A 72,089-nucleotide genomic window follows, 5' to 3' on the forward strand; every position below is an offset into this window, starting at 1 on the left:
AGTATTTATCCCTCTGATATATTTACAGAGAGCAATCATATCTCCCCTCAACCTTCTTTTGGTTAGGCTAAACAAGCCACGCTCCTTGAGTTTCCTTTCATAAGACAGGGGTTTCCATTCCTTGGATCATCCTAGTAGCCCTTCTCTTTACCAGTTACAGTTTGAATTCATCCTTCTTAAACATGGGAGACCAGAACTGCACACAGCATTCCAGATGAGGTCTCACCAGTGCCTTGTATAATGGTACTAACACCTCCTTATCTCGACTGGAAATACCTCGCCTGATGCATCCCAAGACCACATTAGCTTTTTTCACGGTCATATCACATTGGCAGCTCATAGTCATCCTGTGGTCAACCAATACTCCAAGGTCCTTCTCCTCCTCCATTACTTCTAATTGATGTGTCCCCAGCTTATAACTAAAATTCTTGTTATTAATCCCTAAATGCATGACCTTACACTTCTCACTATTAAATTTCATCCTCTTACTATTACTCCAATTTACAAGGTCATCCAGATCCTCCTGTATGATATCCCAGTCCTTCTCTAAATTGGCAATACCTCCCAGCTTTGTATCATCTGCAAGCTTTATTAGCACACTCCTATTTTTGTGCCGAGGCCAGTAATAAAAAGATTGGTCCCAAAACCGATCCCTGAGGAACTCCACTGATAACCTCCCTCCAGCCTGACAGTTCACCTTTCAGTGTGACCCGCTGTAGTCTCCCCTTTAACCAATTCCTTATCCACCTTTCAATTTTCATATTGATCCCCATCTTTTCCAATTTAACTAATAATTCCCCATGTGGCACCGTATCAAACGCCTTACTGAAATCTAGGTAAATTAAATCCACTGCGTTTCTTTTGTCTAAAAAACTTGTTACTTGTTTTCTTGTCTGTAAAATAGAGAGATGATCCCAAGTTTTGTAAAGTGTTTTGAGATCTATGGATGAGAAGGGCTGTATCCGATGTGGTGGTGGTATGATTGTCCTTCTTGGACCTGATACAGTTTTCAAATGTTAGACATCTAATTACCTATCTTGCATCCACAGTCAAGTAGCTAGACAGATATTAGAGTTGGAGGGGGGAAAGTGAATTTTTTTTTTTGAAAAGCAGGAAAATTCATATTGTACCTGAAAATATCCAAGCATGTTCACTAGTTCAATAAGTCTAGTAAATAATGGGGGAAGTGTTAATTCAATCATTTAATTTTAAAGAAATGTGAAATTGGTTTGAATACTATTTGTCAAACAACTTATTAACCAGTTTTATTTCATGCAGAACTACCACTATTTGTGCCTGCAATTCAACTATAGGTGCAAAAATATGGACATGGGTTTTTTAAAGCAGGTGTAAATTGTGCCTGCAAAAGGAAGACCAGGCATATGCCCTTATACCCTTGAGTTGCATGCCCATCAGGTGGCTTCTCAACTGGCTTGGATTTAACCTAAGTTTTTAATTCTTCAAAATGTATATTTTATTGTTGCAATACCAGTGTGCTTACAGCTGTTGGATGCTATTCCATTAAAATGACTGACTGGCTGTATTTTCCTATCTTTTCTAAGACAGCAGTGACCTACTTAATCCATACAGTGTATGTGCTGAACTTTTCAGAGCTGAAGTGAAAAACTGAATTGGTAACTCTACTCACAGGCTGCATCTGGAATGATTTAACTGGTTAAGAAGACAACATAATAGGTAAAATGAAGGAAAACTTTTTGGGGCTCATTCTCTTTTCACTTACCCCCGTATGAATCCCAGGTAACTCCACTGTCATAAATGTTATGCCAGTTCTAAAGTGGTGTAAGTGAATGGAGGATCAGGCCATTTGAGTTTTGGAGGTGACCGACTAAATCCTCAGCTGATCAAGTGCTTTGTTGAATGTACACAGCTTGCTCTCTAAATCTCTAGAGAATTTTATCTTTTTGAAAGAATATATTTTCTATTTTTCTTTCCAAGGGAGATAGTATAAGAAAATTTACCTCCAGCTTAAATCAATATTTCCCTTGACCAAACTGATAAACAATACTTAATGAAAACAGTGAAGAAATAATGGACAGCAACTAGGTCAGCAAAACTTCAGACAAGTAGATTTGTCTGTTAATACATTATGATGAAAATGTGTTTTTCCCTTTATCTGTGGTTTGATTTCCTAAAACAGTGTTGCTGTGGAACTACCCATGGGAAGCTAATTACAGTACATTGAAGTGACACACACCAGAACAAGCTGATCAACAGCACATTGAAGAGACCAGGTAGATGAGTAATATTTTATTAGACCAATTTCTGCTGGTGAGAGAGACAAGCTTTCGAAAGACTCCCATTGACTTCATTGAGATTTTGAATTAGGAACATAGGACTCTGCCCTCCTCCTCCTCCACCTCCCTCCGCTCAACTGATAGAAGGAAGAAAAATCCAGTAAAACTGTGCCTTAAGATACAAAAGAGAAGTTGTAGCAGTTTTATGGCATATTAATCCCTTCCCCCTAGTCCCTCCACAGATATACTGTTGGTCTCTGAAGTGGGAGAGGCTGTCACCAGGGAGGAAAATGAAAACACTGAGATGGCTGCTTGTGAAACCATCCAGTCTTAAGTAGCACTTCTCATCTGTAAAACTGAAAATTAGAGCTGGTTGAAAATTTCCTGTCAAAACTGTTTTGATGGAAAATTGGGTTTTTGACCAAACTAATTTGTGGGTTTTTTTGTGAAAAAAATTGGTGGCTCAGAAGGGAGACCATGGTGAATCATTGGAGGTGTAGTTTGAAGCCCAATACATAGAGGAGAATCGGGGAATGAGGCATTATATTACAACTCCCATGAGGCACTGTTGTAGCATTTCTTAACTGCAGATTTTGAGTGTTCTGACAAAATAAAATTGGCCAAAATTTTTCATCAAAATGTTAATATTTTCTATGGAAAAACTTCCATTTTCCAATCAGCTCTACTGAAAATCTTTTACAAGGAAGGTAAGTATAATTTTCTCCATTTTATAGATAGAGATTAAGTGATTTGTCCAAAGTTGCACACCTCGCCACTTGGAAACCAAAGAAAAGATCCCAGGTTTCCAGACTCAGTCCATTGCCATTAACCACTGGATCTGCTGCCCCAGGCCTAAAAGTTACTTCACCATAAGACCATGCTGATTTTCCAGCTGCATCCTAGGACTTTCCTGAAGACAGTTGGGGCTAAAGTATGCTGCCTCTTTCATTATCAAATGATATATTGCAAAAATCAGAAGTTTAAACATCCTGTGTTTCCTGGCCCTTATAAGTGAATTTTCCCTTACATGATTCTCCTTACATGATTCTCAGACAGAGTTATGCAATTTGACATTTTGATCCCAGGAAATCTCCCCCACCAGAAAAAAACAACAACAACAACTATAAAACCAAGATGTTTTGTAATCCTTAGAGGAAACCAAGCCTTTTAGCAAAATAAATAAATAAATATTAAAAAACCTAACTTCCTGCTTCCAAAATGCATAGTACTCAACATAACTGATTTTGAGGATAATTGAACAGGGGAAATTTTCAAACAGTGCCTTAAAATTATAGACTTTATACTAAAAAATCCAAAAACTCTTGGATTACATAATATGAACTTTCATGTTATTCAATAACTGTCAAAATGTAGATTTGTTACCACTAATGGAGCTGTCTAAAAGTTATTTAGTTATTCTATGTGTTTGTACTTTAGTAATCTAATGATTTCAGATCCTTTGGCTTTTGAAGTTGGCTTTTAAACTGCTTGCAAAGTAAATTGTACTTTATTTCCTTCCCAATGCATATACACCTCTCCCCCGATATAATGCAACCCGATATAACATGAATTCAGATATAACGCAGTAAAGCAGCGCTCGGGGGGGGGGGGGGAGGTTGCATGCTCCGGTAGATCAAAGCAAGTTTGATATAACGCGGTTTCACCTATAACATGGTAAGATTTTTTGGCTCCTGAGGCCAGCTTTGCATCGGGGTAGAGGTGTATTTTTGCTTTTGTGTTTGCCAACATGCCACATACTTATTAGATCTAACAGTAGCATTTACAATTTTTTATTGTTTTCTTATAAGTATAAAGAACCCATATCTGAACTAAAAGGGAAGAAAGTGTTCCTCAAAAACAACAGTACTTTATAACCTGGGAATCTGATGCACTGATACACAGGGGCCATTAGAACATACCAAGAAGCTTTGAAATGGCAAGAGAAAGAGAGTGCCATTTCCTTCAGAAAGAATTCTAGGAAACAAATATCTTCTGTGGGAGACATTTTTAAATGTCACCTGCAAAGGGTGTGGTGGGGGAATTGGGGTCGTGCCCTTTATTATTTCTTCATAATGGATGAAAATGGTCAGAAAGAGGTTTTGGGTTTTAAGTAGTTATTTAAGGTAGGGGTGTGTGTGTGAGAGAGCAAGAGCACTTAATTAGTGAAAGAAAGGCATCAACGAGTCAGGAGAGTGAAAATGGTGTCACTGAAGGGCAAAGGGCTTTAAAATATATCTAGTAGCTTTGAAACGCTTTTGTTTGCTTTCGTTAATGCCTGTTTAACATTTTGGCTAAATGACTTTCTTTTCCCCTGAAGATTCAGGACTTCCATCCTTTCAATTAACATGCTAGCGCTCTCTATAAACATGATCTGAGACTTCAAGTAAGTCTTCCAGCAAATACAAGAATGACCGACTTGACATTCCTAATGTTTCTGAAGGAAAAAATAATACAAAGAAGCCTTAAACCCCTCCCTTCATGCCTGCCTCATATATCACAAATAATGGGGGGGGGGACCCACAGGGAAGTGGAAATGATCTAAAAAAAACCCTTTGTAATCCATCTTCAAATGAAACTTTGTCTCTTCCTCTCTTTGCCTACTCCACACTTCTGCCAAAGGACAGTCCTATTACATTTGGTTTTGAGCCCCCTCTCTTGAGGGGCCTGTAACAGGGAAGTTACCCTGCTCCTAAGAGAAAAGGCTAGGCTGATTGGGGAAACAGCCACAGCTGGTCCTATAAAAGGGCTGTGAGCCAGGAGCTAAGTCAGTCTCTCTGTAGCTGTGGAGAGAGAAGGGCACCTGAGTAGAATAGTGCTGGGGAAAGGCAAGAGGAGCTGGGGAGCTCCAGCCTGGTAACTCCCCAGGCTGCAGGCCTTGTGCAAGGCCTACAGAGGTACTGGGGTTGCAGAGGTGTAGCCTGCAAAGGCAGCCGGTCCAACCCCCAACTTGCCAATGATGAGTGGTTTAGACTGCAGTCTGCCCCAGTGAGCAGGGGCTGAATGATGACTGGCAGTAGCCACTGAGGCAAGGTGGGGATAGAGGGTTGGGAGTTCCCCTGGGAGGGGAGACCCAGAGTGTGAAGGCACTGCTAGTGGGCCACACCCCAAAGTAAAGGGGCACCGGGGTCCAAGAGGAACCTGGAGGCCAGCGGCAGGCGAGACACCAGCCAGACAGAGGCGCTCCATATGCTGGAGAGCTAATTCCCAAGATGATCAGCAGGAGGTGCTGTGGCGGCGAGTCTTCGCATGGCTACAGGGCCAGTACTGACTAAGCATGAAAAAACAACTTCCTTCAGTTTGTTTTCTTAATGTCAGAGTCAATTCTGGTGGCATAGGGAAGGTTATTCTTCTGTTGAACACTGTTTTCAAGTTAGAGATCTTTCAATAGCCATCAACTTTCGGAAGCACGAGATTAAGGAAGAACAATCTAATATGGATACAGCTGACATCAAGATATCATTTGTATTTCACATACTTGTGTTCATCAACTTATTTTCCTGTAATACTCCCATAAAGTTTCAAATAAAAAAATTGGACTGCCTGTGGATACCTGCATAATCCCAAGAATTGTCTCCATATCTGCCTACAAATAAATGTTGTAACAGATGAACTACAACAGATGATGGGCAATACACAGCTGATTTACATTGCAAGCATAGTGCAGAACAGCTAGTGTGGATCTGGCATGAGAAATATACCACTTTATCCTCATTATACTTACATTTGCAGATATTCAGGAAAGACTTTAATTGTAGCTCTTCAAAACACTTCTCCTATAGAGCAAAACAGGTAAATTGTTACCTTTCAGATGGTTTGGTGGACAAGTGAGATGTTCAGTGTATAGTTCAGTTCAATTTTACAAAACTCCCTGTAATCAAAATACTGTCTTTTTTAAATCAGCAAAACTAATAATCTTTTCAAGCTGAATTTAGTTCTCATCAAAGGTTATTGGCTTTGACAGCTCTCAAACCCAAACTCCCTTTGTTCTTAAAACAGCAGCACAATCTTCCTTACAATGCTTTCTCAGTGTTGTTCAACTGGCCTAGTGAAATGACCCCTGGAAGTTGAAGACTTGATCAACATACATACTCATTCAGCCTGTGGCCTCTCTGTTCACACTGATAGCAAGGGTGAAAATAGCGCTAGTAAGGGTAGTGGTTGTGTGAAGTGAACATTTTTTCATTACACCTTGACAGCTTATGTGAAATTAGTCATTGGTCTATCAATGAGACATTGTTGACTAATAGCTCAGATCTAATTTGGACTAATAGCCAGGCCCTCTCAGAGGTCCAGAAAGGCCCAGGCCACTTCCAGCTTTTGAGGCTCCTAGCCATAATAAAAATAAAAAATTATGACATGAAAACAAAATAAGGCACCAAAAAAAAGACATAATTTGAATATTTTTTTATTTAACAAATGCTTTTCTAGCCTTTTTCTGTGCAAATGCACTAATTATTGAGGAAAAATCTAGCTTTCGTGTAATGTCACAGTTGATATTAAGCATGACGAGCCCATTCAAATGCTCTTGTCCCATAGTTGAATGGTGATAGTTCTTTACCTGCTTCAACACATGAAGGTGCATTCACCTGAAGCCCCTGATGCTAGCAAACTGACAAAAATACACAATGCAATTGTGATATTAGGAAACACCCCAGGAAGTCCAAGTTCAAGTATTTATTGAAGCAATTCCTTTGGCTTGCAATCAAATTTAAAGTTTGTGGAAAATATTCGTTTGAGGAAGATGACCCCGTCACTGAGATCTTTTGAGATTTCTTTGTTGTACTGTTGCTGAAATTGCTCAGCTGCAGAAAGTAGATCTTCATTACTCAGTCTGTTGAACTGCCAAAGAAATCCAAAAAGGGTACAAATTAGTCACAGTGACTCAAATTGACCTGTAAGACCTGATTGAATAGAGTCAATGATGACAAGGAAGACATTGACCCTATAATGCTGCTCAGCATCAGATTCAGTAGGTAAGTTGCAATTGGTGGAGAACTCCGATGAAATGCTAATATTCTGAGCTACTAATTTGGACTCAGTCAGGATCACATCCTATTATTCACAAATCTGTTGAATGTCATTGATAAGACTTTCAGTGTTAACCCTCTCAACATCAAGTGTAGCGTTGTGTGCTTCAATTACCAGATTTGTTTGGCGGATCATTGTAAGTAGCTTCATCCACAAAGATGACATCAGAATGCATTCAAATTTGGACATGTGCTTCTGAATAGACTGAAGTTTGGTTTGAGCCTGTGCTATGAGATTGAGAGATTCAAGCTCATTTGAAAGCCTTTCTCACTGAATTCAAATGCTCTGCAACTGGTTGAACACCATCAATACATGCAGACCATCTAGTTTTGGACATCCCATGCAATGGAACAGGAAGATATTGCTTCAGAATTCCCCACCTTTGTGGACTGCTACTGAAGATATTGTACATTTACTGAACAGTTCCAAAGTAAGTAATCGCCTCCTTGCACGATTGAGCACAGTCAACACCTACAAGTGTTTAGTGTGTGGCTTCCACTGCTGGAGAAAATACAGTTTGAATTATGCTCAAGCAGAACTGCCTGTACAACTTTGTACTTCCCAGCCATATTAGATCCATTGTCATAGGCTTGACCAATGCAGACTTGAAAATATAACTTAAAACCTTCTAGAATTGCTAGTACTCGAGCAGCAATTTCTTTTCCAGTTTTTCTTGTGAAATTATCAAACGAAATAAACCTTTCTTCAATTGAAAATTTTGAGCTGTCTTCAATGTTAACATAATGAATAACCATAGTAGTCTGTTCCTTGTGAGAACAATCTGGAGTGGCATCAACAATGATTGAAAACTACTTGGCATTTTGAATCTCATCAAGATTTGTTGTTTGTACGAATGACCCACATAGCTCAATAAACTCATTTTGTATGCGTGTGGAGAGATAATGGACTTGCATGCACTTTTGACTCTCTTTCAATTCTCGAACACATTTAGCATGCTCTGATAAAAATGGGTCATATTTGCTGAGGAGCTCAACTATGCATAGAAAGTTTCCATTTGCACAATCACTAATACGTTTACTGGAACCAAAGAAAGCCAATCCCTACTCAGAAAGAAAAAGGATAACATTCAGGATGCACTCAAGAAGTGTCTTCCAGTTATTAGTTTCTGTAGAGACTTAAGTCAATAGTAAATTCTCAACTGAACTTTCAGCTGATGCTGTGCTACTGGCTGATTTCCATGCAACATAGTTTTCTTTGTGTGATGTTGAGCTCTCTTGTGATGATATTCAGTCTTTCAACTTCCCCCAACCTCTGTTGATGCTCCATCCTGATTGATCAGAGACAACTGATGTATTTGAAGCACTTTTGTTCAAAATGAAGCAGGGTGCACAGTACAGAGATTTTTTTTCCATACTCCAGCATAACCAGTCTCTTGTGCAGGTCTCACCATTTGGAAGAGTTTTTGTCAGCAAACAAGTAGGGAAAGCATTTCAGCATTTGTGGAATGTTACTTGGAATTTCAAAACAAATAATTTTGAAGAAAAGATTGCATTTGGGCAGCATTGCTCTTGTCAATAATTCCAATGTCACAGTCAAACCTGTAGTACTCATGAATTGCTCTTGCTGTGTAAGATTTACATCTTTCTGCTGCGGTTGAGTTTCTTGATTGTACACAGGATCTTATGCTGCATCTGTTACTGTTGGCACATCTCCTTCTTGACTATTGTCCTCATGTTCAGGTATTGGCATTGAAATATCATGTTCAGGTATTGGCATTGAAATATCACCTGTTGCAGTTGCAGAGTTTTCATTATCTGTAGCATTGTTTGTTGGGTAAGGTGTGTTTTCCAGTGGTTTGAGAAATGAAGTTATTGGCTTTGAGCTCTTAGCTGCTGCTTCACTCAGTTGTTTTCATCATCTCTTGCTTGCACCACTTTCAAATTTCCTCTTCATAGTGATCTATCTGGTCAATATGTCGCCTATTGACTTGAAATATTCTACTGCAAATAAGTAGTTTATCTACACTTGAAATCTTCTACTGTAAACATGTACACAAAAACTGAATGGTACACAAATGCTGAAAAGACTTAAAATGAAGGCATACTAATAAGAACACAAAATGAAACAGGTTATTATCCTTTTCAATGAATCAAAACTCAAGCGTGCAAGGTATAATATAACAGGCTGAGCTGAAGACAAAGGGATGGCATATATATGTATATGTGTGTATGTATATATATATATATATATACATATATACACAGTAAACACAGACATGGATACAGACAGAGGGATTATGTCCAAAAAATTCAAATGTGTCTCCTCACAAAACTCACTGTACAAGATTGTCCTCACAAATTTTAACCTTGAATCTGGGTCTATAGACTATGAAATCCTATAATGAATCTGATGGCCAAGCTAGGGTTCAGCCAACCAACCAGTCACCTCCTTTAACTACCATATGAAGATAATAATGAGGAATTCTCACACATAAATAATTCCTTAGTCAACTAGATGTAAAACTATAAAGACAATAAAATGTAACAATTCTCTACCTTTCAGCATGCATTTGGTCCAACACCAGCCACTAGTAGTGCTTTGTTCATGTAATCAGCTGATCTGAGAGATACATTCATCATGGTCTAATCTTGTGCCATCAGAACTGATATATTTTATTAATATTTATGAACATTTTAAACTCTTTAATATGACAATCTATATCAGTTAACAAAAAAAATGTCTTTTAGCAAATCACATCTCTTTGCTTAAATTTGCAGCTCTAAACTGAGAGAGTATGTCACATTTTGGTCCTATAGGGATGTGCATAAAAACAAGTTGCTAAACTGATCAAATGCCAAAAAATTAACAATTGTCTAAATCAGAGGCCCCCTTTGAGCTTGAGGCCCAGGCCAAATGGCCCTCCTGGTCCCCCTTTTGATTGGCCCTGCTAATAGTCAAGGTGAAAGTCTCAGTCCTCTGAGCCAATCCAATTTCCTCTAAAAGCGAGGCTGGGCAGGTGAAAATGAATAATATAATGCAAGGGTTTGAACCACATAGTCTTAACCTTTTGTTAAGAAACTTGTGTGTGTGTTCATGTTCCATGAGCTGTTGCATTTGTCATTCATATAGCACTAGAAACCAGATTTTCAAAGGTATTTAGCCACTTAAAGATGCAGATAGGCACCTAGTGGGATTTTCAAAAGTGCCTAGGTGCCTAACTCTCATTGACATTAAAAACTTGTAGATTATATATATATTACAAACCTGCCCAAAATGAGTGTGTATGTGTATGTGTATAGTTATGAGATAAAAAAAATCAAATGCAGATATTTAATGTATTTTTTTGTAATGCCCTTACATCAAATAATCCCGTTAGACCATTTTTTTAAAAAATCATGTTTTTAAAAGCAGTGAGAATTATAATGGTGTCATTGTAAACCTCTAAAAATTGGGGCATGAATGGTGCTACTACACTAAAATCTAATTTAACAACTGTCCCATCGATATCATTTCCTTACAGTATTATTGTATGTTTAAGGAGAAAATCTCAGAAATTCCCAATAGTCACTGAGACTGTGAACGTAAGGTCTTATGAGTCTGTTAGCTCATCCCAGACCATTTCAAGGTTAAATATTTCAGCTAAGTAATTATAGCATCTTTTGTTACTGAAATGGTTCAGTTTTTCCCAACTTGAATAAACTAATAAATTGTATCTCACTCTGATACGCTCCTTGTCACACACTCAACACCCCTCTCCATCAACCTCTTCCCACCAGCAGGCACAGAGGCACCTGCCATTGGAACTATATCTGCTGTGATTACACCTCCAGAAAGTTTCCCTTTTGTCAGGAGAATTTGTCACTAGTCATTTATGACCAGAATCCAGCCCTTTTGCAGGACCTGAGTGACTCAAAGGGGCTGGATTATACCAGAGAATCTGGAACCTTGCTTGTATTACAAGTAGAGTTGTCCAAAGAATGACAATTCTTTTTGCTACAACATGCAAGGTTTTAAAATTTCTTCTCATTCTGCATTGCAACAAAACTACAACCTCGTGTGTATTTTCAAGAAATGGAATTGTCATATATAATTTAAAAGGTCAAGTTTTCAATCCTTTTCTCTTTCTGGGAGTGACTGAGTCCACCTTGATGCTCAGAAACTTCCCATTAAAACTGAAATATCTTCATGAAATGTTTCAATGAAAAAAATGTTTAGTTGAAAACATTCCAACCAGCTCTAATTTTAAGTTTGTTCATGTTAATTATGGGGTATTAAGAACTATGTTGAAATTGTAGTGTTTCACTTTAATTTAAGGGGTTTTCTGGTCCTGCTTGCAGACTTGGGGCTTTATAGGGAAGCATGTGATTAATGTCAATGTGTAGAAAGACAGCTTGTAGTAAGGTGAGGTTAGTTGTCTCTGTTTTAAGGAGCAGCCTGCTTTCTCTCTTTCTGGATCTGGGTTCCTGTGTGGTGGCGATGGTCTGAAATTTAAGAAATAAAGTAGCGTTACATTGCAACCTTCCAATGAGAGTATTGTTTTTTATTTAACTTCTCTATGTGTATGCTATGAACATAATATTGAAAAAGTATATGTTAATGTTTTATTATACTATTATATATTACTGTGACATTTATATTTTAACATTGTTAGATTCAGTTTGGTTTCCAGTGGCTTGGGTTTTTTTTAGCGTGATGTCTCATGGTTCAGTCTAAGCCCTGGTCTACACTACAAGTTTAGGTCAAATTTAGCAGCATTAGATCGATTTAACCTTGTACCCATCCACATGACAAAGACATTTTTGTCGACTTAAAGGGCTCATAAAATTGATTTCTGTACTCCTCCCCGATGAGGGGATTAGTGCTGATATCGACATCGCTGGGTCAAATTTGTGGTAGTGTGGGTGCAATTCGACGGTATTGGCCTCCAGGAGCTATCCCAGAGTGCTCCATTGTGACCGCTCTGGACAGCAATTTCAACTCAGATGCACTAGCCAGGTACACAGGAAAAGCCCCAGGAACTTTTTAATTTCATTTCCTGTTTGGCCAGTATGGCGAGCTCATCAGCACAGGTGACCATGGAGTCCCAGAATCACAAAAGAGCTCCAGCATGGACCAAACGGGAGGTATTGGATCTGATCGCTGTACGGGGAGATGAATCCATGCTATCAGAACTTCGTTCCAAAAGACAAAATGCCAATATATTTGCCAAAATCTCCAAAGGCATGATGGACAGAGGCTACAACAGGGACCCACAGCAGTGCCACGTGAAAATTAAGGAGCTCAGGCAAGCCTACCAAAGAAGCAAACTGCCGCTCCAGGTCAGAGCCCCAGATGTGCCACTTCTATGATGAGCTGCATACAATTCTAGGAAGTCCCCCTACTACTACCGCACCCCTGTCCATGGACACCTTAAAGGGGGAAGTTGCACGCAACAGATATGAGGATTTTGGGGACAAGGAAGACGATGAGGCGGAGGAGCATAGCACACAACAGGCAAGCAGAGAAACCGTTCTCCCCGACAGCCAGGAACTGTTTATCACTGGAGCCAATACCCGTCCAAGGCGGGCTCCCGGACCATGAAGCCAGAGAAGGCACCTCTGGTGAGTATACCTTTGTAAATATAATACATGGTTTAAAAGCAAGCATGTTTAATAATTAATTTTCCCTGAAGGCTTGGGGTGCATTCATGGCCAGTATAGCCCCTCCTTTTAAACGGCCAACCCAAAGGGTGCTTGGTATGGGAAAGGATGGCGCTGCTGTTTGAAACCATTCCCACATGTTATGAAGATTGAAGAAGCCAAAAGACTCTGGCTTACCATGGCTGCCTGCAAGCTGAATTCTGTTGCCCGGCCCTCTGTGTGTGATCTCTCACACCAAATCGTCAGGCCCTCAATATAAGAGGCAAAATGCGACCTTGTACCGAAAGCATATGTGCTATGTAATGTTAACAGTTTGGTTCACCATGAAAGATCTACCCTTTGTTCTCTAAAATGTGTTTTTTTTAAAAAACTACTCTCCCTTTTTTTCCTCCTGCAGCTGCAAATGTTTCAACGCTCCCCCTATCATCTCTGTCCCAGAGGCTAGTGCAGATAAGAAGGTGAAAAAAACGCACTCGTGATGAAATGTTCTCTGAGCTCATGCAGTCCTCCCGCACAGAAAGAGCTCAGCAGAATGCGTGGAGGCAGACAATGTCAGAGTCCAGGAAAGCAGAGAATGAACGCGAGGACAGGAGGGACGAGTGAGATGAGAGGTGGTGGGAGCAAGATGAGAGGTGGCGGCAGCACAATGAGAGGAGGCAGGATGCAATGCTGAGGCTACTGGGGGATCAAACTGATATGCTCTGGCATCTGGTGGAGCTGCAGGAAAGGCAGCAGGAGCACAGACTGCCGCTGCAACCCCTGTGTAACTGCCCACCCTCCTCCCCAAGTTCAATAGCCTCCTCACCCAGATGCCCAAGAACGCGGGGGGGACCTCCAGGCACCCAACCACTCCATCCCAGAGGACTGCCCAAGCAACAGAAGGCTGGCATTCAATAAGTTTTGAAGTGCAGTGTGGCCTTCTCCTTCCCTCCTCCACCACCCCATCTAGTGCTGCCTTCCTTCCCCACCCCTCCCAGGTTACCTTGGCAGTTATCCCCCTATTTGTGTGATGAATTAATAAAGAATGCATGATTTTGAAACAACAATGACTTTATTGCCTCTGCAAGTCGTGATTGACGGGGGAGGGCGGTTGGCTTACTGGGAAGTAGAGTGAACCAAGGGGGCAGGTTTTCATCAAGGAGAAACAAAGAGAACTGTCACACCGGAGCCTGGCCAGTCATGAAACTGTTTTTCAAAGCTTCTCTGATGCACAGCGCGCCCTACTGTGCTCTTCTAATCGCCCTGGTGTCTGGCTGCGCGTAATCAGTGGCCAGGCGATCCCTTCCTGCAGCTGTCCAAACAGACCAGAGTTCCTGAAGATGCGAGCGTCATGTACCTTTCCTGGCCATCCCACGTTGATGTTGGTGAAACGTCCCTTGTGATCCACCAGTGCTTGCAGCACTGTTGAAAAGTACCCCTTGCGGTTTATGTACTGGCGGCCAAGGTGGTCCAGTCCCAAGATAGGGATATGGGTTCCGTCTATGGCCCCACCACAGTTAGGGAATCCCATTGCAGCAAAGCCAGCCACTATGACCTGCACATTTCCCAGAGTCACTACCCTTGATAGCAGCAGCTCCATGATTGTGTTGGCTACTTGGATCACAGCAGCCCCCACAGTTGATTTGCTAACTCCAAATTGATTCCCGACTGACTGGTAGCTGTCTGGCATTGCAAGCTTCCAGAGGTCTACCGACGCTTGCTTCCGAACTGTGAGGGCAGCTCTCATCTTGTTATTGTTGCGCTTCAGGGCAGGGGAAAGCAAGTCACAAAGTTCCATGAAAGTGCCCTTAATGCATGCGAAAATTTCACAGCCACTGGGAATCCTCCCAGACCTGCAACACTATGCGTCCCACCAGTCTGTGCTTGTTTGCCTGGCCCAGAATCGTCATTCCATGGCATGAGCCTGCCCTGTTGCCACGAGGATGTCCAAATTGCCAGGGCCCGTGCTTTGAGAGAAGTCTGTGTCCATGTGCTCATGACTCTCGTCACTGCGCTGCCGTCGCTTCCTCACCTGCTTTTGCAGGTTCTGGTTCTGCACATATTGCAGGATAATACGCGAAGTATTTACAATGCTCATAACTGCCGCGGTGATCTGAGTGGGCTCCATGCTTGCCGTGGTATGGCGTCTGCAGGAGAGCAGAGTTGAAGCGGAAGCGGTGGCTAAAGACAGATGCCACAAGAATAGATATTTATAGAGAACGACGAGAGGACCTGCAAGGTGGATTCATGAGAGCAGGAGAGCAGAGTTGCAGCGGAAGCACCATGTACTTTTCCCTTGGAAGAACACACGTACCCGGGAGCCCATGACAGACAACATGGAGAAATTCGCTATTGAGACAATAGCAGCAGAGCAGAGTTGCAGCAGACGCGGTGTATGATGACAGTTGGGAGTCCTACTGCACCGTCTGCTGCCAGCAACACCCAGGACACTACACAGCGGTGCCGGTGAGCTAAGTTGAGTGGGCTGCATGCTTACCCTAGTATGGTGTCTGTGTGGAAAAAAGGCGTGAAACGATTGTCTGCCATTGCTGTCACGGAGGGAGGTGAGACTGATGACATGTATCCCAAACCACCCCCGACTATGTTTTTCCCCATCAGGCATTGGGAGCTTAATCTAGAATTCCAATGGGCGGCGGAGACTGCAGGAACTGTGGGATAGCTACTCACAGTGCAACGCTCCGTAAGTCAATACTAACCACTCTGCCGACTTAATGCGCTTAGTGTGGACATACGCAATCAACTGTATAAAATCAATTTCTAAAAATCGACTTCTATAACATTGACCTAATTTTGTAGTGAAGACATACCCTCCTGAATGCAGTTGTTTCCACTTTGAGGAATATCACACAGACCAGAGTTGCTATGCTCTTGCACTGTGGACACAATGACAGCAGACACCCACAGCATTTTTCCTTTGAGTGTAGGTATAGTGCCCAGCTATTTATTTCAGCTCCATGTAGCAGTGTCATTCTTTCGAGAAATAAATATGTTAATTACATTTTATTTTTCTGTGGTTTGTCTGAATTTTATGTTTTAAAGTTTTGTATGGGTTTGGCTTTTTTCAAATTGCACTGTTTTATTCCTATTTTCTGTCCAATCTTGTTTTTCCAACCTATCTTTTTAATATTTCTATCTGTCTGTGGAGCCCAATCCTGCCAACACTTAGTAGCAATCACTGAGGTGAGTATGACAAAACAGTGCTGACACCAGTAATAAGAGTTTGGAGAAATGGACCTGTACATAGTTATACTAAGTCTCTCAAGGTTTGGTGAAATCCTGCTTCTTGATCAGACTCATTTAATTTGCCACTTTTGAAGTACTGTCAGCTACTGTATATCGTTCATACAGCTAATTTGTCCTGTATGGTATTCATTAAGTAGGTTCTAAACGAAGTACCAATCAGCCTGCAAAAAGGGCTATGAATTAAACTGGCAGTTTAATTCAAAACCCATTTCTGCTGAGAAAATATACAACCATAGCCTCTTTTGAGCGCTGATAAGCTCTAGAGGTTGGCTGCAGGTAATAGATTCCCCATATAGAACATCAGCAAAGAATGTGTAATTATTTGGAAATGGTCCGAGACTAAAGAGTTTGTAGTTCATCTCTCTAAAAGTTTACTGCACTATTGATTTAGTAGTGTACGCTGATTCAGTTGCTCCATGCTTGATGCTACTGCTCTCAATTCTATTTTTCTTATCCTACTGCACTAATATTAGCAGAAATCCTAATGTATATGGCCAGCTCCTGAACTAGACTATACTACAGAAGGACCTTGTTTTGCTAACCATAATCACAAGTGGGAGTGCTGAAACACTTAAATAGACCCATTTAAGTAGGTAGAACTACCAGCATGAGTAAATACTACATAGTGTAAGGGTTGCATAATTTGCCCCCATGTTATTCGATGTAAACCAGACTGTAATATACAGTAAATTTCCTAAAGAAATCTTAGGATCATAAACATTTTCACATGATAGATGGCAGAAAGCATTAAAAATAATTAATTAATAACCTTCATAGAGGAACAAGCATTTTCAGTTCCTCAGGCTAAAGCACTTCCCAGAGAACTTCATAAACCAAGACTCACTCCCACAGATTCAATGGTAATGGACCTAAGCTCATGCTGTGGCCATGGTATTTTGTTAGGCTTTGTTTTTGTTGTTGTTGTTTTTGGTTTTTGTTAAAAAAGAGGTATAAAGAAAAATTATTTATTAAATGTGACATATTTTTAGATCCTCAGATATGCTTTCAGCTCTTGCATTCAACATTACCAAAGGTCAGGATATTTTAGCAGTGATTTGTATCCTTTTTCTTTTCTTTTTTTTTTTTTCTTGTCAATTAGGGTTTACCATTCTGAAGTAGCAGTTTGTGCCTAAACCCACATTGATGGAAAAATTAGCTAGCTGCAATATGTTCGTATATTTATTTCAATATATCTCCTTGGGATATGAAAATGATCATATACAATATGAAGCCATATTAAAGTCAGTCTTTTATGCAGAAGGAGTTTGGATTTTGCTTAATGCAAAACATCTAGGACATCATTATCAACAAAGTCACAAAAGCTTATGCTCAAATAAATTGGTTAGTCTCTAAGGTGCCACAAGTACTCCTTTTCTTTTTGCAAAGTAGGAGTTGTCATCGGTAAACCCAAATCTTCCACCTGTGACTAGAAAGTAGCACAGCTGGGGAGAACAGGGGGAAGCATGGTAAGCAAAGGCTGCTCTGAGCAGTAACACTTCACAACTGACTGGCAGCTCACATATTGGTCTACAAATATCAGTGTCTGGAGCATTGTGCTAGCAAAATAAGTATGTGTAGCCACAAATGTGCAACAAAATCTTTGAGGGTGGGGTGTGGGGGTTGCCTACATACATCTCAATGCAGGCTCAGAGCTGCTAAGGGTGCATGAGATTCATAATAGGCTCATAATAGAGTGTACAAGACTTCTTTCAGCATGGAGTCCCTATCAACCATGGGTTGTAGTTTGATACCCCATATGGGTTCCACTGTGGGATGGTAGATGACAACTAGAGGTGTGCAGCTGGAGAGGGTTTTCTTTGTGTATTGAAGCAGGTTCTTGTGGGGTATTTGGATGGCCCATTCCATGATGCAATCTACTTGATAGCTCAGTGGTTTGAGCATTGGCCTGCTAAACCCAGGGTTGTGAGTTCAATCCTTGAGGGGGCCATTTAGGGATCTGGGGCAAAAATTGGGGATTGGTCCTGCTTTGAGCAGGGGGTTGGACTAGATGACCTCCTGAGGTCCCTTCCAACCCTGCTATTCTATGATTCTCTGATGGAGTGTGTGCTTGTTTGGTGAAGGCTGTTTTGAGTGGGTGAAGGTGTATATCCCAGACTTTCTTCTCTGAGCATGTTCTGTGGTACCTGAGTGCTTGGCTGGAGATAACAGATTTATTTTTGTGTTTGTGGTTGTTACTGGATTTATTAATGTAATTTATTAGAGTTGGTGATCTGTCAGTTTCTTGTACTCGATGGGGACATCCTGAAAGAAATCCTTCCTGAACCCCCTCTTCTGGCCTTCAGATAACCCTCCCAACCTCTCCAAGTTCATCATCAGAAGCAAGCTCCCCCCAGACCAGGACACACAAACTCCCAAGAGGTGGCCAGAACAAAAGATGAAAAACCTGCAGACATATCTCCACTGAATGATCAACATCCCCCACAACACATCTTTGAAGATCCATGGATCCTACATATGCCTATCACGACATGTGTTATACTTCTTCCAGTGCACTAAATTCCAATAACAACTAAGTGTGTGAAACCAGACAATCATTACACTCTTGAATGAATTCGCACGGAAAAATGATAAAAGACAAAACCACCCTATCACCTGTGATTACTCTAAATCACAAAGTGATCACTCTAAATCTGGCCTCTCAGTCCTCACCCTCACACTTTCAAAAGACAAGCCTGGAAGTTTAAATTGATAACTTTATTAGACACTAATAATCATGGACTGAACAGAAACACTGAAGTTAGGGCGTATTACAACAATCTATAACCCACTAACAATGTCCTGCCCTCCAGCTGCTTTTCCTACCTCCTTTTCTTCCCCCCATCACTGGAGTGTGTTAATGGACACACTTCACCTTGAATGGTCCCTTGAAATATGACTGTTTAGCATAAGCAATTAAATCTGTTCCATCTTGGATTTAGCTGTGACGTTCTGAATACCTTTCCCAGACCTGAAGAATATGTGTGTGTGGCTGGAAAGCTTCTCTCTCCCCCCAACAGCAGTTGATCCAGTGAAAGATATTACCTCACACATCTTGTTTCTCTAGCACTTTGGATCTGTATGACTGGTGCACGAGACACAGTGCTTTACACACGCTTCACAGAGAATGCTGTGTAGCCCCCTTTTTTGCAACTACTTTGATGTGCATTTTTTGACAAATTCATCATATTTTCTTCGTGCAGCCATGAGTTTTTACATTCCCTGCGGGTGATCATACGGCTGTGTGAGTCAAACTGGAATACATTTTCTCAGTTGAATACTTTATGTTATGTTAGTTCATAAAATCCTTCTGTTTTCCCCTTTCCATTTTCCCATTCCCATCTTTTTTTGTATTTTGTAGCATATAATTTAAAAAAATATTTTGTTTTGTTACAGGTTTTTAAATTTATGCCATGGTCCTAAATCTCCAGTAATGTGTTAAAGTAAGTAACACATTCAATTCAAAGAGTTTAAAAATGCAATAGGTTGAACAATCATCATCCTGAACCCACAAGCCACAGTTATTTCTTCTTACTCATTCCTTATTTGATATGTTGAAGTCTAAGGTGCCTGTTGGTACCTGATAAACTGTTCTTTACCATTCCAGAACTTTAATTTCTTTAGCTAGTACAGCTGGCCCTTCATTCTGTGGCATTTATTGCTATTTATTATTTGAAACCCATGTACATCACCAACTACAGGTAAGGATGTGCTGGTGAAGTCTAATTTTATATATTGAATATTCATTGATAAAATGGTGGTGATGTGTATATCTGCCAGCACTTTATATATATATATAAAAAGAATTTTCTGTAGTATCTGGCTGATGAATCTTGCCCATATGCTCAGGGTTTAGCTGATCGCCATATTTGGGGTCGGGAAGGAATTTTCCTCCAGGGCAGATTGGAAGGCCCTGGAGGTTTTTCGCCTTCCTCTGTAGCATGGGGCACGGGTCACTTGCTGGAGGATTCTCTGCTCCTTGAGGTCTTCAAACTACAATTTGAGGACTTCAATAGCACAGATATAGGTGTGAGGTCTTTTTTAGGAGTGGTGGGTGAAATTCTGTGGCCTGCATTGTGCAGGAGGTCAGACTAGATGATCATAATGGTCCCTTCTGACCTAAATATCTATGAATCTCTCTCTCTCTATATATATATATATATGATTCTGTCTCCCATCCTGGTCCCATCCCAAGGGTATATATGTAGGAGGGAGTGATTATCCCACAGAAGCCAAGCAGTGTTTCTGGTACATAAAATTAAAAATGACTATGTTTTGCTGCTGTAACATGGGTTGCTTTTTAGGGATTTTTTTTTTAAACGGGGGAGGGACCTGTTTCTCCATTGCCATGCATATTTTTAGGCATTTACACCAGTGCAAAGTGGTCAGATAATGCTACTTTAATGATTAGCATAACCGTTTGCATCCATTTTACATTGACATATATAAGCACAAAAGGTAAAGGGCAATACACAATGAGGCCCAAGAGGTTTTAAGTAGAGCGGGTTGGAAATTTCCAATGGAACATTTTCCTATCAGAAAATGCCAATGTGTCAAAATCAAAACATTTTGTGGAAATCTATTAAATTAATCAAATGTTTTGACAGAAAGAGGCAGGTTTCCAAAGGAAACCTACCTGGCCTCCTGCCAGCTCCCCTGCCTAAAGAGGTGCTGCAGAGCTGGGATCCTGGGAGCTTGAGCCAGGCTATCAAGGCTTCCAGGCTCTTGTCTTCTGAGTAGCCCATGTTCTGGGTAGCTTGAGGAGCATTGCCAATTTCTATTTGAAAAAGTCAAATTGGAATGTAATTTTAAAATGAAATTTTCAGACTCTCATGTTCTTTAGGAAATCTTGAAATTGCTAGTTTTCATTCCAACATGAGACTTTTTTTTATTTGCTATTTCCCATACAATGGGAATTCTGATTTTCCAACCAGCCTTGGATTTAAGTTCCTTTTCATTGAAGCAATAAGTATAGATCATAGTTCATATCAAATCATGGTTTGATGTCCATAGTTCATTTAAACTGTCCAAATCAGCTAAACATGACCCAGGTCAAGACTCTTCACGTTCTTAAAACTCTGTGACTCTTCCTCAGATTTCTACTTCTATCCCACGGATAGTCACATCTCTTCCTTGTCAGCTTTGTCTTGGTCTTCACATGACAGAGGTGTTACCAAAGAAGATGCCTCCAGACTAAACCTGTGACTTATTTTTCCTGTTAGTATCCATCTCTTACTTATCTGTTATATGGTTTCTTCATTCATTTTCAGTTTTAGATGTTGTATGAAGTAGTCACCCTTTACTTTAAGGGTACACTTCTAAGTAGATAATGGAAGGCTAAGAAATAATTAATAGATGTTTTTAATGGCTAATCAATTGTTACACAGTTCAACAGATCAATTGGTTCTTAAAACCATCCCTAACAATTTTGGGTAATATACTTATAATCATCAATAGGACATACAACTCATGTTGTAACATGCTTAGAACATGTTGGTTGTTTATTAACACTATAAGCTCTTTATAAATGTACTCTTATAATATAGTGTTACCTTGTTTTTCTTAATAACTAAACTACACCTATTGTGGCCTCTGGACATAGATACAAAGAGACTTGGGTATTTAGCGTACATAATGTAGTCATCTGAACTATGATAATGTCATTAGCAATAATAAATAGGTCCTTGTAATCATTTCCCCTTCCAACCCTCTGACCAACCTCCTCCCTGATAGTCTCTTATGGACAAGCAAGAAAAAATAAAAAAGTATTCTACAGGTCAACCGTCAACCTCTGTCAATGCATTTTCATAAACTATGAGTGGAGGTCTGAGTTACTCTATGTTATAGAACTATATAGAAGCTCTTCTACTATACAGTTCTCTGGAATACTGAGTTTTGGATACTCGATTGAAAAAAATTCTTTTCAGAAGGTGCATTCATTATAATTAGTGCCTATGTTAGCATTATTAAAATCCAAGTTGATTCTTGTTAGGGTCAAGGGAATGGTTAGCAAAGGACAAAATAAGTGTCTGTAATATCAAGAAAAAGGAAAACAAAAGAATTCTTGAAAATCATTCTCAGTGAGACATCTATCTATTACAGAGTGGGTCCCATGGATTACCATTATTGCAAGGAGGAAAAGACAAAAAAATCAACTAATTAGATTTTATGCAAAAGTACTTGACAGAACAGCCCTAGAAATGTTCATTGTAAAAATCTCTGTAATTTGATATTAACACTGTGTGGATAGAACAATGAAATTTCACACTCCCTCCATTTTAGTTGCTGTTTATTTTTTTTCCTCCCATCAAAACTTAATCTTCAATCGCCATTCAGTCAATAAGGATTTGTTCGAGGGCTCAGGGCATATTTTGGGGGGCATAGTGGAATATGGGTTGGTTGGTTTTTTTGCTATTGCATTTATGGGTTATGTTAATTTCTCAGTTGTATTATGTTCCTTTGTGATATTCCTGGATGGATTGTGAGTTGAATTATTGTTAGGCCATGTACAGCTCATATATAAGTATATTTTATGTGAACTCCAAACAAATACATATTCTGAATATAATTGGGCTGCATTGAAACATTTGATTACATGGTCACGATTCAACTAGAGAATACTTATGCAGAAAGCAAACCATTCCATATTTGCTGTGTTTTCTTTAAAGAGAACTGAGTGCCTACCAAAAAAAAAAAATCAAAATTCAAAAAACAGTTAAGGTTGCTAAGGGATATATATGTACTTATCTATCACATAAATCCAATCACTTAAAAACATGGAAATGAAATGTTAAGAACATCATACATCTACACTGCCCACTTGATAAATAAAACCACATTTTTCTTATCAAGTTCAGAGAGCTGCATATTTATCACAATGCAATAACCTTAACTGACCTTTTAAATGTAAAATTGGTTTTAATATCTAAATATTTTATTAAGTGATGCTAAGTGGTAAAACAAGATAAAATATAAATTGACAGACATTTTTGTAAAGAATATATATTTATAGTTTCTTGAGAATAATATAGCATCTGTAGTGTCAAAGGAAAAGTGTGTGACATTGTTGATCTATGATGAAATTGTATCTGTACAGCTGCATTTGAGGCTGATCATTATGTCACTAATGTACACTTATATTTACGATGCTTTTTTCAGATGGATTTTGTGTTCTGATTATAGTCTGAGAATATTGATGAAAGAATAGTATTTGTTTTATATCTGAATTAAATTTGTATTATGATGGATTTTTTTTGTGCTTTATCAGAATAATGTGTTCATATTTATCATACAGCCAGTGTAGAATTTATGAAGTCCTTAACATTTCATTTCCTTTCTTTTAAGTTACGTAGTTTTTCTAAATGATAGAGAAGACATTGTCACTTAGCAACCTTAACTTTTTTTCCCTGTTGGTTTTTGAATTTTCCAATTTTTATTGTTTTTTTGGATTTGTGTGTGTACAGGTAAATTAAGATAATTTTTTTACAGCAAATAAATAAATAGAATACAGGGAACCATAGGTTCTAAATTAAGACTGAGAATTACTAGTCAAGAAAAGAATAGCTGGAGCTCAACATTCATATTCCTCTATTAACTTTGAAGTTGTTTTGGGGTAAAATAATCAAAATTCACTGTCTATAAGAAATACAGCACCTTACTATCCCCATTTCTTCGTGATAGAAACAATTGTTGACAAGAAGGGATTTTGTTTTTGTTTAAATTTTGCTGCCTGGATATCATGTATGGAGAGTGAGTATGAGAGTCTTTTTATTTAATTGAATACTTCTGTATTTTAAATGAGCATCAAGGGTGCCCAGAGCTTTGTGGCTCTCCTTTGAAGTACAGAAGCTACATCTCTAGCATTGATATTGCAAAGAGCTCTATGTGGTTCACCCCTGCACTCACTTGTTGGCTTTACACAAGCTCATTGCAGGATCAGGACCTAGATAGATTCGGCTGGGATTTTCCAAGAGGACTAATGGAGTTAGGCACCCAGCTCCCACTGAATTTCAGAAAGTTGGACACCTAACTCCTCTAAGTGCCTTTGAAAATCCTGGTCTAGATACAACAATAAAATATAGCATTGTGTTAACTAATGTTAGACATATTAGTTATGGATTAGGCAAGCATATGCCACAATATTTTCCATGTGTAAATACACCAAAGGAAGGTATAAATCCACAGTCTGATGCTTTGTTTTGTCAGCTACTCCTGGGATCTGATACTAGCACTTGGTGAATCACTGATCAATTTTATTATTTCTCTAGAAGACACATACAGTCCCTATGCTAGCTGTGAAAATCATCCTATGATCATCCAGACTTGTGATCCATTTGCCAAAAGGGAGGGGGAAGATAAGAGAACTGCAACTGGTTTTTTGGGGGGGAGGGAGGAGAGGGTTGCGGGGAGTTGGGTTTTTTAACGTCTTAAGAAGGAATGTGAAGTTAAAATGACTAAATTAGTTTTGGGATCTGAATACATTCTAAGCACAGCATTCTTACCACAGAATATAATATACCTTGTCTATCAAATATTCCGCTGATAACAGGAGAGAAAATAAATGTCAGCATGGCAATGATTCAGAATAAGCAGTCTGTGAGACAATAAAACCACAGGAATTGCTTTAAAGAAGCAGGTTTCCTTGCCAGGGTTGTATTAAATCATACTCAAGCTTGTGCCTCCCCCCACAAAAGGCAAAGTTAATAAGTATTGTCACTCAAACTATAATTTACCTTGTCAAACTGTTTAAGCTAAATCAGGTTGTAAACCCAACCATTATGTTATCAGTTTTGACTACCTACTCCAAAATGAATCATCTGTTAGGCGTTTTAACGGTGTCATTAACAAATACTGTTTGTGCCACCAGACAAGTGGAAAAACAATTCCTGCTAACACCATGGAGGGATACTATGACTGTTTTATAAGCTACTGACACTTTGCTCCTCTATGTAGGCTATTCAAATATAGGGGAGTAGAACATCAGGTTGTTTCAACTCAAAGAATCTATTTATCCACCAGAACATGTGGGGGGGGGGGGGGGGAGTTATGCCACAGAAGAAGCTGAAGGATTTAATTGGGAGTTGGATATTTAACTCCCTTCGGTACTTGAATATGAAAAATTCAATCTCCTAGGAGTATCAACTGGAGGTAATGGACATCCATAGAATCCTCTTACCTCCACTCTGCCACCTGCTCCTCTCCAACATTCTAGCTTCATGAAGGGGCTTCCCAGTCCACAGCTGTCCCTAGAATGCTCCTTCAGTAGGATGAGTTTCATGTCACACAGGAGAAACCCATGTCAAGTAGAGCATGCTCAACCTATTAACTGTAATCTCTCTCCCCTGACCACACCCAGAACCCTATAGAGCCCAGTTGCAGGGTTTGGTTCCAGGGTTAGTGTTTTTGTTGTGTGGTGCGTAGTTGCTGGTGAGTATTTTCTTCAGGTTGGGGCGCTGTCTGTAAGTGAGGACTGGCCTGTCTCCCAAGGTCTGTGAGAGTAAGGGTTCGTCCTTCAGGATAGGTTGTAGATCCTTGATGATGCACTGGAGAGGTTTTAGTTGGGGCGGTAGGTGACAGCTAGTGGCATTCTGTTACTTTCTTCATTGGGCCTGTCCTGTAGTAGGTAACTTCTGGGTACCCTTCTGACTCTGTCAATCTGTTTCTTCACTTCACCAGGTGGGTACTGTAGTTGTAAGAATGCTTGATAGAGATCCTGTAGGTGTTTGTCTCTGTCTGAGGGATTGGAGCAAATGCGGTTATGTCTGAGAGCTTGGCTGTAGACAATGGATCGTGTGATGTGGTCTAGGTCGGAATATGAACGAGAGGCTGCTAGACAACTCTCTGACATCACATTCTACAGGCCATTACTCTCTGACCCCCCTGAGGAGTATCAAAATAAATTACACCATCTGCTCAAGAAACTCCCTGAAGAAGCACAGGAACAAATCTTCACTGACAAACCCCTAGGGCCCCATTCAGGGGTATTCTATCTGCTACCCAAAATTCATAAACCTGGGAATCCTGGACGCCGCATCATCTCAGGCACTGGCACCCTGACAGCAGGATTATCTGGCTATGTAGACTCTCTCCTCAGGCCCTACGCTACCAGCACTCCCAGCTATCTTCGAGACACCACTGATTTTCTGAGGAAACTACAGTCCTTTGGTGATCTTCCAGGAAACACCATCCTGGCCACTATAGATGTAGAAGCCCTATACACCAACATTCCACACAAAGATGGACTGCAAGCTGTCAGGAATAGTATCCCCGATACTGTCACAGCATACCTGGTGGCTGAACTTTGTGACTTTGTCCTCACCTACAAATATTTTAGATTTGGGGGCAATTTATACCTTCAAGTCAGCGGCATTGCTATGGGTACATGCATGGCCCCATAGTATGCCAACATTTTATATGGCTGACTTTGAGCAACGCTTCCTCAGTTCTCGCTCCCTAATGCCCCTACTCTACTTGCGCTACATTGATGACATCTTCATCATCTGGAGAGGCCCTTGAGGAATTCCACCTGGATTTCAACAATTTCCGCCACACCATCAACCTCAACCTGGACCAGTCCACACAAGAGATCTACTTCCTAGACACTACAGTGCTAATAAGCAATGGTCACATAAACACCACCCTATACCGGAAACCTACTGACCGCTATACTTACCTCCGTACCTCCAGCTTCCATCCAGACTAAATCACACAATCCATTGTCAACAGCCAAGCTCTAAGATACAACCACATTTGCTCCAATCCCTCAGAGACAAACACCTACAGGATCTCTATCAAGAGTTCTTAAAACTACAATACCTACTGGTTGAAGTGAGAAACAGATTGACAGAGCCAGAAGGGTACCCAGAAGTCACCTGCTACAAGACAGGCCCAACAAAGAAAGTAATAGAATACCACCAGCCATAACCTACCGTCCCCAACTAAAAGATCTCCAGTGCATCATCAAGGATCTACAACCTATCCTCATCCCTTACTCTCACAGACCTTGGGAGACAGGCCAGTCCTCCTTAGAGACAGCCCCCCAACCTGAAGCAAATACACACCAGCAACTACACACCACACAACAAAAACACTAACCCAGGAACCAAACCCTGCAGTGCCAACTCTGTCCGCATATCTATTCAAGGGACACTATCATAGGACCTAACCACATCAGCCACACCATCAGGAGCTCATTCACCTGCACATCTACCAATGTGATATATGCCATCATCTGCCAGCAATGCCCTCTGCCGTGTACATTGGCCAAACAGGACAGTCTCTACGCAAAAGAATAAATGGACACAAATCTGACATCAGGAATTATAACATTCAAAAACCAGTAGGAGAAAATTTCAGTCTCCCTGGTCACTCAATAACAGACTTAAAAGTGGCAATTCTTCATCAAGAAAACCTTCAAAACCAGACTCCAATGTGAAACTGCATAACTGGAATTAATTTGCACACTGGGCACCATCAAATTAGGCCTGAATAAAGACTGGGAGTGGATGGGTCATTACAAAAATTAATTTCCCCATACTAATTTCCCCCTACTGTTACTCACATCTTCTTGTCAACTGTTTGAAATGGGCCACTCTCATTACCACTACAAAAGTGATTTTTCCTCCCTTGAGGAAAATTAATTGAATTGTCTCATTAGACTGACCCCCCACTTGATAAGGCAACTCCCATCTTTTCATGTACTATGTATATATACCTGCTACTGTATTTTCCACTCCATGTGCCTGATGAAGTGGGTTCTAGCCCATGAAAGCTTATGTCCAAATAACTTTGTTAGTCTCCAAGGTGCCACAAGGACTCCTCGTTGTTCGTGCTGATACAGACTAACACGGCTACCACTCTGAAACTTATTTAGGTTTTGTCATTCTAGCCTTGTCCCCTTTCCCACCTCTCCCTCTGACTTCTGCACCCATGAAGAACCATGGTAACCTGTTGGTGCTGTGTAGATGATGTATCATAACATTTTTAACCATGTCTTCAGAGTTCTGCCACTGAAAATTTGAACAAGCAATTTATCTATCCATACTGCAATTAAACAAATCACTGTTCATTATACTAATTATTCTATATAGTCTACAAACATGAATTTTATTCATTGCTTTCTGAGAGACCAAGAGGCTCAGGATACTTCAGAGATTCCTTCCCCACAATATAAGGCTTTTTTAACGGGCTTGGGTTGTTATATAAATTTGATTACTTATGTGCTCCATCCTGCCAGACACTGAGCGCTCTGGCTTTGACCCAACAAAGTCATTAAGCATATGCTTAACTTTAAGCAGGTGATTTCTCCCCTCGTCTACACTGGGACTATTCATCTGCTTAGAGTAAGGAATGTGCTTAAGTGCTAGATCTGGGCCCAAGTAGTCAGCACCCGGTTTAAGGGCTCTAAGCCACTATCTTTTGTGTTCCTGTTAATGGAAGCCTCAGTCTGTTAGAAAGCCTTGGGAAGAGTGTCTGGATGGCATTATGATGATATTCCTCAAAGTCTAGCCCTTATGATCTCCATTCTGTTTTTTTATTATCTGTTTGTTAGGCACCAAGAGTGAGTTCAGTGCTGTACAAGACACAAGAGAAAACAAGGGATCTGGCTGATGTCCCAAGGAGGTACACAATGTGACAAACCCAGAGGAGTTTCCATGTCAGAGAATTTTCCTTTTTCTTCCAATTATTGTCTTGCTTATTTGGTGGTAGGCATAAGTTGTTGTTTTTTTTGTTTGTTTTTTTCAATTGAGATTGTACATTTAAGGATTTCGCTAAAGAAATTTTGCATGTATTCAAATACACAGAGGTAGATGCAAAGTGCTGGAATGCAATAAGTCTTCCATTTCTACCTTCTCATTTATTTATAATAGAAACCCCTTAACTGTTGCCTGTAGCAGACACAGGCTGTGTGCATTTACAGAATGCTCTGAGAATACTGCAGATATTTACCCTCTTGACACTCTGCTGATCTACCTCTTGGTTTCAGCTGAGGCAGTCAGTTTATGAACCAATGATAATTTTATCTATAATATTTTTAACTGTCTAAAATGCCATTAGGCCAGATACTGATTCCCTTATGCACAGTGGGTAGTACCTTACTTTGAGCTAAATAATGGTTTAGCAATAAGCATGAGACAGTGCCCTATTGTGCTGCTCCAGGAGCACCCTAAGAAGCAGATTGTGGCTCAGAGCCAGTCTACCTTCTGGCAGGGACAGTACCTTGCTGCAGCCCTATATATGGTACCGTGAACATTCCTATTGCACTTGTTCAGCTGCCCCCTCCAACCCACATTCCCAGGGCAGGGAGGTAACAGATTTATACCTTTTTATCCCCTTTAATGGGCATGCAGGCCAGGTCACCATCTGGTCATTTGCCAGTAGAACCCCCTGACTTCAATGAAAATGCTTGAAGAGTACTCCTCAACACTTGTACGGGTAGCAGAATTTGACTCATTGTCTGTAGGTGTCAACCTGTCATTTAAAAGCAACACAGAATAATGCAACTCTTCATGATCCTCCTCTGTGATAACCAGCTGCATGTTACTTTCAGCTGCAACATGAATTCTTGCAGTGGATATGGCTAGCCTTCTAAGCCAAAAACCTCAGATTTCTTTGTACAGCTATTTCGTCCAAGGGAAACCCAAACCTGGTTCAACAAGCAAGAGTACACGAGTAATACAGAACAAAAGAAATGTGACAGCAATTTCTAACTATGTTGTTGTCAAGGTTCCTTCCCCTCTCTGAACTCTAGGGTACAGATGAGGGGACCTGCATGAAAAAAACCCTTAAGCTTATTTTTACCAGCTTAGGTTAAAACTTCCTCAAGGTACAAACTATTTTACCTTTTGTCCCTGGACTTTATTGCTGCCACCACCAAGTGTCTAACAAATATAACAGGGAAAGAGCCCACTTGGAAATGTCTTTCCCCCGAAAATCCCCCCAAACCCTACACCCCCTTTCCTGGAGAAGGCTTGATAAAAATCCTCACCAATTTGCATAGGTGAACACAGACCCAAACTCTTGGATCTTAAGAACAAGGAAAAAGCAATCAGGTCCTTAAAAGAAGAATTTTATTTAAAGAAAAAGTAAAAGAATCACCTCTGTAAAATCAGGATGGTAAATACCTTACAGGGTAATCAGATTCAAAACACAGAGAATCCCTCTAGCCTAAACCTTAAGTTACAAAAAGACACAAAAACAGGAATATACATCCCATTCAGTACAACTTATTTTATCAGCCATTTAAACAAAACAGAATCTAATGCATATCTAACTAGATTGCTTATTAACCCTTTATAGGAGTTCTGACCTGCATTCCTGCTCTGGTCCCAGCAAAAGACAACACAGACAGAGAGGACCCTTTGTCCTCCCACCCCTCCAGCTTTGAAAGTATCTTGTCTCCTCATTGGTCATTTTGGTCAGGTGCCAGTGAGGTTATCTTTAGCTTCTTAACCCTTTACAGGTGAAAGGGTTTTTTTCCTCTGGCCAGGAGGGATTTAAAGGTGGTTAGCCTTCCCTTTATATTTATGACAGTTGTACTGTACATTATAGCCAGAGTGTGCTTTATAACTTGAAATGTAAAAGACTCTTGTACAATACTACTGGGGGGTGGGGTCTTTAAATAGATAATTTTAAATTATTTAGAACATCTAAAATGTCCTCAGATGCTTGAGTGGTTGCACATCTCCCTGTACCTTTCAACCTAGACTGTGCCTGCTCTTTGTGCAGGTGTGTAAGGGGAAGAGGGAACAAGGGCACCTCTCATGCAAGAGTCATGCAAAACCACAGTGCCTGTACTTCTCTGAGCAGAGGGATTAATTCCATCTAGCACGCCAAGGGTGCATGCCTTTCAAAGCTGTCGAGGCTAGAGAGGAGAGAGTGCCATTATCCTGCCCCTGCTCTGCACAAGCCTGTACAACTGGCTAGACTCTTAGAAGGAGCAGGCTTTCCCATACTAAAGGATGGAGCAGTATGCAACATTCCTTGGAAGCTCTGGAATAAGACACTGTACAGAGACGCCCCTGTGCCTTTAAAGTTCAGTGTGGCCCCAACATAAACTCAAAGGCTCATTGAAACTGCACTTAATTGTTCACGTGCATAATAATTACCCTTCTGTGTGGATCAAACCTCCAGCACTCTGTGCAGAGTTTTGTATAAAATTGTGTATGTACAGAGATAAGGTGAAGATAAAATATAATCTATTCTGCTCCCAATTCTAAATATGTTAATAGTGTGGTTTTTCCATCAGCATATGAGATATTGGTGCATAATTTGCAAGTAATATATAACAGATGGCTCTGAGCTGTTGCATTGCTCAAGGCTGGAACATTGTATTTTTTTTAAGGGTGTAGTGAGTGAGGAGAAAAGATCCCCATTTGGATATGAAATTTATCTCCATGTAAAGCTGAACTGAATAGACTTTAAGGCCAGAAAGGACCATCCTGATCATCTAGTTTGACCTCCTGAACATTGCAGGCCACAGAACCTCACCCCATCCACTCTTGTAATAGACCCCCTAATCCCTGGCTGAGTTACTGAAGTCCTCAAATCATGATCGAAAGACTTCACATTAGAGTAAATGGTGGATTCTCTGTAGTGTAAACCACCAAGTGACCCGTACAGAGGAAGGTGAAAAAACTGGCTGCTTGAATGCAAGTAATATACAAAATAAAGACGAGAACAATAAATATAAATGATTTATTGATATAATTTAGGGGGGGAAGAGAGAAGCAGGCTGAAAAAAGTTGTAAGTGGGAGCATTATTTTTCTTTTTGCAATATTTAGCTTGTTAAAAGCTATGAAAGATGAATGGAGACCTGTTTTTTTTAAGCAATATTATTACTGCTTTTATAATTTTACTTGTAAACACTTAGGAAATTAATGGGCTCAGAAAGATCACAAAAGCATATAACTTTTAAACACAAAATAGGCCACAGCAATATTCTGAGTCCATCTACTTTTGAAATAGATGTGCCAGACCGAACTCTTATAGCCATAGTTACCAAAAGCATAGACAAAAGGTGACCCTTCATTAGTAAGTAGTATTCAGAATTCCTGGGAGAAACCATAGGCCCAAATCAAGTGATAACTTTGTCAGACAATAAAATGTTGAAGAGGTAGACAGTTCAACCTTCCAAAATAAGAGTGAAGTAATGTGAAAGATCCTAGAAGAAAATAGAAAACTTCTTTGCAATATAATTATGTGCAGGACAATCACTTTATATTTGAGAATGGCAGAAATGCTGGACTCTCTGGGCAAGCATACAGCCAATTATACCAACCTCTAGAATGAGATCTCAGCCCATTGGGAGGGAAGCAGTAGATGTGGTATAGCTTGACTTTAATAAGGCTTTTGATGCTATCTCTCATGACCTTTTCATAAACAAACTTGTGAAATACAACCTAGATGGAACTACTATAAGGTGGGTGCATAACTGGTTGGAAAATCATTCCCAGAGACTAGTTATCAGTGATTCACAGTCATGTTGGAAGGGCATAACGAGTGGAATCCCACAGGGATTGGTTCTGGGATCGGTTCTGGGTCTGGTTCTGTTCAATATCTTCATCAATGATTTAGATAATGGCATAGAGAGTACACTTATAAAGTTTGTGGATGATACCAAGCTGGGAGAGGTAGCAAGTGCTTTGGAGGCTGGGATTAAAATTCAAAATGATCTGGACAAAATGGAGAAATGGTCTGAAGTAGATAGGATGAAATTCAATAAGGACAAATGCAAAGTACTCCACTTAGGAAGGAACAATCAGTTGTACACATACAAAATGGGAAATGACTGCCTAGGTAGGAGCACTGCAAAAGGGATCTGGGGGTCATAATGGATCACAAGCTAAATATGAGTCAACAGTGTAACGCTGTTGCAAAAAAAAGTAAACATCATTCTGGGATGTATTAGCATGTGTATTGTAAGCAAGACATGAGAGGTAATTCTTCCACTCTACTCCACTCTGATTAGGCCTCAACTGGAGTATTGTGTCCAGTTCTGGGTGCCACATTTCAGGAAAGATATGGACAAATTGGAGAAAGTCTAGAGAAGAGCAACAAAAATGATTAAAGGTTTAGAAAACATGACCTATGAGGGAAGATTGAAAAAATTGGGTTTGTTTAGTCTGGAGAAGAGAAGACTGAGAGGGGACATGATAACAGTTTTCAAGTACATAAAAGGTTGTTACAAGGAGGAGGGAGAAAAATTGTTCTTCTTAACCTCTGAGGATAGAACAAGAAGCACTGGGCTTATATTGAGCAAAGGCAGTTTAGGTTGGACATTAGGAAAAAACTTCCTAACTGTCAGAGTGTTTAAGCACTGGAATAAATTGCCTAGGGAGTTGTGAAATCTCCATCTTTGGGGATTTTTAAGAGCAGGTTGGACAAACACCTTTCAGTGATGGTCTAGATCAGTCCCAAACTTGGTTCGTGGCTTGCTCAGGGTAAGCCCCTGGTGGGCCGGGAGATGCTTTGTTTACCTGAGTGTCCGCAGGTACAGCTGCTCACAGCGGTTCGCCATTCCTGGCCAACGGGAGCTGTGGGGAGCGGTGTCCCTGCCCATGCTGCTTCCTGCAGCTCCCATTGGCTGGGAACAGTGAACTGCGGCCACTGGGAGCTGCAAGTGGTTGTACCTGCGGATGCTCAGGTAAACAAAGCATCTCGTGGCCCACCAGGGGCTTACCCTAAACAAGCCGCAAACCGAGTTTGGGAACCTCTGGTCTAGATAATACTTAGTCCTGCCTTGAGTGCAGAGGACTGGACTAGATGACCTCTCGAGGTCCTTTCCAGTTCTATGATTCTATGATTGTCCTTTCTCACATCTAAAGCAAAACGTAAACATGTTCTTCCTCAAAAGGAAATAATCAAACCCAGTCACTGTTTTCCCCCACACAATGTAATGGCATAACCTTATAGACTTGAGGGTGCATTGTGGTTTTCTGACAACAATAGTTGATTGGCAGACTGGCAGTAATCAGTTGTGTGTTGTACCCTTAATTCTACATCCCATAAAAACTGTAATCCAGATGCCAAAGAACTAAATCTCCCTGGTATTAGCTCCTGTGTCCTCACGATAGTTTCAGGTGGAACATCCCATTAAAAAAAAACGTGTAGAGCAGTGTGATCTAATGGCTTGGACAGTGAAGTGGGAGACACAAGACACAGATTTTGTTCCATGCTCTGCCATGGATCTGCTTTGTGACCGGAGGCGTGTACTTCACCTCTCTGTGTCTCCGTTTCCCCTCCCACTATTTGTCTGTCTAGTCTTTTCTGGTCGTAAGATGTTCAAGGTAAGCAGAACATCTTACTACGGGTTTGTGCCGTGTCTATCATAATAGTACCCCAATGAAGGTATACTGTTCAAGGGAAAGTGACTGACACATTCCATCCCGGAGGTGGCTGTATTTCAGTAGTAGGTGAAGATTTCAATCCACTTCAGGGTTAGAGCTGATCATGGGAAATTCCAACTTTTTAAAATTTGTTTTTGTTTCAAATTGGAACAAAAATATAAAAATTAAAAAAGGAGAATGAATATTTTGATTTTGATAAAAGAAAATGTTATGAGTGATTATAGCATATAATATACAAATGAAACTAAATCAAAACTATCTTTTGACACATTGCTGTCAAAAATTGACTCACTTCCTGTTCAGATGATTTTTTTTTTTTGACCCTGCTGTGTTCAGGATGACAGTCCTGCTGTACCTAAAGTATGGTAGATTTTAGAACTGGGTGTATGCTATGTGTCAGATAATGTATTAGATAAACAATGCTGGTTTTCATCAAATAATTTGTGTGAATCATTGAACCATTTACAGAGTTGGCTGAATCGTACATGTAACACACATCAAAATAACAAAACATACTGAGTCCTGAAATAAAAGGTAACAAGCTGATTCATTCTAGTTCAAAGAATTTATATGGACAAATTAATAGCAGAATACAAAAACAGTACATCTATGAAGCTCACTCTGTCAATGAGAAAAGTGAGACTAAAGCTCAGTGCAGGTTTTCAAGGTCACTATCTTATGTAAATCATTAAATATCCATTGGCCGATCTGTCCATTCCAACCATTCTAAACATCATTGTTCTTTGAAAATATTGTAGTGTTTGATTGTCTTGAGGGTGGTTATTTTGGTTTTGTTTTTTTTATAGTCAAACACCACAGCATTGCAAAACAAGGTTTGACAGTGACCCTGCCGAAGATCACTTTCATCAATATGCAGTTTGCCTATTGTCAGGCTCTGAGAGGGAAAAACTGTCACTGATTAAAATCCTGTAATGTATAGTGTTTTCTCACTATCACAGGAGAGATAGAAAACTGTCTTCTGGAACAGATCTGTTTTTGTTAACCCCTCCTGTTCCCTCTTGGAATAATAAGGATCTTATAAAGGTGCTTTGCTGCTACTCCTAATGGAATATCATAGATAAAGACATCCCCAGTCACTGGACCTTTTCTAACAGGACCTAAAGTGCCAAAGGAGTCAGTTATCAATACAGTAATTATGGAAGCAAAGAAAGAAAGAAAGAAAGAAAAAGGTTTTGCCTAAAGAAAAAAAAGTAGAAAGCAAACTTGTAGTAATTGTTATTTTCCATAATTTAGGCCTTTCTGAGATACAACCATGCTGGAGAGGATATGGAATGGCAGTATACCAGTGCCTCTCAAGGTGTTCATCCCATAAAGCACACAGACAGGGAGAATGGTTCCAGGGATGTCTGGGGCATATATTCAGACGTGGCTCCCACAACACCTTTTTGGAGGGACAGCCACAATGCACCTTTAATCTCCTTCCCACACATCAGCCACATTCTTCCACCAGGTACAGAACCGGAGAGAATGTAGAGGTCCTCACCTCACCCCCTTGGAAGTTTCTAGGCTAAATTGTCCCCTACATTCAGTCATCTTCCCATGGGTTCAGTTACACAAAATTGCCCTAAAGCAAGCAAAGCTAGCCACTGCAGGATAACTCCTCTGCAACGGGATTCAGGTGTGGGGCCAAGTCATTATGATATAATGGCTCCTACACTAAGTTCACCTCTCCTACAGCCAGGGTAGAAACTGCAGGGAAAGGGTGTGGCTGAGACACCTGCATCATGGCAATCCCTGGCTCCTGGGGGACCAGCATGGCACAAAGGGGCCAGAGGATCAGGGGAGTGCAAAGGTGGGTAAAACTCTCTTGGAACATCAACTTCCTGAGCTGCATGAGCGCTTCTTAGCCAAAGGCAAATATCTGGACATCTAACTCCATTATTAAGCAAAACAAGTAAAAAGCAGCTATGAAATTAGTATATTTTGGGGTTAAGGGTGTCTAAACCCCACACTGGTAGACAAGGGGTTAACAGGACCCTGAGAGCTCAATTAGCCCATTTGTTGCACCTGGAGGGGTATCAACATCAGTTCTTTATCACAGCCAGCTGGGGGAAGAGATAGGTTTGTTTAATAAAAGGAATGAAAATCTAGGTAGGAGGAAATTTAGGAGGAAGAGACTGATTTAGGAGAAAAAGCATTTAGTGCTTTACCTCAAGGTGAAAAGCACCTCAGGGGAGCTACAAGAGGACAGCTAGACCTGTGGTCAGCCTGGAAACAATGGTAGGGCTAGAGGGAGGTAGTATTGTGCAGTACTGCTGTGGGAGCAGAATTGGGCAATGGAGAAACTGCAACCTGAAGTTTTGGATGGGTGGCTGTGGCTTAAGTAGTGTTTGGTATCCTTGGAGGTTTTTGAGCCTTGCTGGAGGCTTTTGGGAGTAAGGGCTGGGCAACTCAGTACTCTGAAAGTAAAAACCGGATTGAAGAGGAACCTATGAGGAGTGGAAGTCATTTCATTGAAAGCCAGTATTATGTTTTGGCACTATTTATTTCACCCAGTGATAAGCCAGAAGGGTGAGACTGTGTGACCTGGCTAGAGGGTCAAATCTCTAGAAGAACTTGATCACCACAAGGCCTAGAAGTCCATCAGAAGGAGGTGACTGAAGGAGAAAGTCTTGCAATGAATTGCTCAGTTGTGAGGGGCTCAATCTATTCTATGTTGCTCATATTCTTTTTCCTCTTTTCTCTTCAACTAAAATTCTGCAGGGCCATTGCTGCATAGCATACACTAGTGATATGCAGTATTTTGGCAAAGATAAAACAAAAGCAAATTTCCCCCATGTATAATTACTATTTTCTTTGCAAGCACTAGACTGTTTTTCAACAGAAATACCATGAAGACTTCTATGCTATAGAACATGTACAACAGATGGAGACTGGGATTTTTCAAAGGGAACTAAGGTTTCAACTCTCATTGAAATTCATTGTGAGTTAGACACCTAACTCTGTCTCCCCTGAATATTGTGGCTGGATTGACCAAACAGACCATAATAAATTTAGAGACACCATTATAGTCAATTGTTCCAATAAGCCACATAGTATGATGTCCCTGAGTTCTCATTACAGCTGGTATGTTCTGAGCAAAAAAATCCATCTTAAACAAAGCCTCTAAACAAAGGTGCAGATTTACATGATCTATTGTAATAGATCCAGAACAGGCCTTATAATCTGTTGACTACATTTTTAAAGCCCCTAAATAATACTAGCCTCTTTAGTTGACTATGTTACAGATGGTGCCCAACTGCTGTGCATTTACAGCCTGAAATGAAGCCCACTGAAATAAAAAAAAAGGCTCCTATTGACTTTACGGGGCTTTAAGTTCTCTGAATAGTCTGAAATTCCATAAGATACTTACTGCTTCCATTTTATCTCCTTTGGTGTCTCCGGAAAATAAAGAATGATATGCATGTAACAACCCTAGATTACAACTGCTTTGGAGGGCCTACTTATGATCTCATTTAAGCAATGTAACTTCATTGATTTCAATAGACTAATTCCTGACTAGCACTGCTGTGAGTGAGAGCAGAATCAGGTTCTAAGGGTTTAGATAGGGAAACAGACTGATCTGTAACAGATTTGGCTCTCTATCAGCAAAATTCAGCAATGACTAATCATGTATATGTAGGCCCAGACTCAATTAAAAAGCAGAAATTATTATATCAATATCTAGATTCAAGATATTTTAATGCGATTAAAAGGTGGAAGACTCCAAACTGATAAAAGGAAATGTAGTTGTTGTGGGTTTTTTTCCCATGAAAGAGGCAATTTGACAGTGGCACTCATTGCACAAGATGTCACAGAGACCAAAAGTTTAGCAAGAGTCAAAAAGGGATTGAACTTTATATGGATAGCAAGAATATTTGGCATTATAACAGTTCATGCTAATACATATTGGAAGAGATATTAAACATATTTCAAAGTGTAAACCAATCCCTATCTATTAGGGTTGAGTAGGACACCTACTATGAGAGGTAGATTATATCTATTGTGCGTTTTGTTTTTTAAATGCTTTTAAATGGATCAGCAGGTCAACAGAGCACTGCATGGAATCATGGGTCTGATCCAGTAGGGAAATCCCTTTGCTCATACAAGGAGGGTATTCATGACAGGCTTTCAGCCCTTACTGGCTTGATATTGGCCAATTGAAGCCAGAGCTGAAATGTTGTTGTAAAGTAGTTACATGTTAAAATAGAACTTGGAATGTATTGTATAGCTTTCAAAAGATGAACAGTCAGTCTCACTGCTGTCTTGGGTCTATATAAATATTGCTTCTTCCTAAAGGTATGTAATTTCATAGAATAAATTATGCATAAACTGTTGCTATTGCATCTTAGAAAAGTGATAGTTCTGATCATCAGAATCCTTTATTTCTCAAAGTTCAGAGTGTGCCACGCATGGTACAATGCAGGTTTCCTCATACTCAGGCAATGAACCCTGAAGGAGGAAGCAAATATAGGCATACATCCAATCCTTAGGTGCTCCCTAGAACAAAGAGTACCAATTTGAGGAACTGTAAAGTCGTTTTGTTCGGTGCCTTACTGTGTACTTGACATTGAGAGGAGATAAAACATAATTTTCTTGTTGCCTAAGGCAAATTCAACCAAGTTTCCCATCAAGTAAAAAATCAGTACAGTATTGTTATACTTGCACTTAAAATATGATATAATACTTTATAGCTCTCAGATGTGTTATGGCACCACTTATGCATACATTCACCTTGAGTACTTTGAAATTGGTTCAGAGTTGTGAATAACTATTCTAATGGGTGAAAGAATTTTAACCATGAAAATGTATCCCCCTTATTGCTGAGGCTATACTTAGTTAACATTTCTCCCGATAATAGACCATGGGTTCTGGGCTGCACCTCAAATATTATTGTATGAAAGAGAGAGAAATCTTTTCATATTATCTTAAGCATGCAGCTTTGTTGGTTGCCTCTCTCTCTTTCAGAGATAAGGGAAACACTGTGTAAAGAGATGCTGGCTACAGGCAAGTAGGAGGAATGTTTTTAAAAAGGGCAAAACTTGAAGGGACTAAATAAGAGGGGCAGAATGAAAATTAATCTGACCAAGATCAGGACAAGTTGCAGCTGAAACAGCTAGATTCTGGGGGTTACCAAGGGAAGTTTAGAAAGCCTGAACACTATTGCTGGAACTGTTTGTCCGAGAGGCTCCACATAAATTTCTGTCACTGAAGAGCAGTGTGGCCACAAATGTAGAGACCTCTGAAGTGTGCATTGGGTGTGTTTGGGGGTCAATGGAATGTGGCCAGGGACTTAGGGCTTAAATGCAATCTCATTCATTCAAGTGATGGATTTTTAGGGTTTCAATTTCTCCTGCTGCCTGTTGTAAGGACAAGTATTGTGTTAATAGTGTGGGAGTGACCATGCTAGTGAGATGATGTAAAGCTTGAAAGGGAATTCTGATTTACACAATCTATATACCCTATGTAAGTGTGAATGTCAGGTCAAACTCCCCCTTTCTGTAATTCAATTCTGTCTTAATGTTATTAGATAACACTAATACAAGCCTTCTCCTGGAAATTGGCTGGGTCCCTATCTCAGGACTGCTCAGTCCTGCCTCTAGGTCCTCTCTCAGATCAAAAATGCCCTTGCTGGAACAGCCCAACTCTGAAGCCTGCTTCTTTCCTTTTTATTCAGCCTAACCGAAGGGGTATCCCTTCAGATTTCACATTGCTAGCATGGTATTGGGCTGGCTTCAGCCCAAGCTGCAAAAGAGAGTTTTCCATAAGAGTGACTATGCTATGCCTATATTAAGTCATGTTCAGTGTGAGCTAGGTAGTTCAACCCTGAGCAGACTCAGCTGAGGTGCTGTTAATAAAAAGTACTGTGCCTTCTCTCCTGACAGACCTGACTGCTGATTAAACATTACAGTCCTTACTGCAGGATGCTGTCAGTCAGGCTTGAATAAAATCTTCAAAGAAGTCAGAACTTCAGAACCGTGCTCCACAAATGGGAGGCACTGGTTATGTAATCCAAAGGGGAAAAAAATCCACTGAGCAGCTTCCAGATAAGCTCCTTGTGTGCAAGTCTATTCAAGCAGACAAACAAGATCCTCTTGAATTTTGCAGCGTACAAGGTGTTACCACAGTGAATCGTAAGTCAGGATGGTAACCTTTTTCTACAAAGGTCCTTTGTGTAAGACAAGCTTTGCCAGATGCCTTGATAACTAAGGCACTGATCCTGAAAGTTGTTCCCAGGGGTTGGCCCACCTGGAGTTCACTCCAGAATCAGGACCTAAATAAGCATGCAGTGAGAGAATCTCAGTATTTGTAGTATTAGATATCCTAGAGTAAATGTAGGGAAGTAAAGAGAATTCCCTGGATATTGCGACAGACCCAGACCAGTGGGGTACAGGAGTCTGGTTTCATTGGGATCCAGGAAGTGGGCGGGCAAAGCCTGCCCACTGCTAAAGGATCCCTCCCCAGCCTAAGGGGGGGGGGTCCACAAGACCTGGAAAACCAAATAATTACGGGGGACAACTAATGAACAACAGGGACAGTAGTGCGGTCAAGGGGTCAAACAAAGGGAACCTGACGGGGACACCAAGCAGAGAACCCTGGACAGTGCCCACTGCTCCTCAAAGGTGTCAAGGGAGTCAGTGGACGCCGCCCAGAGGAACTCTGCTTGGAGGCGTGAATGGACAAAGGATCGGATATAGGACCCACAGTCGCAGGAGACTCCATCGGCCAACCTCCTCACCCTGGTTTTATAGATGGCCACTTTAGCCAGGGCCAGGAGGAGGTTGACCAGGAGGTCCTGCGACTTAGTGGGGCCACAGACAGGGAGTGCATCTATAAGGAGGTGAGGGGAAAAGTGCAACCAAAATCTTAACAAAATATTTGTGAGGAGCCGGAATAGGGGCTGCAGCCAGGCGCACTCCAGGTAGACATGTGCCAGGGTTTCCTTCATGCTGCAAAAGGGGAAGGTGTCTGGGATTGGGGTAAACCACGCCAAGTACACGCCCGTGCTCATGTCCCTGTGAAGGAGTTGCCAACTGATATCCCCAGTGGGCCTCCGGATTAAGGTGGAATATAGGCTGGCCCACCGGGGCTCCTCACCCTCTAGAGGTGGCAGGAGGTCCCGCCATTTTGTGTAAGGGTGGGATGCGAGGGTGAGGACATGAAGGGTGTGGAGCACGAGCGTGTAGAGATGTTGTTTTGGTGCGGTCTGGAACCGCACCGGCTGCAGCTCGTGCAGCAGGCTCACAGTGAAGGGGCGGAGGGGTCGGTCGGGTCCACAGGGCAGGGGCCCGATGAAAAGGTCCGGAGGGCCTGTGGTGGAGGGTGAGCGGGGCGTGCCCTCTCGCAGGACCCGGTGGAGGTAAACCCAAGCAGTAGGCGGCAAAGCGTCCCTCACCTCCTGAAGTACGTGCAGGGCAGTACGAGGTCTGGAGAGCCCCATGCGCTGAGTGAGCGTCAGAGGATCGAGCCAGTCTCCCCGGTCGTAGTCCAGGAGGTCTCCGACTCTGGTGACTTCCGCCAGGACCAACCTCTGGTGCACCGAGGGGGACTCCGCCGCCTGCACACGGAGCTGGGAGTTGTGTAGCAGGGGCTCCGCGATGAGGTCTTCCCCCACGGAGGCCGCCACGGACCTGGTCGCTGCGAACAGTTTCCAGGTCCGGAGGAGGTCCTGGTATGAGACCGGCAGCCTGGAGAGGTCTCGCGGAAGACCCCTCGGGTGGAGATAAAGGCACTGCCGGTCATATCGGAGCCCTCGGAGGCGGCGCAGGAAGGCGTGCGCCAATACGCTCCATGCCTGACTAACTGCATCATAAAGGAGCCTCTGCAGGGCTTGGAGGCAGAAGACGTGGACCTGAGTGCGGAGACACTTCAGGCCCTGCCCTCCCTCCTCCAGGGGCAAATGGAGAACCCCTGCAGAGACCCAGTGCAGTCCTGACCAAAAGAACTCCAGAATCAATTTCTGGAGGTTGGCCAGGAAATCCGGGGCCGGAACCAGGGTGTTGAGCCAGTACCAGAGCATGGACAGGACCAGTTGGTTGAGCACCAGTGCCCGCCCTCGAAAGGACAGACACCGGAGCAGTCCCGTCCATCTCCGGAGCCGCTCTACCACCCTGCCCTCTAAACCCTACAGGAGTCTGGTCCTATTGGGATCCAGGAAGTGGGCGGGCGGAGCTCGTCCACTACGAAAGGATCCCCCCCAGCCTAAGTGGGAGATCCACAGGGCCTGGAGAGCCAACTAATTAAGGGGGACAACTAATGAAAAACAGGAACGGGAGTGCGGTCAAAGGGTCAAACGAAGGGAACCGGACGGGGACACCGAGCAGAGAACCCCGGACATCGCCCACCGCTCCTCAAAGGCGTCAAGGGAGTCAGTGGACGCCACCCAGAGGAACTCCGCTCGGAGGCGTGAACGGACAGAGGATCGGAAATAGGCCCTGCAGTCGCAGGAGACTCCATCGGCCAACCTCCTCACCCTGGTTTTATAGATGGCCGCTTTAGCCAGGGTCAGGAGGAGGTTGACCAGGAGGTCCCGCGACTTAGTGGGGCCACGGACAGGGAGTGCGTAAATGAGAAGGTGAGGAGAAAAGTGCAACCAAAACCGTAACAAAAGATTGGTGAGGAGCCGGAATAGGGGCTGCAACCTGGTGCACTCCAGATAGACGTGTGCCAGGGTTTCCCTCACGCCGCAAAAGGGGCAGCTGTCCGGAATTGAGGTGAACCGCGCCAAATACACGCCCGTGCTCATGGCCCCGTGAAGGAGCCGCCAACTGATATCCCCGGCGGGCCTCGGCACTAAGGTGAAATAGAGGCTGGCCCACCGGGGCTCCTCACCCCGTAGAGGTGGCAGGAGGTCCCGCCACTTTGTGTCAGGGCGGGACGCGAGGGTGAGGACATGAAGGGTGTGGAGCACGAGAGTGTAGAGATGTCATTTTGGCACGGTCTGGAACCGGACCGGCTGCAGCTCGCGCAGCCGGCTCACTGTGAAGGGGTGGGGGGGTCGGTCGGGTCCACGGGGCAGGGGCCCGATGAAAAGGTCAGGAGGACCTGGGGTGGAGGGTGGGCGGGGCGCGCCCTCTCGCAGGACCCGGTGGAGGTAAACCCGAACAGTAGGCGGCAAAGTGTCCCTTACCTCCTGAAGTACGCGCAGGGCAGTGCGAGGTCTGGAGAGCCCCATGCACTGAGCGAGCGTCAGGGGATCCAGCCAGTCTCCCCGGTCGTAGTCCAGGAGGTCTCCGACTCTGGTGACTTCTGCCAGGACCAACCTCTGGCGCACCGAGGGGGACTCCGCCGCCTGCACAAGGAGCTGGGGGTTGTGTAGCAGGGGCTCCGCGATGAGGTCTTCCCCCAGGGAGGCCGCCACGGACCTGGTCGCTGCGAACAGTTTCCAGGTCCGGAGGAGGTCCTGGTAGAAGACCGGCAGCCCGGAGAGGTCTCGCGGAAGCCCCCTCGGGTGGGGATAAAGGCGCTGCCGGTCATATCGGAGCCCTCGGAGGCGGTGCAGGATGGCGTGCGCCAATGCGCTCCACGCTGGACTACCTGCACCATAAAGGAGCCTCTGCAGGGCCTGGAGGCGGAAGACGTGGACCTGAGTGTGGAGACACTTCAGGCCCTGCCCTCCCTCTTCCAGGGCAGATGGAGAACCCCTGCAGAGACCCAGTGCAGTCCTGACCAGAAGAACTCCAGAATCAATTTCTGGAGGTTGGCCAGGAAATCCGGGGCCGGAACCAGGGTGTTGAGCTGGTACCAGAGCATGGACAGGACCAGTTGGTTGAGCACCAGTGCCCGCCTTCGAAAGGACAGACACCGGAGCAGTCCTGTCCATCTCTGGAGCCGCTCTACCACCCTGCCCTCTAAACCCTACAGGAGTCTGGTAGAAGTCAAATTCACTGGCCACTCGATGAATAGTTTCTGTTCTCTGAATTACCAGAGCAGGGGCTGCCCTAGAGCAATCATGAACCTGCTAGAATCAATTAAGACAGGTGAGCTAAGGCACCTGGAGCCAATTAAGAACTTACTAGAATCAATTATGGCAGGCAGGCTAATCAGGACACCTGTTTTAAAAAGGACCTCCCATCACTTAGTTGGGGGTGGGGTGGCAAGGCGTGGCGTGGCGTGACGTGAGAAGTTGTGCTGCTGGAGGACTGAAGAGTACAAGTGTGATCATGTTTCAGGAGGAAGATCCTGCAGTGAGGATAAAGAAGGTGCTGGGGGGAGGCCATGGGGAAGTAGCCCAGGGAGTTGTAGCTGTCATGCAGCTGATAGAGAAAACACTGTGGACAGCTGCTATCCATAGGGCCCTGGGCTGGAACCTTGTGTAGAGGGTGGGCCCTGGTTTCCCCCCATCCCTGCAACTGTTGATCAGACACAGGAGGAGTTGACCTGGTCTGTGAGAAACACCAGATGGGAAGGTCTAATTTCGAAAGGGATCTGGCCTATCCTCTACCCACTAGATGGGACACAGACTTCGGGGATGGTTATCCATTTCCCCCATTCTGGCCAGTGATGAGGTTAGCTGAGTGAGTGGCAGGTTTGAGCCTCGAGCAGAAGCAGCCAAACTGAGGGCTGCCATCAACCTCTGAGGCGAGCAAATCCACCAAAAAGTGCAGGACCCACCAAGGCAGAGGAGGAACTTTGTCACAATATTAAGGTAACAATTGTGACATTCTGTACCTTGGGGGAACATACTGGAACCCCCATATTTATCTTTTTTTTTAAAATAATAATCTTGATCTAACCTTATAAGGCATGCTGTATATGTATCAGGGGAAAGGTTATGATCTGCTGAAAGTAATTTCTCTATCCATATATGTATATCCATTAATGCATATGAAGTTATGAGAACTGTGTTATATGGTGGTCACTAAAACATGCTGTAAGTTGGGGAATCGGCCAAATATTAGCTCCCCAGAGGCAACAGCAAGGAAAATAGCCGACACCCCGGGTGGGATGCTAATCAACCATTGTCCAGCAAGGGAGCTACAATGTAATGACCCACCTGCATGAGGCCACACCATGGGAATTGCTCAACTGACTCAGCAATGCACCCAGACATGCCTGGACTTGTGTTTTTTCCAAGCACATGGACTGAGGGTATAAAACTGAAAATGGGGCCTCTGCTGGACCTTTCTGCTTCACCCACCTACGCTGCAAACCACAAGGACACTCTGAATACCCCAACTGAGGGGACTGGCCCAGATTTCAAGAGTGAAATCTGTGTACTATAAACTGCAAAATCCAGTGGAGTGAGAAAAACTGCTTAGTCTAGTTCTGGGGTGGCCAACCTGAGCCTGAAAAGAAGCCAGAATTTACCAATGAACATTGCCAAAGAGCCAGAGTAATATGTCAGCAGCACCCCATCAGATCCCCCTCACCCCACTCCCAGCACCTCCCAGCCACCAGCAGCCATGCCAATCAGTGTCTCCTGTGCCCTCCCCGCATATCCAAATCAGTTGTTTTGTGGCTTGCAGGAGGCTCTGGAGGGGGTAGGGGGTAGGAACGAGGGCACAGCAGGCTCAGGGGAGGAGGTGGGAAGGGGTGGAGTGGCGGGCAGGGCCTGTGACAGAGCCAGGGGTTGAGCAGTGAGCACCCCCTGGGCACATTGGAAAGTTGGCACCTGTAGCTTCAGCCCCAGAGTCTGTTCCTGTACAAGGAGCCACATGTTAACTTCTGAAGAGCCGCATGTGGCTCTGGAGCCACTGGTTGGCCACCCCTGGTCTAGTTGTTGCCCAGTCTTATGAGGTTGAGGGTTAGACTGTGCTTATATTTTATTTCTTTTGGTAAATAACTCTGACTTTTTGCCTAATTGTTTATCTTTACCAGTGAGTTTGTATGAAGTCTGTGGCAAATCTGCTCAGGTTTTGTAAAGGCTGGTGTATATCCACTTTCCACTGATGAAGTGGTGAATCAATTAATAAATTTGCATGGCTCAAGATGCGTATATTCCTGAGATACAGTGCTGGGAGCTGGGGGGGGGGTAGCTCTGGTGCCTTTCTCTGTGTGATTCATGAGTGGGTCTGGGAGCATTCATGCAATCTAGCTGGGTGTGGGGGCTTCACATGCTCTTGTGCTGAGTGATCACAGCTCCTGGAGGAGTTTGCTGCTGGTCACTAGCAAAGCGTTGTGAGAAACAGCTGAGGCTGGAGAGAGTTCAGGGGGCACAGTGGTCCCACAGTACCAGGCTGCACCCAGGGGTCCCGTCACAACAATATCTAATTATTTTAGATTAAATTGACACCCTTTAAGGGCCACCATTGTTCCAAAGCAAGGTGAAGTAACTATTATAACTGGGGCGGGGGGAGGGAGAGGGAGGAACAAGGATCACTTAATGGCTTAAAAATTCCTGATTTTAAGGGCAAATGTATTTCCTATTTTAAAAACATTTTTGCTGTAAATGCCTCCATGACAGTGTGTGAGATGATATGATTGCTCTCTATAAATATATCAGAGGGATAAATACTGGAGAGGGAGAAGAATTAATTAAGCTCAGTACCAATGTGGACAGAAGAACAAATGGATCTAAACATCGGGAAGTTTAGACTTGAAATTAGACGAAGGTTTCTAACCAGCAGAGGAGTGAAGTTTTGGAATAGCTTTACAAGGGAAGCAGTGGGGGCAAAAGACCTATCTGGCTTTAAGATTAAACTCAATAAGTTTATGGAGGAGATGGTATGATGGGATAACATGATTTTGGCAATTAATTGATCTTTAACTATTCATGGTAAATAGGCCCAATGGCCTGTGATGGGGTGTTAGATGGGGTGGGATCTGAGTTATGACAGAGAATTCTTTCCCGGGTATCTGGCTGGTGAATCGTGCCCACATGCTCAGGGTTCAGCTGATCGCCATATTTGGGGTCGGGAAGGAATTTTTCTCCAGGGCAGATTGGAAGAGGCCCTGGGGGTTTTTCACCTTCCTCTGTAGCATGGGGCACGGGTCACTTGCTGGAGGATTCTCTGCTCCTTGAAGTCTTTAAACCATGATTTGAGGACTTCAATAGTTCAGACATAGGTGAGAGGTTTATCGCAGGAATGGGCGGGTGAGATTCTGTGGCCTGCATTGTACAGGAGGTCAGACTAGATCATAATGGTCCCTTCTGACCTTAATATTTAAGAATCTATGTCTTCCAAAGTCTGATATATGTGTGTGTTAATACGACAACTCCAGTGATCCTTTCACCAAGGAAATTGTCTTTGTAGATAAAATATATCTTAGACATGACATGGAAAAAGTGGGAGAAATTGACATAGAAGCAAAATCTGTGGATTGGTGTTAATTCTATGTTAGTAATTAAAAATAAAGTATGGAGTTGTATTAATCCACAGACTTCAATAGAGCCTTAATTTGAATATAATCCAGTTAACATTATTAGAGCTAGGTTATATCTCAACAGTAAAATATTCAGTCATATTAGAAGCATTATTCAGTAAATACTGTTGGATTAGTAAAACTGTAAGCTAACAATCTTTAATGAATTCTCTGGATATTATGGGCCTAGTTTTCATGTCTCTTAAGGTACCAATCCATGGCTGTAATTGAGCAAAGGTACCATAAAGGTGCTTAACTAGCTATCCAATCATTCCCTTGGCATATCAAGTATCCTGGGTTGTAGAGTCACCTAATGGCTCTATTGCACCACCCCTCACAACACCTGACATAGATTATAGCCAGAGGGCTTCTGGTCTCAAGTTATTCCTGGCTCCTGGAATTATCCTTTGGGATGTATTATGGGCAGCTAGGTGTAGGTTGAAGCAGCAACAAGGCTGTTATAATTTATGGCAGGGGCTGAAACATTTGGGAAGTTATAATGGTGAGGTAAAGCCACCACTACCTCCACCCCACCCAATCATCATGTCTTGCAGTAAATGCCTGGTAGCTGGACCCAAGAATTGGGATCTGTACTTCTAAAAGGCGGTTGCTCTGCCGTGGGAGCAAGCAGCAAAAACTTTGTGCTCTTTCGGGTGAAAGCGTGGTTATTGTGAGAGCCCCTTGAATGACCATGGCAGTATGCTGCTGAACCCTTCCCTCCCCCCACAGTCTATGCCTGAACAACTAAACATCCCCATTAGAATCTCACCCCTTAAGTATGGGAAAATCTGAAAAAAATTGGCTTTTGTAATTGGTACTATATTGCTATCACTCCTGTCTGGTACTGTTATGAGAGAGGAGAGAAAATGCATGTTACCGGAAATGACTTGCAGCCCAGCTCCTATTTCACACAGATAAAATTCTGAAAAATGTCAGGTACCTCATCTAACTGGATATTGATTAAAACAAAACTCCTTTTGAAATGACAGAGGCTTTGGAGCAGGTACTGCCATCGCTGTTCTGTTACTCGCAGCCACCTGCGGCAGGTGTCTTGGAGTGACATTGGCTGATTTTTTTAAAGATGTTAGACACAGCCTTATTTAAAAATTCCTCAAAGAAAACAATTTATATAGAATGGGGCAACAGACAATTGACCTGATCCTTCTAAATCCGGCCTGCTTTATGTGGATAATTAGATCAACTTTCAATTGAAGTATCTACTGTTCGTCTAAGGACTTCATCCTCTAGTCTGATTGATGGATTTCCATCCAAAACTGAATGATACTACTGGGGACTAATACTAAGATGTTCAGCACAGTTTGAAATTAGGCCTTAAGAAATTATCTTGTGTGTAAGCGTGCACCTGCTGTGTCTACGTGTGTGTGTGTGTGTGTGTGTGTGTGGACCACCAGATCATCTAGTCTGGCCTCCTGTATATCACAGGCCACCAATACCACCCAGCACCCACACACTAAACCACAATTAGACCGAAGTCCATTTGGCCCAAATGTCATAGGCTGTGCTGTTGAAGATATAACAGGGTCAAATTTAGGCTTGGTGTTAGCAGGTGAAACCCTTGGCCTATAATTAATTATATTTTTTTTTTTGGATGAAAGGTAAAATGGAGGTTCCTACTATGTATTAAAGCTTCAGAGATACTTTATACAATAGTAATGGTATTGACCTCAGTATCCTGAATACAACATGAGTAGTATAGAGACAAGGTGAAGGAGGTAATATATTTTATAGGACCAACTTTTGTTGGTGAGAGGCAAGTGATTGAGTTTACACAGAGCTCTTCTTCAGGACTGGAAAATGTACTCCAAGTGAATATTATGTCCCGTGAGTTTAAAAGCTCTAAAAGATGCTGCTAAATATCTTTATTTTACTTTGTTCTAACCTGTAAATGTACAAATTAAAATTTAAAAAACTGGGGAATACAATGCAAACTTCTGCTTAATTCATGGGGAAAACTTTGTTTAGTAGCCCATCCGGGCAGGGACGGGGTGTTTAACAGAGCTGTATCTTTAAGCCCAGACCTCTCTGTTTTGGACTATGTTCAAAATGCCACTTTCTCAGAACATTCTCTTAAAAAGCAAAGATATTTTGCTTTAAGAACAAAGTTCTGTTTTTTTAAGGAAGTGAGATTTCACAACTTTTAAACTGTATGATTAAGTCATAAAAGACTACACTGTATTAAGATGTTTTGTGTGACTACAAGTGAAAAGAGAAATCTATCACCTTAATTAAAAAAAGTAAATCTTTTGTTAAAGACTCCCTCGTAGATGGAGATTCAAAACATTACAATCAAAGGAAAATTCAGTCAGAAGAGTAACAGAGTTCCAAAAGAGAAAATTCCTTTACTGCAGTATTTCTCAACCTTTTTGATGCCAGAGACTAGCTTGTTGACTTCCTAAACTGTCAGGGAAATCTCAGGGACTGGCAAAGAGGCTGCCACAGAGTGGTGCCAGTCTATGGACCAGTCACGGAGAAGCACTGTTTTACTGTATTAAGGTTCCAAGTAACTGCTCCTAGCTGGAGGAAACTTTCCATGGTTATGGACATGTTAGGCAAAATTCTCTGGTCCCCTCCACAGGTGTTCCTGGTTGAAAAGCCTGCAGAATTGTACTACTTACATTGTGTAGGATATGGTGAGACTAGGGAGCAAAGATCCAATGAAAGGGGACTGTGCACAACTCTGGGCTGGGTAGAGACATGACCCTCTAAGCAGAAGCATGGGTTCAGATTGCAGAGGGGCTCGGGTGTATGATGGGACTAAGGCCTGTGGATCCATGAACAGTACAGGCACACCAGCCAAAATCTTGCATGAGATCCAGCAGTGGATCACATCTCTACTCCCTCCACATTACCCACATTAGCAAGGACTGTAAAGGGGCTTTGCTGTAGGTTGGCGCTCAGGATTCCATCCTTTAGTCCTGAATGTACTTATGTGGGGACAAATCCTGCCTACTTCAGCTGGGAGCTCTGTTCAAGAACTTGGCCCTTTGAGATTGGGTACACTAGCGTTGACTTGCTGTTGGTGGGTCGCATAGAACAGCAGCTATAATTTACGCTCAAAATTTAGGAGATGGAATTCACAGGATATTAAAATGAGAACAAATATAAGTGTGCCCTACCTCTTAAACTACAGCTTCACCTTTCTTTTACTTTTATTGTCTTGTTTTCTTTATTCATTTAATAAACTCACTATCAAAATCAATGGCCCATCACCCAAAGCTCTTTCTTTAGATAAAATACTTCCATGGATCTGTACACAGTAGGGAGGGCAGAACTTGGCTTATGGAATGATGAAGACTGTGTCAATGAGGCACTGACCTTATCTGGGGATATGGGTGGGAGGTGGAGGTGTAGCTACATTGCAGGGAGGGAAACTGCAGGGAGACTCTCATCCCCTGTGCCACCCCTTAGGAGGTTGCAATGTAAAGCGTCCATGCCCGCAGCTGGGAAGGTCTGCAGACTAGCTGGAGAGGGACATGGAAACATGGCCCAACCTCTCTCCACCCCTTTTGGAGCATCTTGCTCTCTGTTAGTGTCCTCTTGGGGGAACATAGGGTCTGCAATTGTGGCTGGCCTTTGCTGCCTGGGAAAGATATGTGTGGGGTATTTTTTTATTTTATTTTTTTAATCTCACACTTTTGGAGGGAGAGGTGTCCTTATTTGAAGAGAGGGATTGTTACTTTTCACTCTTTGAGCCCTGAGAGTACAGAATAGCAATGGATTACAGAGGAAAGACTTCCTCACTGAATCTGCTCTGTAACTCTGCTAAGGCCAGGCTTATTTCCCTCTTGTCATTGGGAAATTAGGCTCCCAAACCTGGCAGGATCAGCATGGCTGAGTTTTCCAATCCTGCGCTGATGGATTAGGAAGGTATATCCTTTACCTGTCAGTCTACACCAGATATTTGTTGCTCTTCGCTTTCCCCTCGTCACACACTTGTCTGCTTCAGTGGTGTTAGCCTCAAGTGCTGAAAAATGATGAGGCAGGCCCCCAAAAATTATGATTAAAAGAATGATAGAATCATAGAATATCAGGGTTGGAAGGGACCTCAGGAGGTCATCTAGTCCAACCCCCTGCTCAAAGCAGGACCAATCCCCAATTAAATCATCTCAGTCAGGGCTTTGTCAAGCCTGACCTTAAAAACTTCTAAGGAAGGAGATTCTAAAGAAATGAGGTGGTTCTGATTTGCCTTCTAGGTTTGAGCATTTAAGGTTCACATTTTCAATCTTTTCTTCAGATTACAATTTTTAAAAGTAATAAATGAACCTGAGATTCTTGCACTCATCTCCAGCTGCTGGAGTCATGTTAAGAAAGATAGCAAATATTGCAAGATTCATTAAGGATTTTATTGCAAGCCTTGAAGTGGTAGTGGCTTTGGTCTGAGATTGCCAGGTTCATGGCAAATATTGGTGTGCTGGAATGAGGGGCAAGGATTTGTAACAGTAAGATAAATATCCCAAGTTTGAGGCACTACTGATAATTTAGTTTAAAAACTCACCTAAAGGAAACACAACCAGCGGCAACATCCCGAGATGCAGCAGCATTAACTTATGTTTTGTTTTGTGTTTTTTAAAGGGGGGAAAATACTCCATCCTTCCTAAAGAGTACCCCTCCAACACCATTAAGGCTTTTCTAAAGCCCCTTCATTAAGATGGTCCTTGAAGACTTCAAGCTATTTCAGACCAATCGTTTAACAGGTTCCAAAGCCAGTGATTTGGGCGGGGGAGGGGAACAGCCTTCCAGTAGCTCCCTCTCATCCTAAGGAGCTTCAGCTCAGGTGACTTCTGAAGCTGCAGTCACCAAAGCATCACAGGAGGAGAGAGGCCTTCTCTAAATTAGGCATGTACCTGATCATTTTAAATCTTTATATGTCCAACTGGCAATTGAAATGTCACCTATAGGGCTGATCACAAGGTTGTAGTGTAATATGCTCAGGCGAAGACACCCAGCTTACCAAGCAGACAACTACATTCTGGTCCAGATAGATTTAAGATGTAGCCCCGAACAGAGCACATTACAATAATATAATGGGGGGGGGGGGTGATATCAAAGAAAGAAATGGTCACAACATCCTCCCAAAAGCAAATGTCGGTCCTGGCTATTGGTGAAAGCTGATCATATTCTCAAGTTCTGATCCTGGGTGTCAAATAGCAGACAAACCCTCTCAGAGGGATTAATAAATTCTTTGTCACTTCTGCTTGCTTTCATCAATGCATTTATATTACCAGCATTTCATCTGGATCTCTGATATCCATACATCAATCTCAAACACACTGGGAAAGTGATTTTTTTTTTTACTCTGATTAAACAAGTAATTTTTGTCATAAATACAAGTTAAATGTGTCTCTCTTTTTCCCCAGCTAAAAGGAGATTGCATGTCTTACACACTTAAATAAGGTTTATGTGTGACACCCATCTTGCTCTCTGTTTGTACAATGAAGTGCTGGCCCATGACTGGGGGACCCAGGTGGTACAGCAGTATAAATAATACTGAGTAAATCCTTTGGAGAGACTTAATCCACTGAAATTGGTCTACTGATAGAATGTTTGTGTTTGCTTTTTTTTTTTTAAACTCACAACTTGCTACTTATTGCAGTATTAATCAAAACCCTTATAAATTGAAGGACCACTAGCTTGCATTCTCATGGTTTTTTAAATATTTCCCATGTGGCAAGACCCTCAATACAATCTTGTGATCTGCACACAATGCTTTGAACTCTGCAAACGTGTCAGGCAACACCAGTAAATGAATAGCTTTGAAGTTCTGCCAAACCTTGTGGGATTCATACAAGTTTAATAGACCGGAAATGTTGTATTTCCAAGTTGCTGTCCTGGTTTTGCTTATAAATAAATACCAAAAGAAAGATGTCCAGCTCTTTTTCTAGAGAAACTGTTCTGTAACCACACACTTATCAATCTGTTGAGCTTCAAGATAATGGACTGTCAGGATATTTTTGTGGAGCAGTAGCAGCAGCCAAATGCTAATTATAGGCACTGATTCTGAGGCTGAAGCTACAGGTGCCAACTTTCCAATGTGCCAGGGGGTGTTCACTGCTCAACCCCAGGCCCTGTCCCCACTCCACCCCTTCTCACCTGCTCCCCCCATCCCTCCAGAGCCTCCTGCATGCTACGAAACAGCTGATTTGGAGGTGCGGGGAGGACGCAGGAGATGCTGATTGGCAGGGTTGCCGGTGGGTGGGAGGTGCTGGGAGTAGGGTGGGTGAGCTGATGGTGGGCTGCTGACATATTACTCTGGCTCTTTGGCAATGTTCATTGTTCTGGCTCCTTCTCAGGCTCAGGTAGGCCACCCCTGCTCTAGAATGAGGGAATCCTAGTGACAGGCTCATGAAGTCCACCAAGGACTTCACTATAGCTATTGATTTCATGTGGAAGTCTCTCAAACTGTGATGAATGACAAAAGCATAAACCTTAAGATCTATAATTAGATAGGTAAGGCGAATTCATTCAGAGGCCCTTTGCTTTCCTATTGCCACCCAAGCCCCTTGCTCCCTACTGCCATGATACATGGAATCAGTCATTTTTAAAGAGGTATTCGTTAAAGAGAACCATTTTCGGAATAGCTGTTTTTCAGACATTCTAGGGGCAACAGGTGTAAAATATAGATCCTGTTAGAACTATGTTACCATGGCCTTTCTCAAGGGAGCTGTACATAAAGTCCCCTTCCAGGAGTCATTCCACAGCTCATAGTGGACGCAATGTGGACTCTGCAGTAACTTCCACTGGCTTCCCAATGACTTTGAGGAGCAGAGTATGACAGAAATCACTCCCTGTTCTATTTCTTAGCTCTAAAGTGCTGGTTTGTTGGTTTTCAAGGGAGTTAGGCACTGACCTCTTACTGAAAGCCAATAGATTTGGAGACCTACTTCCTCTTGGCCTACTTGAAAATGCCAGCCCTAGATATCCAGTGTGTATGCAGCTTCAGATGGTAGCTTTGAAGTTTTAGAACTGAAGCTCAATTTAAATGTATACTCCAACTTAAAAAATGTAGTAAGAGAACCTAAAAAAGAGCCACCGTGGCTAAACAAAAAAAGTGAAAGAAGCAGTGAGAGGCAAAAAGGTATCCTTTAAAAAGTGGAAGTTAAATCCTAGTGAGGAAAATAGAAAGGAGCATAAACTCTGGCAAATGAAGTGTAAAAACATAATTAGGAAAGCCAAAAAAGAATTAAGAACAACTAGCCAAAGTAATGCAAAAAGTAACGCTATTTTTTTTTAAAGTACAGCAGAAGCAGCATCACCCAGGGGTTTCTCCTCAGCCCAGTCCTATTCAACATATTCATAAATGATCCGGAAAAAGGGGTAAACAGCGAGGTGGCAAAATTTGCAGATGATACAAAACTACTCAAGAGAGTTAAGTCCCAGGCAGACTGCGAAGAGCTACAAAAGGATCTTTCAAAACTGGGTAACTGGGTATCAAAATGGCAGATGAAATTCAATATTGTTAAGTGCAAAGTAATTCACATTGGAAAACATAATCCCAACTATACATATAAAATGATAGGGTCTAAATTAGCTGTTACCACTCAAGAAAGAGATTCTGGAGTTATTGTGGATAGTTCTCTGAAAACATCCACTCAATGTGCAGCCGCAGTCAAAAAACCAAACAGAACGTTGGGAATCATTAAGAAAGGGATAGATAATAGGACAGAAGATAGCATATTGCCTCTGTATAAATCCATGGTATTCCCACATCTTGAATACTGCATGCAGATGTGGTCCCTCCATCTTAAAAAAAAAAAGAAAATATTGGAATTGGAAAAGATTCAGAAAAGGACAAAAAAAATATTAGGGGTATGGAATGGCTTCCATATGAGGAGAGATTAATAAAACTGGGATTTTTCATCTTGGAAAAAAGATGACTAAGGGGGGATATGATAGAGGTCTATAAAATCATGACTTATGTGAAGAAAGTATATAAGGAAGTGTTATTTACTCCTCTTCATAACACAAGAACTAACCACCACCAAATGAAATTAATAGACAGCGGATATGAAACAAACAAAAGGAAATATTTTTTCACACAACACATTGTCAACCTGTGGAACTCCTTGCTAGAGGATGTTGTAAAGCCAAGATTATAACAGGGTTAAAAAAAAACTAGATAAATTCATGGATGATAAGTCCATCAATGGCTATTAGCCAGGATGGGCAGTGATGGTGTCCCTAGTCTCTGTTTGCCAGAAGCTGGGAATGGGCAACATGGAATGGATCACTTGATGATTACCTGTTCTGTTTGTTCCCTCTGGGGCACCTAGCATTGGCAACTATGGGAAGAGAGGATACTGAACTCGATGGCCCTTTGGTCTAACCCAATATGGCCGTTCTTTTGTATGCAACTACTCCAGGATTTGAGCCTACCAACCCAATTTACCCATTTGTTCCTTGTAAAGTCTTCTCTAAATGTAGATTTTTTTTTTAGGACTTTTAACATTTTGTTTGTTAATTCTAGGTGTTTTGCAAAATTCCAGAACAAATGTTTCTATGGTGCTTGCATTAGATTGTATAAAGTATATCACATATGGTTATATAACCAGGATTGGAAAAATACATTTTTTAACCAGCACTACAGTAGCAGGTTAAAAATGCATGCACAGTGGAAAGTGTGAATGTCCCTGTGCACAGCTTACACATCATTTCTCTGCAATTATTTCAATTAGTTGCGAGAACACTCCAGTTGTGCCCAAAAAAACCATGGAGTGAGTGGCAGTGGCAATTATCTGTATGAAAATGGTCTTAAGGGAAATAGCAGAGTAGTTAAGGAAATGATCCAAGGAAAGTAAATGTCTGATAAGTTAATTCAATAAAATAAGTGGAAATGGTAACAAAAGCCTGTCAGAGCCAAAGTAGCCTTTCAATAAATAAAGTGTCTGTTACATATAGTAAACATGGACTATGCTAATTAATTAATTAATCATGAGAGAAATGAGAGAATAATCCTGACCTAGATTCATGTATGTGAATTATAAAAGTTAACATACAAGCAAAATTTAGACACTGAACAGGAGAAAAATATTTAACTATGCCTTTTCCAGGAGGGCTGTTATATTAACGGGATATGATAAATAACCAAATAATCTACTTTACCACACTATCTTTTTTTTTTTCCAGGCAGTACAGTTGGTAATTGGGCAGATGCCCACTGAAGTCAGTTTAAGTTTTGCCATTGTACTTTGTTCCTATGCTTAGTCAATGGTAGCAAAAACAGATACTAATAACTTCAGTAGAAGCAGAAACAGTCCTGAAAATATTCTTCACTGAATGAAGGGGTTGAAATGCGTCAAATGTCTATGTAAATATTGTCAAATAAGAGATTTTTCCCATCTTTCTTCCAACTCGAGTATAAACCAAACTTATCAGATGGATACAATATAAGAATTGCCACTGTATATAGTGTTTGCCTTTAATAGCAGCATACTTCTCTCAAGGAGCTGAATCATATGTGCCCTGTGCATACAAACCCCTACAAATTAACAAATGTGTTCTGTCACACTGATGGAACTTATCTGGTTATAATTCTGTCAAACTGATGGAACTTATCTGGTTATAACCACATATAAACTACTTTATATATTTTACTTTGGAATATTTGTTACTGACAACTATTGTTCGGGGGAGGAGACTGAAAAAAAGCTTAGAATGTTTCCTTTAAAAAATATGTTTAAATTCAAAACTTGAAAAAAAATGACCCTCTCATTACTTGCTCAAAGTGTGGGGGGGTTGGGTGGGGAGGAAATAGTGAAAACCTTTAGAAATTTCCCTGTTCACTCTTTAAGTTCTAAATATTAGAAAATGGTTATTAAGAATCTAGCTCTTTTTTTTTCTTTAAAAGAAATACTATACTCTGAGACCTAGGCATCTGACTTCTTCTCAGTAACTTCAATAAGTTCATAATTTAAAATAGATATATCGGAAGATGCTAGTTCATTGACCTTCTAAAAGCTTTGGAGAAACTGGAATACAGTGGACAAGCTCACACATAGTATCCTTAGCGGTGATAAAAACAAAAACCACTGGCATTTTAGGCCTGTTTCCTAAAACACCATGGTTCTTTTATCAGGATCTGTGATATATCCAGGAGAGGAAGAGACATTATCTGTATGGTCAATCAGTTAAGACAAAGAGCCAGAAAATCAAAGTAATTTCTCTTTTCTCTTAGAAGCTAGTTCCATAAAGAGGATTTAGGCTCAGGTTTGCAGTTAGTAACTATAGGGTTGTCATCCAATGGAATCCTCAGTTCAAAATTAGGCACCAAGCCTCCTTAAACTATGCATAGTGAGAGTTAGGCACCTAGGAATGGGATTCACAAAGGCAGCACATTGAACGGAGCCATCTAAGGTAGAAAATAGGAAAGCTGAGTTAAGGAGCAATACCTACACCCCAGCCCCGAAGGAACTTAGGTGCTCAAGATTCTCAGCCATGAACCCTCTTCTGGGGTTAAATGCCTAAGTGATGTCCTGCAGGCAGTGTTGTTGGTCTCCTTTCCTCACTAAGAGAAGTTGGTCCAATATAAGATATTGCCTTCCCTACCCTATCTTTCTAATATCCTGACACCAACATAACTACAACACCACTGCATATATACAATTAAGTGATTCTCACCCCTATGTATCGTCTTCCTCAGATCATTAGAACTCTTCATTCTGAATTTGTATTCCTTCCACCCCCCTAGACACACACACACACTAAGAATTGGAGCACAATTTGTTTTGAGAAGATGATGCTGATTTTAAAGCAGAAATTATTACATTGTCATTGGTTTTATTTTTCAGTGTAAAACTGTGCTGGATTTGATGACTTCATAGAATTACTCTTGACTGAATTAATGTTATTGCTTGGGTCACCACTATAATCAACTTCAATTCATAGATATCTTATTTAATTGACTTGAGATTTGGCTGTAATATAGATTCTCCACTTACATTCCTGTAAACTGGTGAAATAACTCAGCTAGTATAACATTCAAAACAAAAGAGTGGTTTCAGGCCAAACACGTTCTTTCTAAAGCTTTTTATTTCACGTGGGCCTTAGAGTGCGGTCCCATGTTGGCAGAAACCAAACCAAACCCCAGTCTGGCATACTACCTCAGCACAATAGTGACTGCGTGTAATTACAAGATTCTGTCTTCCCCTACCCCACATGCCACTCCCAACAACTAATTTTATGGAGTTTCCCACCTTCTTCTTGTAGAACCTGGTGGAACTACTCTCCTTATTTCCCTTCCCCGAGAAGGAGGGAAAAGGGAAAATTGAATCTGATTTTTCTCCAACTTACTGGTAAACAGGACTGGCAGATGTAACCTGTCACAAACCTTACTGTTTATTGGCTACGAAAACACTAAGTAAAATGGTATAAGATCCTGCCTCTACCACATATAACAGAAGGCTCAATTTTCTGTATATCTGAACTTCAGATCTGTAAGTAAATATCTCGGTAGTTAAAGCTTCACATGTTAAGAGAAAGATATCTTTTTTTTTTCCTTGTTGCTGTTGGGGTTTCTTCTTGACTTAATGGGAAAGAAAAGCCTTGTATTTCAGACTATTGTGCAGTAAAAGATGAATCCTCTTTATACCACGCTTCTGTGAGCTGGTTCTTACAATAGCTCTTCACCTGTAATGGTCGCTCTTGTGGAAGGGTGATAGAAACTTTGTGTTGACAGTGCAAGAGAGAAGGATTATTATTCATAAAGCACATAAAGTGTACTTTGAAGAAACAAAATAGGATGAAGTTTAGATTCTAATTCAGACCCATAGTACGTGGAACAAGATTCCCATTACAGTGCAGCACAGATACTTTGCTGATTAATGCAGGAAATCTTCATGAAATAAGTGTGTTATATAAAAGGGACTGAAGATGAGGATGGCTGTTCCTAGTTTACAGGGGCATATGAAAGAAAGCAAGAAAATGCATGTGAAAAGGAATCCAAGAGAAAAGTTAGGACATGGGGTGGGGGGGAACGGAGGGGAGAGAGAGGAAAAATGGGGAGAAGGGCCTGAAATATGAGCAGAGATATAAGCAAGATAGGGGTGTCCAGGATATGCTGAACACAGAAATGCACAATTGGGCAAAGCCCTAAATGTGATGATGACAAGAATAAGCTTCATACAAGAGATGGGGGGAGGATACAATGATATTGATGTGGTTGGATGATGTTAAAACAGCAGTAGGAAAGGAAGGTGACTTGAGAATTACAACAGAGCAGCCACCCTGCAATAATTAAGGGTGAGACCAGCTTTCTGTTTAGATCACTTAGGTCAGTTGAGGTTTAATCTTAGACTGATGGTAATAGAGAAGTGAGATGAAATGAAGGTTTGGCTTGGAAAGGATGAGGTTGTATAAATCAGTGGGACTGCATGTAATTGCACCAGAGATTTCAGGGGGCACAGAATGAAGCACCCTAGTGAGGAAGTATGCAAGAAATATACTAGAGTTTTAACAGTAGGTAGGGAGAGGAGTTGTTAGAGTGCCTGTAGAGGAAGAAATGAGAAACACTTCTTTACCTTCAATAAGAGGGGAAGGAGAACAAATTTAACTTTTTTTTTTTTAAAAAAAAGTCTTAAAAATATTGCTTTACTATGCAAGACATATATAAAAGGGGACTGAGTTGAGTGTTTCCCCTCCCCCAGTTGGTTTTTGTTTTATGTTTGCTTCTTTGAACAGAATAAGCAGGAACAAGAGAGGTGGAAGGTTGATTGATTAAGGGCTCCGCTCCTTTCAAAATATCTTAAACATAATTAATATTATGTCTCATCAGTGTTAAGAGTTTGAATAGTTGTGACTATGCTGGAGAACTTGTACACTGGAGTGTGTTGTATTTTCTTCCAGTATACATGTAAGCTTTTAGAAGTTAAGACAATTCCCTATAGAACAGATGCCGAAGTTTCCAAAAGAAGAAAGCCAAGAACAGTTTGTGAGTGAGCAGTTAGAATATGAAAGGTTTTTAACTTTCAAAGCCATTGGGCAAGATGCATCCCTGGTGAATTTTCACCAGGGATGAATCTGCCCATTGAGTTTAAAGTACTGATGGAAGAAAATATCTTTTTAGAACTGTTTGCAGTAGGAGCTTACAGAACTACCAGTGACATCCACAGAGTGATAACCCTGAAGGCCATACAAAGGGTATGTCATAATCATCCTCTGAAGTAACTGTCACCATTCTGAGAAGAATTCCTCCATGGATCTGAAGAGGAATGTAGAAGGTGCCGCAGGCAAAGTCTGGGAGGTTGTCAGAGAAGTTCTTGAAATATTGAACAAATAAGCACTGTGAATAGCATTCAGGATGGTGTCACCCTGGGAAATCATTGGTACAAGTTACATATGATTGGGGAAATAAATTGGATTGTCTCTTGTACATTCAAATTACTTTGGGAAATCACAGTCACTTCCCGCCCACACCCCAAAATGGAATGGTGGAACTAATGATTGTGGTAAGGAATACTTTGAATAGCAAAATACAGCGGGTCAGAGCTGATTGAATTATTCATTGTGGAATAAATTACTCTGCAAACTTAGCCCTTTTATTTTGTGACTTGTTTGCCAATGTGCTTGTTTGCTAGCTTGTAGGTTTCTACAAATGTATTTATTATTCAAAGCATTGACTGAATATCTTATACGAACATGTATCAATGTACAGTTTATCAATGAAATATTCCCTTCAACTATTCATGGTGTATGATTTGTCATTGTCGTCATGTGGCATTGTTGCTGCTCCCTGACTGAATGGCCAGTTTAGTAAATAATAGAATAACGAAGTTCAGGTGTGAATTTTCATAGAATCATAGAATATCAGGGTTGGAAGGGACCCCAGAAGGTCATCTAGTCCAACCCCCTGCTCAAAGCAGGACCAATTCCCAGTTAAATCATCCCAGCCAGGGCTTTGTCAAGCCTGACCTTAAAAACCTCTAAGGAAGGAGATTCTACCACCTCCCTTTCAGAAGCATAACTAGTCATGCTAAGTTGTGAAAAGGTCAGGATTGACAAATATTTTCATGAATAAATCTGTGATATGACCCCCTTTTCATAACAGCAGAGCATACTCACTATGTTAAAAACGGAACAGAAACAGGAATTATGGACTGAAGATGCAAATTGTCTATGCTCATTCTTCTTCAGTGATGGTTGGTTTGTCTTTAAGATTGCGATTTTTCTTTTGTTTCAGAATCTGTCGATTAGTGATACTCAGACCTCAGTGGTTCAGGAGCCAAATTAGTGATCAACATTACCCAAAAAAGCCACAATAGTGTATATTTATTGTTTCATTTACTATACACACACACACACACACACATACACACACACAGCAAAATGACCAACTAAAGTTAGTTAATAACATAGTAAAAGCATCCTGATTGGTTAATAATTAAATCAGTGTTTTAATATCACGCACTGCAAAGAGCCACAGGCGGCACATTAAAGAGCCACTCGTGAGCCTCAGTCTGAGTATCACTGCTGTAGATGATTAAATTCTATTACTTCCTAAGTAAACCAGACCATCATGTGTGAAAATGACACAAAGAAATACAATGATGGAAAACAACACGCACCACACATCAAGCTAGAAAGATGGAGGAAACCTAGAAACAGGCAATTTAACTTTAAAATGAGTCCTCACACACTTGGGTTAAATGCAAAAGCATAGAAGATAAGTCTCCAACCAGGAAGTAATACTGCAGGTTAAACTTTTTGTATATCACTCACGGTAATGCAAGTGTCTTATGCATTCAAATGACTGAGCTCATTACCATGGAACTGACTTCTATTTCACATAGCAAAATAGTTTTTTGAATGGGTCTAAAGTTTTTGCTGGTTGCTGTGCCTGGGTGTCTGTATATGCAAGCAGAACACTTTTACAGAAAGTGCCTAACATGTGGAACATGATGACAAATCTAAAATTTCAGTTCTATATTTTACTAAAAGACTAAAGTAAACACAAAACCAGACTGAGACATGGTGGGTTCTGCATAGTAATAAGTATCCATTCTAGGGCCATTATTTCTGGGCTCCATTAAAGGATTGGGTGAGATTTGTGTCCAGTGTCTCCTTAGCTGCATTAAAATGGGCTGCGGGTGGTGGTTATATTATATATATGTAATTATTTTTAGGATGACCTTAAGACAGGTGAATCTCACTCCTTTTTCTGGTAGTAACTGTTTGCCGTAATCCAGGACTGAATATTTAACATATATTCTGAGAGCATTTACAGAAGCTATTAAAATACCTTGCAAACTTCAAATCCAACCCTTAAAAGCTTTGCCTAAATGCCTTTCTCTGGTATCCACTATGAACTGTATATAGCCTTTCTGAAGTGAGATGTTTCATTCACAAACATCTCTATTGCTAGCTTGTAAGATCCACAGTTATCCACCATCCAGCTGTGTCTTGCAATGCATGTGCATTTTAAAGAACAGCATTTGAGTTATCAGCAGTTTCCCTGCTATCCTCACAAACACCAATCAGCAGCCATATAAATAACTTGCCAGTTCTAGAAGTGGGTCAAAGTAAAAACAGAAATTCAAGATTAAGTTTTTAAAAAAATATGTATATTGGAAAAGAGAGAATGTCCCCTCAAAGCATTTAACTTTTCTAATCAAGATTTCTTTGTGCTTAAAACTAATATCAACTGGAAAATCAAAACTTCTATTAAACACAATTTGTAAATAGCAAAAAAAAAAAATCTTAATGTGTGATCCAAAACTAAGCAACAGTAAATATGCCATTGGGATAGTTAATTCAGATCACTTTAAGTTTATCATCCTCTCTTGCTTTTATCCTCCTGTCAGTATCAGTCTTCTTGTTAACTGCTTTATTTAGGTGTTGATTTCAATGAGGCATTGAGGAAATGGAGAAATGTTTCTGATTACCTTCCTGAAGATGATGTAGAGCTTTGTGGGAACTGAACCTTGTGGGCAGTTAATGGGAGAGGGCTCTGGAATTAGAGGACCAGTTGACAATAATGAACCTCTGGGTTTGATTTAAATGGAAGGATATGAGCCATTGCATGGTGTTCACTTCCAGTTCTGTTCCATTCATTACTGTAGTCTCATGGAAAGACAGAGTTTGATTATCCGTGGTACCATATGATTCAGAGAAGTCCCACAGGATGAATATGTATGGACGACTTCCATCTGCCCATACACAAGGGAAGTATGTTGTCAAATATATTATCACCCTTTGCTGAAAAGAGATGGCTTATATGCAATGAGTGATATCAAGTAAAAGTGCAGTGTCAACTAATTTGGATGGAAAGAGTGAATTTGACCTTTAATAATAATTATAGGTCTTATTATCTGTGTAACCATAATGTTCTTCCTGCAGACTGTTTTGCATAACTGAAAGATGAAAAGACAGACTGAAAAAGAAAAAAACCCATATATATTGGATGGTAACAGTTCATCTACCTTTTGTTTGATTAAAAATTTCCAGTGAAGTACACTTTTAAATAGAACACCTATGGCAAAATAGAAAGATCTACTCTCAAGACTGCACCGAGACTATATTCATTCAATTAAGAGTCTTGATGATTTATTTCAGAGTAGCAGCTATGTTAGTCTGTATTATCAAAAAGAACGAGGAGTACTTGTGGCACCTTAGACTAACAAATTTATTTGAGCATAAGCTTTAATGGGCTAAAACCTACTTCATTGCATGCATCTGATGAAGTGGGTTTTAGCCCATGAAAGCTTATGCTCAAATAAATGTGTTAGTCTCTAAGGTGCCACAAGTACTCCTCGTTCTTTTTGATGATTTATAAACATTTATTTAATGTTGAACTGCATTTTATTTTTCAAAAGACATTACCCTGAATGAACATACTCAAATATTTTGCAATTTATTTTCATGGAAAGATATGTCATATGCATAAGTTATGTTTTCCTTTTTGGGGTCACACTGGTTTTGACCTAATATTAGTAGTGATTTCCTTATCAATCATATCTGAGTGGAAAAATGCAATTCTCTTCTTGATAACAGAGTCAAAGAAGCAAAATATACCAAACATTACCACCAAAGAATTGGCATTTCTATTGTCTTCTAAAGTAGACGTTTTAATTTTAACATTTTTAAAATGTCTTAGGCAATAGAAAATGGCATTTCAGAGAATCATGGGGTGTCCAGAGAATCAGGGACTCTCTTCATCTGTATTTTGTAAAGCACCTAGTACATTGGGGCCCTGGTGCTATGATAAAGCAAATAGTAAAGCATGATCGAACACAGGGAACTTATTCAAAAGTTATACAAACCCTAGGAAATGTAGTTTCAGGGCCTGATCCAAACTCTACTGAGGTCAGTGAGTATTTCCACTTACTTCAGTGGACATTGGATTAGACCCTTATCACTCCCAGTCATAAAATTTATGCACATGGTAAACTTTATACACTATGAGTAGTCCCATTGACTACAAGTCACTTCAGTTCTGTCATTGTAAATACTTACAATACATAAAATTAAACATGTGCAAAAATAGGAATTGAGGGGTGGGATGGGGACTTAGTAGGTAGACTGAGCAGGTGACCCAGATTAGGTTAAGACTAGAAGATCAGGGTCAATCATGTTTAGAGTCAGGACCAGGTGAACCAAAATACAACCTGAATAGAGAGCATGTGAGATTTGGGGGCAAGAAGGAGACTATGGTGAATTTCAATATAGGGATAATGCGAAGGTTGTGTGTGTGTGGGGGGGGGGAGGTTAGAGAGGGACAAGAGGCTCCCAGGATATATTTGGGACAGAAAATTGAGGGTTTGCAAGTCTGGGGGACTATGAGAAGTTTCAGGGTAAGAGGGAGAGAATGAAGAGTTTGGGAAAATGGAGAAAAGACTACAGAGAGTGAAGGGTTTGTGGGAGAGGAGAGACCAAGGAAGGGCATGAAAGGCATTTGAGGGAGAGGAGAGCCTGGGATATTGTGGGATAAAAATCTTGAGAGGGAATATTAAGGAGAAGGAAACCTTTGTGAAGCTGAGGAAATTCCACATGGACCTTGGTGAAAAATAGGAAGGGCTTCATGTAATCTGGGAAGGGGATGCTGGAAATATGGCTGAGTGCTGTTAGGAAGGCCTAGTGAAGCACAGAATGGCACCATCAGAGAAGAGGCAGGAGGAGGCCAATGAAGTTCTGGAAAAACTGCCTATTTTAACGTGTTTGAGAAGAAAGAAATCTATGGTATTGACCCTTTGCTAGGGTTGCAAGGCAGTTTTGTTGTCGTGCTGCATAAAAATGTCTGTCCTCCCACCCTCAAATCATTTACTTGAGTAGGATTTATCCCAACAGCAGATAAATAAGAAAATACATGTACTATTAAAAAAATTGTGTATGACTTGTGTGTGACGAGAGAGGGGGCCTCTTGTAGGACTTCTTCTTTTAAAATAAGATTTTTGTTTTCAGTGGGTAATGCCTCATTTCACTTTATAATGTAGTACATAAGAACTTCCGTGTGGGTTAGACCAATCATCCATCTAGCCCTGTATCCTGTCTCCAACAGTAACCAGTACCAGAGTTTTGGGAGACTGTATAGAACAAAGCAATTTGGGGGAGATCCATCTGTCTTCCCCTCTGGTTTCTGGCAGTTAGAGGTTTAGGGTCACCCCAAGCATGTGGTTATGTTCCTGACCATCTCACTAATGCCCACTGATGGGCCTATCCTCAGTGAACTATCTAATTTTTTTTTTAACCCAGTTATACTTTTACAATACAATAATACAGTACACTATAAATCTGCTAGCACATTTTCTGGAAGAGAAGCTCCATGGCTATTGGGCACAATTTTCTTGGGCATGTGGCTCCCATTCATAACTTCCCTAGGAACTTAGCCAAATGTTACAGATGGTTAACAATAGCATGGAACCAGAGGCAAAAAGACAAGTTTTGCAGATGTTAACTGAACTGTGAGGCAACAGATGTAAGATTTGTCTTGGAGCCAATTCATATTTAATTTTAAATGCTTCTGTGAATGGACTTTGAGACAAAAATATGGCTTTAAACTTTTTGTGCTTTCAAATAAATGATCTTTCAAATTAACCCATGTAGGCTATACCTAACACACCAGAACTTAGAACAATGCATGGAATCTGTTTCATGGCCTTCTCCCAGTGGTTCTTGCCTCTGAATAGGACATCTGTTTACTGTATAATAAACACTGAGGTAAGTTATTATGGTGGATTTAAGCCATATGATTGCTATTAACTTTTTACTTTAGTTGTTAAGGCCCCTTATACCACTTTGAACCTTTATCCCAAGGGTACGTTTTCAATCCCAGAAGTGCATTCAGAACCCATTTAAAGAATGCTTTGGCTACCATGCAGCTATTAAACCTCTTGGTCATATATAGACCGTAGAAATTACAGTTACTAAGAATTGTACATTGTTGGCATTCAAAAGTAATGTGAACCCCATTGATCTTTGTTTGCTGGTCTGCAGTCATTGTAAATACAGTGATATTGTCTCCAACCTCATGATCTATCTATTCACTGTAACTGATTGATACATTTATAAAAGTGTATCAATCCAGTACTTCCGGGCGGCTTATACAACTGCAGAATTAAAAGAAACTAATTGAGGAACAAATCTGAGAGAGTGTGTAATTCTAATTTTTAGGGAACAATTTGCTTTGTCCATTCACACTGATTCATTAATTTGGTTGCTGGCTTCTATGTCCTGTTTAGACAGCAGATTGGCATTGGAAGAAAAATGGCAAGAAAGAGAAATAAAGGAGGTTTTTCTGCTTACCCAAGGTGATTTTCTTAACTTCAGTTACAAGCAAACTTTGTTTGTGAAATGTGTAGGCTAACCTTTTATTGCATGGAAAGGTCACACATTACTAATGAGAGAATGACCGGACCGATGATATATCAGTTTAGAAAATCTTCATTTTAATTATATTTTTAGAGCCTTGTAGTATTTTACTGCCACCCATAGAAGCAGAAAAGGACACATTTGCCACTGACCTATCACTTTCATATCATTGTTCAGATATGTACTTTCATAGGCTCTGTGTTTGTTTATACATTTTCTGGGTGGAAGAAGAAAATTCTATTTTTGTTGTAAACGTTATATGGTACATAATATATATTTTGAGGGCCACATGCAATCAAATTGTCTGTGACGGGGTTCTGTGGCTCAATGATTTTTTTCCCTACAGTACTAACTATTTGGTCACTTGCCAACCCATCCAGAGTGTTTTTGTTTTTTAACAAATGAATACCTTCAATCTGAAGCTCCAGGACACACACTGCATTTTCAGTCACCTTTATACCATACAAGGCAATCGTTGTTGTTGTTTTTTGTGGGGACAGGAGAGATGGTTTGTTTACTAGAATAATTCACCCCAGCCAATAATTCCTGCAAACTTTTACTTCCACTCTCATGTTTGTTCCCTACATAGTCTCATTGAAGTCAAGCATAGATGTGGAAGTGTTGCAGCATTAGGTCCTGGTATATACTACACTGCATGTACACTTACACACACCTGTGAGCATGAAACTCCCAGTCATAACGAAGGACTTGAAATGAAAGTCCCAGATCTGAGAATCCCTAAAACTTATGGAACTCTGGAACTGGATCCTGAACTAAATACCTGCAAATCTGAAGAAGTTCTCAGATCTGGGATGCACAAACATTACTAAGGATGGTGGCAAACCAGCTGGCTCAAGTAAATAGTGTCCCAAGGTGTCATTAAGAACTTAAACCAAACCTTGTATGAGGTTTCAAAATGTTTGATTAACTGATTCTATGGCTCTGCACTTATTAGGTGTGTCAAATTGGAAGTAGGAGAGCTGTTCTTGCAATAGTTCCACCCCAACTAATAGTAAATCAGGCTTGCTAATAAAACTGTCTAATCTAACAAGATTTCTTCCAAACATAAGCAATGCCTATTGTATGGTAATCTGACTTTCATGATGCTTATCCAAACTAAGCACCATACCTTTATTGGAGTAATCCATTCTTTTTGTACAGTGGGAACACTTAGGCCATATTTACACTTACCGGGGATTGATGCTGCTGTGATCAATGCAGCTGGGGTCGATTTAGCAGGTCTAATGAAGACCCACTAAATCGACTACAGAGTACTTTCCAGTCTACTCCGGTATTCCACCAGAATGAGAAGAGTAAGGTAAGTCGACAGGAGAGCGTCTCCTGTTGACGCACAGTGGGTTGGACACAGCAGTAAGTTGACCTAAGCTATGTCAACTCCAGCTACATTATTCATGTAGCTGGAGTTGTGCAACTTAGGTCGACTTACCATGGTAGTGTAGACAAGGCATTAGAGTTTCTGTGCTTAGACAGGTTCTATCCATTCCAAAGAGAATGTCTTCTATAAAAATGGATAATTTTGGTAGACTCTTTCAAGGAAGTGGAATTTGAGTGCTTACTGTATAAAGGCCTTCTTACTGCCCCACATATGGTAAAAAGACTTAGGGTTAAGCTTCAATGGAAAGCTTAAAGTTGCAACACATTTTGCAGTGACAAGAATCAGTGGCAGAAATGGAGACTATATGTACACTAGGAGCACTTTGCTATAGGAATAATAGATTTGCAAAGCTCTCCTAGTATGGACACTGTGGTAAAACTCTGCTTTTGCTGGAATAGCTTAATCCCGCTGCCTTCCCCACCCTCCATTTCCCTACCATAACCTCATATAACTGCCTACATTAGGGTTTTTTTGTTGGCATCGCTATGTCAGTGCAGGATGTCACACCCCTGCCCATCATAGCTCTACTATCAGAAGTTTGTACTGTGGATGTGGCCTGAGACAAAGAATTCAGGCAGGTTATTGGTTATAGCAGCACCAGTATTGTTTTACTTGATAAGTTATTTTGTTTTGTTAAATAAATTTAATCCTAAAACCTGCCTCAAATCTTCATTAAAATACTACACTATCATCCAGCTGTGTGTGTGAGAGGGGGGAATAAATCTGATTTGGGGACCAAGAAATCTATAAATGTAAGTGGATTCTAAAGCAGAGTAATCCTCATGACAGGGCTGTGCACTGTCTATCTTGATAGTTAAAATCAAAACTTAACCAGTTAAGGAAATGTCTGTGTGGTTTAAATAAGCTAGGGTGCAGTAGAGAAATTTTGCTCCCTCACAACACTTTGAAAGCAGTTTTCTCAACCTTTTTTCCCTAGTGTTGGGCATTCGGTACTGGAGACAGCAAAACCCCCTGGTCACTTGTGAAAATGTAGGCTATAGTCTCTGATGGCTAAGGGTTTAGATGGGGTATCAGATATCTTCCATCCACGGGCACCTGTCCTGAGGGTTGGCTCTCTGAGGTGTTAGGCACCTAGCCTCCCTCTGACCGTCTCTGTTAAGAAAAAAATGATCCAACCCAGATCCACCTGTGGATACTTAATAGGATAAGTAGCTGAGTGGTAGCTAATTAGTAAGGAACACTTGGGACTTCTAGAGGATTATGAGGACTCAGACAGGTGCTCAGTACACAAAGGAAGCTCCGGGAGGGATGAGGGGGAGAGTTCATCGGGGAGCCTGGGTAAGAAGCCATTCCTATTGGTGTGTCCCTGGAGAGCAGAGGCTCACAGAGAATGGAATAGCCCCCAGGACACAGATACAGCTTGAGAAGAGAGAAGAAAAAGCTCTCCAGACAGGGAGTCCTTGGAGATGCTGCAGAACTTCAGGCAGTGGAGGAGCCTGGGGACTTACAGCAGAAGAAGAAAGCTTGTTTACAGACTATGTTTGTTGTTTGATGGATTGAACTAGACCCCCCGAGGGGCTTTGTTCACTTTATACAAGCAGCACTGAACTTGCCCAAAGCACACTGGGGGAAACTGAGATAGAGATGTAACTGCTGTGCCACAGTCCACTGTCAGGATGGACTGTAGGGATGAGTGCCTGCCATTACATCACCTCTGTAATCAAGGTATGCAATGGAATAACAAGCAGTGCAAGTCAGGTCTATATCCTACTACAGATCGTCAAATGATCCTCAAGAACAAAGGCATTGATGGAAAATCTGGAGCACATATTATATTACAGATTTTTCCCCTTATTTCATTAAATGGAAAGGGTCTCATCAGATAGAACTGACAGTTAGAAAAAATTACAAATAGTTGACTGTTGCCTCCAGCATTTCTTGGACTAGGCTGGAATGATTCTCAGAATTTTTTTTTAAAAACAGTATATATTTGAATGCAGAGAAATGACCACATACAGGTATTGTTTTTTTTCTCTTGGCATGCTGTCTAAGCTATGTATACCCTCAGAAAAAGAAAATAATGAAATTGGTGAGCTAAGTGACATCTATACTTTAAATATTGCCAGTCCTTTTAACTTGTTTTCCATTTGCTGTGTTACTTGAGAAATTGGAAGTGAACAACACTTAGAATCTAAATATTTGAATGCTACTCTCATGCTTGTAAGCCACCTTCAAGTGGAGTTATTTTCAGAGACAATATCTCCTCCCAATACCTAACATGTTGTGTGGTGTGAATACTGCTATCAAATCAGTATTTTCTTGAAGGTACCTGCCACAGCTACTAGCCCTCAGGTGTTCCATGAGCCTCCTCCCTACTCATATGGGTATAATATAGTGATGTGTATAATATTGATGTAGGCATAGAGTAGCAATGCAAGATGTTTCTTTCACCAGGCTTGAAGTCAAGTCAATCTGATTGGCATGTGTGGAATCAAATCTTTGTATCCCCTTTAAAGAAGAAAAAAAAAAAAGAGGAGAAAGTGTGTGTGTCAGATTTGGATAAGAAGCTTTGGGCCTATATGATTCTCTCTCCCTTCCCCTCTCAGGGATGAAACCATGATGAGAACATGAGGCAGGATTCTTTGAGAAGCGTCTTAGCAGTCTTGCACCATCTGTTTTTAAGCTGTTGCTAGAACACCATTTCCATGTATTCCAGTACCCTCCTGGAAACCTGTGCTTTAACATTAGAGCACATACAGCTGAACTCAGAGTAGCCTGTGCTTTAGCCTGAGTCAAGAAAGCTGGAGGCACTGAATCAGTATCAACCCAAAGGTGTCTCTGATTTTCCCAGGACTAGCTGGGACAGGAAGCAACACTTCCTTCACGGGCTAGTTAAGAAGTTGTAAAACCTCCGCCTTCCTAGTTGGAAGCAGAATGTACAAGGAGCCTCTCACGAGGGAGCTTTCTGTTTCAAGAGTTGTACTGCTGAATTGTGCAGGACTGACAGTTTAGGATAGATGAGCATCCAAATTTCAGGTGCTTATGAAAAACTGAACCTCTTGAGTCTTTTGGGTTTCATCCATCACTAGAAATATCTGTGACACATTTCAGTTAACACCACTTAGAAATGAACAAGACTTG

This window comes from Lepidochelys olivacea, assembly GCF_965140295.1.
Source record: "Lepidochelys olivacea isolate rLepOli2 genome assembly, chromosome: 8".
NCBI classification, from domain to species: Eukaryota; Metazoa; Chordata; order Testudines; family Cheloniidae; genus Lepidochelys; species Lepidochelys olivacea.